This window comes from Mus musculus, chromosome X (genome assembly GCF_000001635.26).
Source record: "Mus musculus strain C57BL/6J chromosome X, GRCm38.p6 C57BL/6J".
Classification (NCBI taxonomy): domain Eukaryota; kingdom Metazoa; phylum Chordata; class Mammalia; order Rodentia; family Muridae; genus Mus; species Mus musculus.
Window position 1 is genome coordinate 76,348,645 of NC_000086.7, and position 72,089 is coordinate 76,420,733.

At 39.2% G+C, this 72,089-nt stretch overlaps 1 protein-coding gene across 3 annotated transcripts; it reads left to right on the forward strand.

The window, feature by feature from the left end:
* The first annotated feature begins 36,678 nt into the window (after window positions 1-36,678).
* Cldn34b4 (claudin 34B4) lies at window positions 36,679-49,335 on the forward strand. 3 transcript variants are annotated; one of them, XM_006528213.2, is made up of 3 exons: window positions 36,679-36,874; window positions 47,494-47,560; window positions 48,470-49,195. In XM_006528213.2, exon 3 carries the CDS (start codon window positions 48,495-48,497, stop codon window positions 49,128-49,130), a length of 636 nt encoding a protein of 211 aa, XP_006528276.1. In that variant the 5' UTR covers window positions 36,679-36,874; window positions 47,494-47,560; window positions 48,470-48,494; the 3' UTR covers window positions 49,131-49,195. The 3 variants fall into 3 exon arrangements, with proteins under 3 accessions (XP_006528276.1, NP_001028971.1, NP_001343325.1); NM_001033799.2 differs by lacking the exon at window positions 36,679-36,874 and adding an exon at window positions 44,706-44,875 and having other exon boundaries at window positions 48,470-49,335; NM_001356396.1 differs by lacking the exon at window positions 36,679-36,874 and adding an exon at window positions 44,706-44,847 and having other exon boundaries at window positions 48,470-49,335.
* Window positions 49,336-72,089: the final 22,754 nt, after the last annotated feature.

The following is a 72,089-nucleotide window of genomic DNA, read 5'->3' on the forward strand; positions in this document are numbered from 1 at the left end:
TGTAAAAACTTGGGAATAACTTTTAAAAAACAGAATAAAATAATTTTTTTATTATTTTCCACTGTTTAATCTCTTTTTGTGGTTAACAAAGTAAAAATAAAATTAAATATTGTATGGAATTTATAACAGCAAAGTCCTCTTTGATCACTCTTTCATTGTAAAGTTCTATGTTAGCAGTGAAACATTCAAGAAGCCACATCTTTCCTTACCTGTAGAAAAGTGGGATATAGCAGAAGCCAGAACTGTCATTTTGTGTAAAAATGGTGAGTGCAGGATCCAGATCCCTATCAGTACAGTTAGGAGTTCTATCAGATCTTATAATACTCTTGCAGAACATCTGAAGACAGGTCTGCTTGGTCAGGAGGCCAAAAGTCAATGTTGTAAACCAAGGCATTTTGGGAGTCATACTCACATTACTGGTAGAAAATGTGTAAGTGTTTTTCCAGTGGATCTGCTCTGAACTTCTTACCAGAGATTTCATTCACTAATGAAGTGTACACGTAAGAAAAGCATCCAATCACATATATGCAGGTATTAGCTGTTAAGTAGATGATAATCACCAAAATCCACAGGCACAGAGAGGTTAGGTAAAGAATAGGGCTGGAAGAGCAATGAATCAACTTCCATGGTAAGAAAAAAATAGAATGAAATTTGCAGGTATGTTGAGGTTTAATGAGAGCAGGAGTGGGTAGGATAGGGAAATAGAAGGAGATAGTATAGGGAGAGACAGCTGGAAATTTTGTGGGTGGTAGGGGAACGGAAGTCTAGTGCACTAGAAACTTCCTGGAATCTATTAAGGTTATTTTGGTGGTTTTAAAAAGCTTGGCTATTATGAAATGGCACTATTAGTAGTTTTGATCTTATTGGAAAAAGTTCAGCCTTATTATATTAAGGGTGTCAATGTAAGGGTTGGCTTTGCAACCTTCCTCCTTGCTGCTTGAGTATGTCTGTCTTCTCCTGGTTCCCTTAGGAGTAAGATGTAGCACTTTCCGCTCCATCTCAAGTGCTATGCCTCACTGGACATTACCATGTTTCTCACCCAGATTATAATGGATTGAACTTTTTAACATGTAAGCCAATCCCAATGAAATATTGTCCTTTATAAAAGTTTCTTGCTCATGGTGTATCTTCACACCAATGTACCCTTACTAATATAGTGACATAATTAGGATTCCTAGTAATGAAGAGTGTGGCATCTGAACTGGCCAACTTTGGAAGACAATGTTCCAGTGGTGGGAATTCATTGCATTTTGTTAATATGTTTTTGAAGGGGTTTCCATAGAGATTCCCACACAACCCATGTTGGTGCTAGAACAGAAATTGATTTCTGCAAACTGATTTTGTGGCCCCATTGTCAAGGGAAATATCACATATATCATTGAAATTACAGAGTACATACCAAATGACTTCACTCCAACATTCTAGTATCTTTGGTGTGGGAAGGTATTCCTCAGGCTACAGAAAGAGAAACATAGACACCAACTCAGCCACAAATACTTCAACCTACAATCTGTCATACCTGCATGAAGTACTGATATACTGCAAGGGGAATGGTGGTGGAACCATGTAGGGGAGGCCAACCAATGTTTGGTTTAATTGAGATCCATGCCATGAGAGGATGCCCTTTCCCTACATTGCCTGAACATAGAAACAGGTTAATCCAGAGACCTAGGGTTGAAACAAACATCAATGGTCTAAAAAAAAAAATCAATGGAATGATTTCTCATTATAGTTTGCTATACTCATAGATGAGTGATTTTTTTTCAGATCAGAGAGTCTTTCCCTAGCTGCAGATGTGAGCAGTTGCACAGATCTACAACCAGACTATTATGGAAATATAGAGTCTAAGTTGGGGTTTCCATCTGGTCCCTCTGCTTAGAGATCAGAAAGTCATGGTGAGAAACTCAAGAAGAATGAAGACTGAAGTGTGGACACTATGCCCCTCCTTAGATTTGGGAACAAAACACCCATGGAAGGAGTTACAGAGACAAAGTTTGGAGCTGAGATGAAAGGATGGACCATGTAGAGACTGCCATATCCAGGGATCCACCCCATAATCAGCATCCAAACGCTGACACCATTGCATACACTAGCAAGATTTTATCGAAAGGACCCAGATGTAGCTGTCTCTTGTGAGACTATGCCGGGGCCTAGCAAACACAGAAGTGGATGCTCACAGTCAGCTAATGGATGGATCATAGGGCTCCCAATGGAGGAGCTAGAGAAAGTAGCCAAGGAGCTAAAGGGATCTGCAACCCTATAGGTGGAACAACATTATGAACTAACCAGTACCCCGGAGCTCTTGACTCTAGCTGCATATATATCAAAAGATGGCCTAGTCGGCCATCACTGGAAAGAGAGGCCCATTGGACTTGCAAACTTTATATGCCCCAGTACAGGGGAACACCAGGGCCAAAAAGTGGGAGTGGGTGGGCAGGGGAGTGGGGGTGGGTGGATATGGGGGACTTTTGGTATAGCATTGGAAATGTAAATGAGCTAAATACCTAATAAAAAATGGAAAAAAAAAAGACTTCAAAAAAAAAAGAAAGTCATGGTGAAGCTGGAGATGGAGAAGTATAGGAGTCAGAAAGGATGTGGGACACCAGGAGAACAAGGTCCACAAAATCAATTAAACAGAGCTTATATGGGCTCATAGAGACTAAAGCAGCAAACACATTGCCTGCATGGATTTCCATCAGGTCCTTTGCCTGGATGTTAATTTAACACTTTCTTTTATTTGCCAGATGTACCTGCCATCTCCAAGAATTACTGCTGAATAAACTTTCTGTTTCCTGTTCTTTTTGAACTGTGGCTGTTTGGTGCAAATCAGCTGTTCTGACTTAAGTTCCTCTCCAATTCGAATGATTCAAATGGGCTTCCCTTGGAGTTTTGCTGATTTCCTCTGCTTGGCCTCAAACTCTGGCAATCTGCCCTAATCTTCTGGCTTCTTCTAACTCTCTGGACTGTTATCGCCCCACCTCTAACCTTTCTCTATGAATCTGCTTCCCCCAATTCTTCTCTCTTAAGTAACCCCTCTTGTTTTTTCTATTTTCCTGAGAGTTGGCCATATCTTATCTCTCACTCATTCTTTCAAATATGACTTTGTCTGCCCCTCAATTAGACTTCACTTTCAAACATTTCTACTTCCTTCTACAAAATAACTTTAACTTCATTGTTAGAGATTAAAACTGTGTGTTATTTTATGAGGTTCCGTTTGTTAATTCTTGATCTTACATTACAAGCCATTGGAGTTCTGTTCAAGAAATTTTTCCCCTTTGAGCCTCTTCCCCACTTTCTCCTCTATAAGTTTCAGTATCTCTGGTTTTAGGTGGAGATCCTTGATCCATGTATATTTGATCTTTGTACAATGAGATAAGAATGGATCAATTCACATTCTTCTAGATGCTAAATGCCAGTTGAGCCAGCACCATTTGTTGAAAATGCTGTCTATTTCTTGTCAAAGATCAAGTGACCATAGGTGTGTGGGTAAATTTGTGGTTCTTCAATTCTATTCCATTGATCTACCTGTCTGTTACTGTACCAGTACCATGCAGTTTTTATCAGTTTTCTGTAGTACAGCTTGAGGTCAGGGATGTTGATTCCGCCAGAGGTTCTTTTATTGTTGAGAATAATTTTTGCTATCCTAGGTTTTCTGTTATTCTAGATAAATTTGCAAATTGGCCTTTCTAACTCGGTGAAGAATTGAGTTGGAATTTTGATGCGGATTGCTTTGAATTTGTAGATTGCTTTCGGCAAGATAGCCATTTTTACTATATTAATTCTGCTAATTCATGAGCATGGGAGATCTTCTGTAAGGCAATGGACACTGTCAATAAACAAAATGGCAACAAACAGATTGGGAAAAGATCTTTACCAATCCTAATTACGATTGAGGGCTGATATCTGGTATATACAAAGAACTCAAGAAGTTATATTCCAAAGAAATAAATAACCCTATTTAAAAATGAGGTACAGAGCCAAACAAAGAAGTCTCAACTGAGGAATACCAAATGGCTGAGAAGCACCTAAAAAAAATGTTCAATGTCCTTAGTCATTAGAGAAATACAAATTAAAACAACACTGAGATTCCACCTCATACCAGTCAGAATGCCTAAGTTTAAAAATTCAGGTGATAGCAGATGCTGGCAGGGATGTGAAGGAAGAGAAACATTCCTCCATTGCTGGTGGGATTTCAGGCTGTTAGAACCACTCTGGAAATCAGCTTGGCAGCTCCTCAGAAATTTGGACATAGTACTATCAGAGGATCCAGCAATACCACTCCTGGGCATGTACCCAGAAGATGCTCCAACATGTAATAAGGACACATCCTCCACTATGTTCACTTTAGCCTTATTTATAATAGCCAGAAGCTGGAAAGAACTCAGATGTCCCTCAACAGAAGAATGGATACAGAAAATGTGGCACATTTACACAATGGAGTGCTATGCAGCTATTAAAAAGAATGAATTTGTGAAATTCTTAGATAAATTGATGGATCTGGAGGATATCATTCTGAGTGAGACAAACCCATCATAAAAGAAAACACATTATATGCACTCACTGATAAGTGAATATTGGCCCAGAAACTCAGAATACCCAAGATACAATTCTCAAAGCATATGAAACTCAACAAGAAGGAAGACCAAAGTGTGGTTACTTCGGTCCTTCTTAGAAGGGGGAACAAAATACCCATGGAAGGAGTTACAGAGACAAAGTGTGAAGCAAAGACTGAAGGAATGACCATCCAGAGATTGCCCCACCTGGGGATCCATCCCATAGACAACCACTAAAATCAGACACTATTGTGGATGTCAACAGGAGCTTGCTGACAAGAACCTGATATGGCTGTCTCCTGAGAGGCTCTGACAAATCCAGAAGTGGATGCTCATAGCCATCCATTGGACGGAGCACAGGGTCCCCAATGAAGGAGCTAGAGAAAATACCCAGGGAGCAAAAGGGTTTGCATCCCCATAGAAGGAACAACAATATGAACTAACCAGTATGTCCAGAGTTCTCTGGGAGTAAATCACCAACCAAAGAAAACACATGGTGCGACTCATGGCTCTAGCTGCATATGTAGCAGAGGATGGTCTAGTTGGTCATCAATAGGAGTAGTGCCCCTTGGTCCTGTGAAGGTTATATGACCCAGTATAGTGGACTGCCAGGGTCAGGAAGTAGGAATGTGTATGTCAGTGAGTAGGTTGAGAGGGAAGAGATAGGGGGATTTTAGAGGGGAAACTAGGAAAGGGGATAACATTTGAAATGTAAGTAAAGAAAATATTGTGTGAGTTCCTTTGTGATCGAGTTACCTCACTCAGGATGATGCCCTCCAGGTCCATCCATTTGCCTAGGAATTTCATAAATTCATTCTTTTTAATAGCTGAGTAGTACTCCATTGTGCAAATGTACCACATTTTCTGTATCCATTCCTCTGTTGAGGGGCATCTGGGTTCTTTCCAGCTTCTGGCTATTATAAATAAGGCTGCTATGAACATAGTGGAGCATGTGTCCATCTTACCGGTTGGAACATCTTGTGGATATATGCCCAGGAGAGGTATTGTGGGATCCTCCGGTAGTACTATGTCCAATTTTCTGAGGAACTGCCAGACTGACTTCCTGAGTGGTTGTATAAGCTTGCAATCCCACCAACAATGGAGGAGTGTTCCTCTTTCTCCACATCCTCGCCAGCATCTCCTGTCACCTGAATTTTTGATCTTAGCCATTCTGACTGGTGTGAGGTGGAATCTCAGGGTTGTTTTGATTTGCATTTCCCTGATGATTAAGGATGCTGAACATTTTTTCAGGTGTTTCTCTGCCATTCGTTATTCCTCAGGTGAGAATAAATAAATGTATGTATGTATGTATGTATGTATGTATGTATGTACTAAATATGTGTCTGCTTTACATCCAGAGGGAATAAATCTATGTAATTCTAACCAAACCACACCAAACTAGATGGTCTTTGGATGTGATCCCTTGGCAGAGCAGCCATGTTTCTAGATTAAAATTCCTCTACATGTTATTGCTGTTAGCTTGGTGGTTTTGTGGGACTTCTAACAGTGGGAGAGGATCTGTGTCTGATTCTATGTCTTGCACCTGTCAATCTTTTGTCCTATTGCATTGACTTGTCCAAGCTTTGTATGTAAGTTTTTGCCTTGTCTTATTTTCACCCTGCTTTGTAATGTTTGGTTGTAGTTGTCCCTTGGAGGCCTGCACTTTTCTAAAGAGGAAACAGTTAGAGAGTAGATCAGGAAGAGGAGAGGTTTGAGTGAAACTGGGAGTATTATAGGGAGTAAAAACTGGTCAGAATGTCCTACAAAATAATTTATTTTCAGTTAAATATAACAGTCTAGATGAATTGCAAATAAATTTTGAAGTAAGATTCAAATTTCGAAGTGCTTCTTCAAGCCTCCAGAACTTTACCAAGCTATGATTTACATACTAAGTAGTTGCACAGGAAGCAATGTTGAACTTATAAAAACTAGACTTATCATGTATTAAACATTCTTTTAAAATACACTATTTAAAATAAAAAATATTTTTAAAAAGTTTACTACATGAGTAAAATTTATTTTGGCTATTGTCTGTGGCTGTGATACAAGTAAGTATCCAGATGTCAACGTTTTTATCAAAGTCCCAGTAAGTACCATCATTATTTTCCCTCTTCCCAATCATGTCTTTTGTAACCCCTGATCCATGCCTGCTGCTTCCTCTTGTCTGACCTTACTTCTGCCTCTGGAAACTAGAAAGATCTCCTTGTCCTCTCTGCAACAGTGTTCATTGAAGAAGGTTCCTTCTCACACAACAGCTCATCCTTATCCCCCAAGGACAGTTCATCTTTGTCTGAGATGCTTGAATTGTGCTGAGATTTAGATACCTAGGAACCTATACATTTTACCTTGGTGGAGATCTAGGAATTCACTCTGACTTGGTGGAAAAGTTGTTGTGCTGAGTCTATTACCCTGATATTTGGAGACTGATTTTGTTGTCTTAAAAAGAAGTTTATTCCCATGGACACATTTATTACTTAGCAGAAGACTATGATAGAGAGACAAGAAGTGAGAAAATGGTGGTTTGATGGACCATACTGTCCTGCATAGTTTTATGTCAACTTGACACAATCTGAAGTCATTTGAGAGGAGGAAACCTCAAAGAAAATGCCTACATAAAATTGGACTGTAGTCAAGGTTTTGAGCATTTTCTTAATTAATGATTGATAGGGCCAGGGTAGCTCATTGTGGGTGGGACTACTCCGAGCTGGTCATCCTGGGTTCTTTAAGAAAGAAGGCTGAACAACAATGGTTAGCAAGCTAGCAATCTGTACCCCTCCACAGCCTCTGTATCATGTACTGCCTCCAGATTCTTGCCTGATTTGAGGTCCAAAGGCATGCAGTAATTTCTTCTAGCACCCTAACTTGTGCACTCCTGAGTGAAGATTCCTCCTTCATGTACTGGAACACTGCTTTAAATAAAATATACGCTAGTATACCTAGTAGAAAATTTCTGATATATATACACACATATATATCAGAAATATATATATCTATACATATTATATATGTATATATGTGTGTGTATGCATATATATACATATATATAATATGTATATTTTTCCTTTAACTCAAAATATTGCAATAAAATTTTAAACTAATAAACTAAAGCCTCAAGAAAATAATATCATATAAAGGAAAATAAGGAAGAAGAAACTTGAAATTCTGGCTTTAACAGGCATTTTAAAAACCTCGATGTTGAACCAGTGACATAAATTGTGTCACAAAACAAATTTATGGGTCACAAAATTTATTTAAAACTTTACTCCAGAAATGATCTCTACTGCTGCTTCCCCCTTCTGCCTTATGCTCCATACACTGGTCCTTTATTTTGTCTAATCTATGTGGTTATCAGGACTTTACTAGTCCCAAACCCTGCCCTGGTTCCATCTCCCTTGGTAGTGCTGGTAGGAGTGGAAACACTGTACTGCATGTGAAGACACTGTCACTATCAGCAGGAGGAGGGACCTCTAAGTCCAGTAGAGAGGGGTCCCTGTAGGAGAACAGGTAACCTAGGGTCCTATAAGCCCTCACTTACACTCTTCCAGTCCTGTCAGGAACCATACTGACCACAGGGTAATTGTACTGGCTAGGCTTGCAAACACCTGTTCACATGCTAACAATGATAGATTCCACAAGGGATGAGGGTCCCAACAGGATAGGGTATTATTGGCTATGGTCCATGTCCTTCTGATAGAGGAGTCCCACCCACACCCTGCCCCCAATCTTCACCACCTATATTGTATCCTTACTACTTGGGAGATTCTCTCCACAGGATTATTGTGCTCTACCATAGTTCAGTTTTGGCTATGGGCCTCAGCCCCCACTCTCTGATCAGTCTGCCCCTCTAGGCATTCCTCCTCCACCTGCCACCCCAGAGGCTGCCCAGATGACTTTCCAACCCCTTCCATGTTGGGCTACTTCAGACATGAACGAACCCACTGGACTTCATGTAATTCTGGCCAGATAATGCATTTGAGCTGATGAAATTTATTTTATCTGTTTAACCTCATGTTCCTCACCCTATATGTCAGAAAAAAATATTGCTAGCATCCTCCCTCTTTATGTATTTTTTTGATGCTGTACCACATATAAATAACAAGGATTCCTTCTTCATTTATAATTCTTATTGTAATTCTGCCTTGGTTAAGTTCAAACATAAGCAGATAGTTCAATGGTAATTGGATATCTTATAACCCTTAACAGAGGCCACACAATTATTACAATTACTAGGAGGCATGCTGTTCCATATGATAGAAGAGAGACTGCCCATGTCTTTAAGTCAACTTTTACTGACAGTCATTGATTGGTCCCTTGTGTCATATGGTTTTTCTCAAGAAAATGTCAAGAAAGGATTTCATCCCAGAAATAGAGAACACTTAGAGACCAAAGGACTGTCTACACCTGACAAACTCTTTTAAGCAATTTGTTTTTGAGGTCAACTTAGATGACTCAAAGTCAGATATACTCCTGGGAAATCACCTGACCTTTGGGAGAAGGCACAACTCTCAAGCATATCAATCACAGCCTGGATGAGCTACAGGAGCTAAATCAAAGACAAATGTCACTGAGGGCTTCAGACACAGCAAAAGCCACACTACTGAAGAGGTCTTATTGATGAACTACAAGTAGATACTCAACCAAAGAGTCCTTTTCTTGTCAATTAATTAAGTAGAGAATGAGACGAGCCTCTTAAGGATCCCTTGAGGCCTCCTAGCTTTTTGACTCATCTAATCAACAAATGCACACAAATGCCTGTCAGGTTTCAATACTTTCAGTCACATATTGCTAAACAAGTAGGAGCTTTGATTATAATACAGCCTTTGAAAAACCAGGCATCAAAAATGAACATGTCCTGGCCATGAAAAAGAACTCTGTTGGGAAGAAATAAAAACTACTGTCAATTCTTTTGATATCCCCCAAAATCTGACATTGAGAGGCAAGTAGAACTCCTCTACATATAAATTCAAAGCACAGCTGAAGAGATAGCCAATCATTCACATAACAGTGTTTGGAGGAAAATTACTACTGACGATCAAGTAGAGTCACTTATACATTAACATGCTTGTGACATCCATACTTTGGATACAACAATGTCCTTTATTTGGGTCCATCTAAACAGATCCAAGAAATGACAAGCAAGGGTTTGGCGATTTTATCTAAGCATAATCAGGGATTCCTTTGATTTTATGGTGACGGGGGCAGGGGACACTTAATTACCCTCCTTTCATGGCCAAAGTTTTTGTTCTTCCCAAGAACAGGCACCAGTTGCACTGGGAAGTGCTTAGCCATCTATCAGTGACACGGGATCTGAGGGAGGTTGCTGTCTGTCTATTCTCATGTTGGTGTCTGTTGCTCCTGGGGGGATGGTTTCATTAGGGAATGCCTTTATGAAAACATGGAAAGCAATATTCCAGCACCAGATAAAGGGTCCTTTTAAAAGGCCAGGGAGGTGAGGAGAGCCCTCTGCTAGCTTCAGGAAAGAACGGGGAGGGGGGGGGGAGTTCTGTGAGCAATGAGAAAGCACAGAGTCAGGTTGCCTGCATGTCTTCAGTGTGAGTGCTGAAATTTGAAATGTGTGGCACTTAATGTGCTAGAGATCATTGGTCAACTTTGTATGCATATCAAGCACATGTATTTATTTATTTATCTATTTATTTACATTCACAATGCTGCTTTTCTACCACCCCCTAGAGTCCCATTACTATCCTCCCACTTGTCCTTTGAGAGGATTGGTCCCACCCTGGCTATCTTCCCATCCTGGCACATTAAGATCCTCTCAGATCAGGCACAACCTCTCCTATAAAAGCCAAACAAGAAAGCCATGAAGACTGTGCTACATGTCTGCTATATATGTGCCTAGGGCATTATTCCAGCCTGTGTATATACTTAGGTTAGTGGTTTTGTCTCTGTGAGCCCCCAGGTGTCCATGTTAGTTTATCTTGTGTGGCTTCCTTTCCTTTCAAAACATTCAATCTGTCCCCAAAACTCCCATAAGTGCTCCAAATCTCTGTTGAAAGTTTGGCTGTTGGTATCTTCAACTCTTATTCTGCTTCTGGATAGAGACAAAAACACAAATAATTAATCATCTCATAACACAGCCAAAAGAAGAAAATCACACACGCACACACACATACACACACATACACACATACACACACACACACATACACACACACACACACACACACACACACAGAGAGAGAGAGAGAGAGAGAGAGAGAGAGAGAGAGAGAGAGAGAGAGAGAAAGAGAGAGAGAGAGTAATACCTCCAACAACAAAATAACAGTAATTAGAAATCATTGGTAATTAATTTCTCTCAGCATCAGTGGACTTAGTTCTCCAATAAAAAGCACAGGCTAACAGAATGAATATGTAAACAGAATTCATCATTCTGCTGCATTCAAGAAACACACCTCAACAACAAAGATAGACTCTACCTGTGATGGTTTGTATATCCTTGGACCAGGGAGTAGCACCATCTGGAGGTGTGGCCTTGTTGGAATAGGTGTGACCTGGTTGGAATGGGTGTGTCACTGTGGGTGTGGACATAAGATCCTCACCCTATTTGCCTGGAAGTCAGTCTTCGACTAGCCTTTGGATGAAGACGTAGAACTCTCAGCTCTGCCTGTGTCATGCCTCCCTGGATACTGCCATGCTCCCACCTTGATGATAATGGACTGAACCTCTGAACCTGTAAGCCAGCCCCAATTAAATGTTTTTATAAGACTTGTCTTGGTCATGGTGTCTGTTCACAGCAGTAAAACCCTAACTAATATACTACCTCAGAGAAATGGCCTAATTTTTTTTCCACGTAAAGGGATTCAAGAAACATGGTGGAGTAGCCATTGTAATATCTAATCAAATAAACTTTCAACCAAAATTCATCAAAAGAGATTGAGAAGAACACTTCATACTCATCAAGGAAAAAATCTACCATGATGACATCAAATTCTGAACATCTATGTACTAAATGAAAGGGTACACACATTCATAAAATAAACTTTACTAAAGCTCAAATAACACAGTGAACCCTACACAAAAATAGCAAGGGAATTCAACTTTCTACTCTCACCAATGGACAGGTCATTGAAACAGAAATTAAACAAAGAAACAATGAAATTAACAAATATTATGAACCAAATGGATTTAACAGATATCTACAGAACATTATACCCCGAAAACAAAAGAATAAACCTTTTCTATATATTTCATGAAACCTTTTCAGAAATTGGTCATATAATCAGGCACAAATCAATCCTCAACAGATACAATGAGATTGAAATGATCCCTTGCATTCATCAGGGATTAAGGCTGTACTTCAACAACAACAGAAACAGCAGAAAGCCCACACATACTTACAGAAACAAAACATCTCTTTACTCTCTGATGATTTGGTCAGGAAAGAATAAAGAACAAAAGTAAAGACTTTCTAACATTCAATGAAAATAAGTGTGTCCCAAAACTTATGGGACACAATGAAAGAAGTGTTAAGAGAAAATTTCATAGCACTAAGTGCCTTTAATAAGGAAATTGGAGAGATCTCCTAGTAGCAACTTAACATCCCACTGGAAAGTTCTACAACAAATAGAAGCAAAAGCATCAAAGAGGAGTAGATGGCAGGAAGTAGTCAAACTTGACCAGCCATCTCATTCAGTCAACAAGATCTTGAGGGAGGGAGTGGGGATTGAAAAAGAAAAGACAAATAGACAACATAACATGACTTCAGACAGTTCTAAAACTGAAGCTGTAGTACATTTATTTAGTTTTTCAGTCTGATTTTTCTATCATTCTAGGTACATACAAAGAATATGCTCAGTTATAAGGCAGAAACAGAATATTTAAGAAACAAACAAAGCATAAATAAGGTCCCATGATTACTGTATTCAGAATCTTTACACAACCCATTGTGTTACCAAGAACACATTCCTCATCTGTATTCATCTAGAGCCTACTTCCTTGTCCTGCCCCAATGTCAAATTCTGCCCAAAACACTAGAATGTGGCACCAAGAGCTCTCCACACAAACTCAAGGTTGAAATCACACAATTACAATCAAAGAGAACAATACAAAGCATCAACAAACCCTGGAGCTGATTCTTTGAGAAAATCAACAAACTAGACAAATCTTTATCCAAATTAACTAAAAGACACAGAGACAGTATCCAAATAAACAAAATTAGAAAAAAAAAAGGTTGAAATTGAGGAAATATTTATTTATTTATTTATTTATTTATTTTATTTTTTCTTTTCATTTCTTTCTTTCTTTCTTTCTATTAGATATTTTCTTTTTTAATTTTTTATTTTTTATTAGGTATTTTTTTATTTTGCATATAAAATGCTATTCCAAAAGTCCCCCATACCCTCCCCCCAACTCCCCTAATACCCACTCCTACTTCTGGCCCTGGTGTTCCCCTGTACTGAGGCATATAAAGTTTGCAAGACCAAGGGAGCTCTCTTCCCAATGGTGGCCGACTAGGCCATCTTCTGCTACATATGCAGCTAGAGACAGGAGTTCTTGGGGTACTGGTTAGTTCATATTGTTGTTTCACCTATAGGGTTGCAGACCCCTTTAGCTCTTTGGGTACTTTCTCTAGCTCCTCCACTGTGGGCCCTGTGTTCCAGCCAATAGCTGACTGTGAGAATCCACTTCTGTGTTTGCCAGGCACCAGCATCGCCTCACAAGAGACAGCTATATCAGGGTCCTTTCAGCAAAATCTTGCTGGTGTATGCCATGGTGTCTGCGTTTTGAAGCTGATTATGTGATGGATCCCCGGGTGCAGCAGTCTCTAGATGGTCCATCCTTTTGTCTCAGCTCCAAACTTTGCCTCTGTAACACCTTCCATGGGTGTTTTGTTCCCAATTCTAAGAAGGGGCAAAGCAGAGACCCGCCGAACTTAGGAAATTAGTCTGAACAGGTGAGAGGGTGCGCCAGAGAACCTGACAGCTTCTGGAACAGGCGGAAGCACAGAGGCACTGAGGCAGCACCCTTTGTGGGCCGGGGACAGCCGGCCACCTTCCGGACCGGAGGACAGGTGCCCGCCCGGCTGGGGAGGCGGCCTAAGCCACAGCAGCAGCGGTCGCCATCTTGGTCCGGGACCCGCCGAACTTAGGAAATTAGTCTGAACAGGTGAGAGGGTGCGCCAGAGAACCTGACAGCCTCTGGAACAGGCAGAAGCACAGAGGGGCTGAGGCAGCACCCTGTGTGGGCCGGGGACAGCCGGCCACCTTCCGGACCGGAGGACAGGTGCCCGCCCGGCTGGGGAGGCGACCTAAGCCACAGCAGCAGCGGTCGCCATCTTGGTCCGGGACCCGCCGAACTTAGGAAATTAGTCTGAACAGGTGAGAGGGTGCGCCAGAGAACCTGACAGCTTCTGGAACAGGCGGAAGCACAGAGGTGCTGAGGCAGCACCCTGCGTGGGCCGGGGACAGCCGGCCACCTTCCGGACCAGAGGACAGGTGCCCACCCGGCTGGGGAGGCGGCCTAAGCCACAGCAGCAGCGGTCGCCATCTTGGTCAGGGACCCGCTGAACTTAGGAAATTAGTCTGAACAGGTGAGAGGGTGCGCCAGAGAACCTGACAGCTTCTGGAACAGGCGGAAGCACAGAGGCGCTGAGGCAGCACCCTGTGTGGGCCGGGGACAGCCGGCCACCTTCCGGACCAGAGGACAGGTGCCCGCCTGGCTGGGGAGGCGACCTAAGCCACAGCAGCAGCGGTCGCCATCTTGGTCCGGGACCTGCCGAACTTAGGAAATTAGTCTGAACAGGTGAGAGGGTGCGCCAGAGAACCTGACAGCTTCTGGAACAGGCGGAAGCACAGAGGCGCTGAGGCAGCACCCTTTGTGGGCCGGGGACAGCCAGCCACCGTCCGGACCGGAGGACAGGTGCCCGCCCGGCAGGGGAGGCGGCCTAAGCCACAGCAGCAGCGGTCGCCATCTTGGTCCGAGACCCGCCGAACTTAGGAAATTAGTCTGAACAGGTGAGAGGGTGCGCCAGAGAACCTGACAGCTTCTGGAACAGGCAGAAGCACAGAGGCGCTGAGGCAGCACCCTGTGTGGGCCGGGGACAGCCGGCCACCTTCCGGACCAGAGGACAGGTGCCCGCCCGGCTGGGGAGGCGACCTAAGCCACAGCAGCAGCGGTCGCCATCTTGGTCCCGGGACTCCAAGGAACTTAGGAATTTAGTCTGCTTAGGTGAGAGTCTGTACCACCTGGGAACTGCCAAAGCAACACAGTGTCTGAGAAAGGTCCTGTTTTGGGCCTTCTTCTTCGGCCAGGAGGAGGTCCAAATACAAGATATCTGCGCACCTTCCCTGTAAGAGAGCTTGCCAGCAGAGAGTGCTCTGAGCACTGAAACTCAGAGGAGAGAATCTGTCTCCCAGGTCTGCTGATAGATGGTAACAGAATCACCAGAAGAACAATCTCTAAACAGAGTCAACTATAACTACTAACTCCAGAGATTACCAGATGGCGAAAGGTAAACGGAGGAATCTTACTAACAGGAACCAAGACCACTCACCATCACCAGAACCCAGCACACCCACTTCGCCCAGTCCAGGGAACCCCAACACACCTGAGAACCTAGACCTAGATTTAAAAGCATATCTCATGATGATGGTAGAGGACATCAAGAAGGACTTTAATAAATCACTTAAAGAAATACAGGAGAACACTGCTAAAGAGTTACAAGTCCTTAAAGAAAAACAGGAAAACACAATCAAACAGGTAGAAGTACTTACAGAAAAAGAGGAAAAAACATACAAACAGGTGATGGAAATGAACAAAACCATACTAGACCTCAAAAGGGAAGTAGACACAATAAAGAAAACTCAAAGCGAGGCAACACTAGAGATAGAAACCCTAGGAAAGAAATCTGGAACCATAGATTTGAGCATCAGCAACAGAATACAAGAGATGGAAGAGAGAATCTCAGGTGCAGAAGATTCCATAGAGAACATCGGCACAACAATCAAAGAAAATGGAAAATGCAAAAAGATCCTAACTCAAAATATCCAGGAAATCCAGGACACAATAAGAAGACCAAACGTACGGATAATAGGAGTGGATGAGAATGAAGATTTTCAACTCAAAGGTCCAGCAAACATCTTCAACAAAATTATTGAAGAAAACTTCCCAAATCTAAAGAATGAGATGCATATGAACATACAAGAAGCCTACAGAACTCCAAATAGACTGGACCAGAAAAGAAATTCCTCCCGACACATAATAATCAGAACATCAAATGCACTAAATAAAGATAGAATACTAAAAGCAGTAAGGGAAAAAGGTCAAGTAACATATAAAGGCAAGCCTATCAGAATTACACCAGATTTTTCACCAGAGACTATGAAAGCCAGAAGAGCCTGGACAGATGTTATACAGACACTAAGAGAACACAAACTGCAGCCCAGGCTACTATACCCAGCCAAACTCTCAATTATCATAGAGGGAGAAACCAAAGTATTCCACGACAAAACCAAATTCACGCATTATCTCTCCACGAATCCAGCCCTTCAAAGGATAATAACAGAAAAAAACCAATACAAGAACGGGAACAACGCCCTAGAAACAAGAAGGTAATCCCTCAACAAACCTAAAAGAAGACAGCCACAAGAACAGAATGCCACCTTTAACAACTAAACTAACAGGAAGCAACAATTACTTTTCCTTAATATCTCTTAACATCAATGGTCTCAACTCGCCAATAAAAAGACATAGACTAACAAACTGGCTAAACAAACAAGACCCAACATTTTGCTGCTTACAGGAAACTCATCTCAGAGAAAAAGATAGACACTACCTCAGAATGAAAGGCTGGAAAACAATTTTCCAAGCAAATGGTATGAAGAAACAAGCAGGAGTAGCCATCCTAATATCTGATAAGATTGACTTCCAACCCAAAGTCATCAAAAAAGACAAGGAGGGACACTTCATTCTCATCAAAGGTAAAATCCTCCAAGAGGAACTCTCAATTCTGAATATCTATGCTCCAAATACAAGAGCAGCCACATTCACTAAAGAAACTTTAGTAAAGCTCAAAGCACACATTGCGCCTCACACAATAATAGTGGGAGACTTCAACACACCACTTTCACCAATGGACAGATCATGGAAACAGAAACTAAACAGGGACACACTGAAACTAACAGAAGTGATGAAACAAATGGATCTGACAGATATCTACAGAACATTTTTCCCTAAAACAAAAGGATATACCTTCTTCTCCGCACCTCATGGTACCTTCTCCAAAATTGACCACATAATAGGTCACAAATCAGGCCTCAACAGATTCAAAAATATTGAAATTGTCCCATGTATCCTATCAGATCACCATGCACTAAGGCTGATCTTCAATAACAAAATAAATAACAGAAAGCCAACATTCACATGGAAACTGAACAACACTCTTCTCAATGATACCTTGGTCAAGGAAGGAATAAAGAAAGAAATTAAAGACTTTTTAGAGTTTAATGAAAATGAAGCCACAACGTACCCAAACCTTTGGGACACAATGAAAGCATTTCTAAGAGGGAAACTCATAGCTATGAGTGCCTTCAAGAAAAAACGGGAGAGAGCACATACTAGCAGCTTGACAACACATCTAAAAGCTCTAGAAAAAAAGGAAGCAAATTCACCCAAGAGGAGTAGACGGCAGGAAATAATCAAACTCAGGGGTGAAATCAACCAAGTGGAAACAAGAAGAACTATTCAAAGAATTAACCAAACGAGGAGTTGGTTCTTTGAGAAAATCAACAAGATAGATAAACCCTTAGCTAGACTCACTAAAGGGCACAGGGACAAAATCCTAATTAACAAAATCAGAAATGAAAAGGGAGACATAACAACAGATCCTGAAGAAATCCAAAACACCATCAGATCCTTCTACAAAAGGCTATACTCAACAAAACTGGAAAACCTGGACGAAATGGACAAATTTCTGGACAGATACCAGGTACCAAAGTTGAATCAGGATCAAGTTGACCTTCTAAACAGTCCCATATCCCCTAAAGAAATAGAAGCAGTTATTAATAGTCTCCCAGCCAAAAAAAGCCCAGGACCAGACGGGTTTAGTGCAGAGTTCTATCAGACCTTCAAAGAAGATCTAACTCCAGTTCTGCACAAACTTTTTCACAAGATAGAAGTAGAAGGTATTCTACCCAACTCATTTTATGAAGCCACTATTACTCTGATACCTAAACCACAGAAAGATCCAACAAAGATAGAGAACTTCAGACCAATTTCTCTTATGAACATCGATGCAAAAATCCTTAATAAAATTCTCGCTAACCGAATCCAAGAACACATTAAAGCAATCATCCATCCTGACCAAGTAGGTTTTATTCCAGGGATGCAGGGATGGTTTAATATACGAAAATCCATCAATGTAATCCATTATATAAACAAACTCAAAGACAAAAACCACATGATCATCTCGTTAGATGCAGAAAAAGCATTTGACAAGATCCAACACCCATTCATGATAAAAGTTCTGGAAAGATCAGGAATTCAAGGCCAATACCTAAACATGATAAAAGCAATCTACAGCAAACCAGTAGCCAACATCAAAGTAAATGGAGAGAAGCTGGAAGCAATCCCACTAAAATCAGGGACTAGACAAGGCTGCCCACTTTCTCCCTACCTTTTCAACATAGTACTTGAAGTATTAGCCAGAGCAATTCGACAACAAAAGGAGATCAAGGGGATACAAATTGGAAAAGAGGAAGTCAAAATATCACTTTTTGCAGATGATATGATAGTATATATAAGTGACCCTAAAAATTCCAACAGAGAACTCCTAAACCTGATAAACAGCTTCGGTGAAGTAGCTGGATATAAAATTAACTCAAACAAGTCAATGGCCTTTCTCTACACAAAGAATAAACAGGCTGAGAAAGAAATTAGGGAAACAACACCCTTCTCAATAGCCACAAATAATATAAAATATCTCGGCGTGACTCTAACGAAGGAAGTGAAAGATCTGTATGATAAAAACTTCAAGTCCCTGAAGAAAGAAATTAAAGAAGATCTCAGAAGATGGAAAGATCTCCCATGCTCATGGATTGGCAGGACCAACATTGTAAAAATGACTATCTTGCCAAAAGCAATCTACAGATTCAATGCAATCCCCATTAAAATTCCAACTCAATTCTTCAACGAATTAGAAGGAGCAATTTGCAAATTCATCTGGAATAACAAAAAACCGAGGATAGCAAAAACTCTTCTCAAGGATAAAAGAACCTCTGGTGGAATCACCATGCCTGACCTAAAGCTTTACTACAGAGCAATTGTGATAAAAACTGCATGGTACTGGTATAGAGACAGACAAGTGGACCAATGGAATAGAATTGAAGACCCAGAAATGAACCCACACACCTATGGTCACTTGATCTTCGACAAGGGAGCCAAAACCATCCAGTGGAAGAAAGACAGCATTTTCAACAATTGGTGCTGGCACAACTGGTTGTTATCATGTAGAAGAATGCGAATCGATCCATACTTATCTCCTTGTACTAAGGTCAAATCTAAGTGGATCAAGGAACTTCACATAAAACCAGAGACACTGAAACTTATAGAGGAGAAAGTGGGGAAAAGCCTTGAAGATATGGGCACAGGGGAAAAATTCCTGAACAGAACAGCAATGGCTTGTGCTGTAAGATCGAGAATTGACAAATGGGACCTAATGAAACTCCAAAGTTTCTGCAAGGCAAAAGACACTGTCTATAAGACAAAAAGACCACCAACAGACTGGGAAAGGATCTTTACCTATCCTAAATCAGATAGGGGACTAATATCCAACATATATAAAGAACTCAAGAAGGTGGACCTCAGAAAATCAAATAACCCCCTTAAAAAATGGGGCTCAGAACTGAACAAAGAATTCTCACCTGAGGAATACCGAATGGCAGAGAAGCACCTGAAAAAATGTTCAACATCCTTAATCATCAGGGAAATGCAAATCAAAACAACCCTGAGATTCCACCTCACACCAGTGAGAATGGCTAAGATCAAAAATTCAGGTGACAGCAGATGCTGGCGAGGATGTGGAGAAAGAGGAACACTCCTCCATTGTTGGTGGGATTGCAGGCTTGTACAACCACTCTGGAAATCAGTCTGGCGGTTCCTCAGAAAATTGGACATAGTACTACCGGAGGATCCCACAATACCTCTCCTGGGCATATATCCAGAAGAAGCCCCAACTGGTAAGAAGGACACATGCTCCACTATGTTCATAGCAGCCTTATTTATAATAGCCAGAAACTGGAAAGAACCCAGATGCCCCTCAACAGAGGAATGGATACAGAAAATGTGGTACATCTACACAATGGAGTACTACTCAGCTATTAAAAAGAATGAATTTATGAAATTCCTAGCCAAATGGATGGACCTGGAGAGCATCATCCTGAGTGAGGTAACACAATCACAAAGGAACTCACACAATATGTACTCACTGATAAGTGGATACTAGCCCAAAACCTAGGATACCCACGATATAAGATACAATTTCCTAAACACATGAAACTCAAGAAAAATGAAGACTGAAGTGTGGACACTATGCCCCTCCTTAGAAGTGGGAACAAAACACCCATGGAAGGAGTTACAGAAACAAAGTTTGGAGCTGAGATGAAAGGATGGACCATGTAGAGACTGCCATATCCAGGGATCCACCCCATAATCAGCATCCAAACGCTGACACCATTGCATATACTAGCAAGATTTTATCGAAAGGACCCAGATGTAGCTGTCTCTTGTGAGACTATGCCGGGGCCTAGCAAACACAGAAGTGGATGCTCACAGTCAGCTAATGGATGGATCACAGGGCTCCCAATGGAGGAGCTAGAGAAAGTACCCAAGGAGCTAAAGGGATCTTCAACCCTATAGGTGGAACAACATTATGAACTAACCAGTACCCCTGAGCTCTTGACTCTAGCTGCATATGTATCAAAAGATGGCCTAGTCGGCCATCACTGGAAAGAGAGGCCCATTGGACACGCAGACTTTGTGTGCCCCGGTACAGGGGAACGCCAGGGCCAAAGGGGGGGAGTGGGTGGGTAGGGGAGTGGGGGTGGGTGGGTAAGGGGGACTTTTGGTATAGCATTGGAAATGTAAATGAGCTAAATACCTAATTAAAAAAAAAAAAAAAAAAAAAAAAGAAGGGGCAAAGTGACCACACTTTGGTCTTTGTTTTTCTTGAGTTTCATGTGTTGTGCAACTTGTATCTTGGGTATTCTAAGTTTCTGAGCTAATCTCCACTTATCAGTGAGTATATATCATGTGAGTTCTCTTGTGATTGGGTTGCCTCACTCAGGATGATACCCTTCAGGTCCATCCATTTGCCTAGGAATTTCATAAATTCATTCTTTTTAATAGATGGATTAGTACTCCATTGTGTAAATGTACCACATTTTCTTCATCAAAATCTTGCTGGCATATGCAATAGTGTCTGCATTTGGTGGCGATTATGGGATGGATCTCCGGGTGGGTTAGTCTCTGGATGGTATATCCTTTCATCTTAGCTCCAAACCTTGTTTCTGTAACTCCTTTCAAGGGTATTTTGTTCTGTATTCTAAGGAGGAACAAAGTATCCACCCATTGGTCCTCCCTCTTCTTGATTTTCTTGTGTTTTGCAAATTGCATCTTGGGTGTTCTATGTTTTTGGGCTAATATCCACTTATCAGTGAGTACATGTCTCGTGAGTTCTTTTGTGATTGGGTTACCTCACTCAGGATAATACCCTCCAGGTCCATCCATTTACCTAGGAATATCATAAATTTATTCTTTTTAATAGCTGTGTAGTACTCCATTGTGTAAATATACCACAGTTTCTGTATCCATTCCTCTGTTGAGGGACATCTGGGTTCTATCCAGCTTCTGGCTATTACAAATAAGGCTGCTATGAACATAGTGGAACATTTGTTCCTATTACCACTTGGAACTTCTTCTGGGTATATATGCCCAGGAGAGTTATTGGATCTTTTGGTAGTATCATTAGCCTTTATTTAAAAAAAGTCTATACTCCACAAAAGTGGAAATCTAAATGAAATAGATGACTTTTGTGACACACTACACTCACTAAAGTTAAATCAAGATCAGGTAAATAATCTAAACAGTCTTATAACCCCTAAGGAAAAGAAATGCATTTTTCAAAGTCTCATTTACAAAACAAGCCCAGTGCTGGATGATTTTAGTGCAGAATTCAACCAAACTTTCAAAGCAGAGCTAATGCCAATACCCCCAAACTCTTCCACAAATATAAATAGAAGGAACAGTATCTAATTGCCAGGAACCATCAAGGAGATGCTGAAAGTGCCGGTGATCTTCATGAGATGGTTCCATCATGGACTGTAAAATTATTGATGGATTAAGGTCTTTAGGAAAGGCCAAGGTGATTACATCTGAGGAAAGATTCCTGCTATCAATATGTTTCTCCTAATATATATCAATGATTAGGCATTAGCCCAACTTTTTGAGCAGATTTCTGCAGAACAACAAAGATGTACTGTCTTGTAGTCATGCTATATACATAAATAGATGATTCTTTAATTGTCGATGATGATCCTATAAGAATTCCTAAAATTGTATTAGCAATGACTAAGCTCTTTTTTTTTTTTTTTTTTTTTTTTTACTGCCCACACACATGTTTATATACATTGTAAGCTCTCTATGGTACAATGGAATTCTTCATCAGGCTGATCATTTTTCAATAGAAAATATCACAAAAGAATGGAAGAACACTGACGGCCTTTCAGAAACCTGGCATTCAGAAATGCAAGTGCGATACTCGTAGCATCTTTAACAAAAATGCTTTGCCCACAGACTATAGGCAAGTTGAGCAACACAAGTTTAAAGAGCCCCATGGCTTCCAGGGCTTATGCCCTTGATGCTTGGATTTTGTACTGTTAAACATTAAAATGAGCCTTGATTTTGCAGGGCAGACCGGTAACTTATATATATATATATATATATATATATATATATATATATATATATATATATATATATATATACACACATTAGGTATTTTCCTCATTTACATTTCTAATACTATCTCAAAAGTCCCCCATACCCTCCCCCCCACTCTCCTACCCACCCACTCCCACTTTTTGGCCCTGGAGTTCCCCTGTACTGGGGCATATAAAGTTTGCATGTCCAATGGGCTTCTCTTTCCAGTGATGGCCGACTAGGCCATCTTTTGATACATATGCAGCTAGAGTCAAGAGCTCCAGGGTACTGGTTAGTTCATAATGTTGTTCCACTTATACGGTTGCAGTTCCCTTTAGCTCCTTGGGTACTTTCTCTAGCTCCTCCAATGGGGGCCCTGTGATCCATCCAATAGCTGACTGTGAGCATCCACTTCTGTGTTTGCTAGGCCCCGGCATTGTCTCACAAAAGACAGCTATATCTGGGTCCTTTCAGCAAAATCTTGCTACTTTATGCAATGGTGTCACTGTTTGGAGGCTGATTTTGGGATGGATCCCTGGATATGGCAGTCTCTAGATGGTCTATCCTTTGGCCTCAGCTCCAAAGTTTGTCTCTGTAACTCCATCCAAGGGTATTTTGTTCTCAATTCTAACAAGGGGTAAAGTGTCCACACTTTGGTCTTAGTTCTTCTTGAGTTTCATGTGTTTTGCAAATTGTAACTTATATCTTGGGTATTCTAAGTTTCTGGGCTAATATCCACTTATCAGTGAGTACATATCATTTGAGTTCTTTTGTGATTGGGTTATCTCACTCAGGATAATGCCCTCCAGGTCCAACCATTTGCCTAGGAATTTCAAAAATTCATTCTTTTTAATAGCTGAGTAGTACTCCATTGTTTAAAAGTACCACATTTTTTTTGTATCCATTCCTCTGTTGAGGGGCATCTGGGTTCTTTCCAGCTTCTGGCTATTATAAATATGGCTCTTATGAACATAGTGGAACATGTTTATTTCTTACTAGTTGGAATATATTCTGGATATATGCCCAGGAGAGGTATTGCGGGATCCTCCAGTAGTACCATGTCCAATTTTCTGAGGAACCAATAGACTGATTTCCAGAGCGGTTGTACAAGCTTGCAATCCCACCAGCAATGGAGGAGTGTTCCTCTTTCTCCACATCCTCGCCAGCATCTCCTGTCACCTGAATTTTTGATTTTAGCCATTCTGACTGGTGTGAGGTGGAATCTCAGGGTTGTTTTGATTTGCATTTCCCTGATGATTAAGGATGCTGAACATTTTTTCAGGTGTTTCTCAGGCATTCGGTATTCCTCAGGTGAGAATTCTTTGTTTAGCTCTGAGTCCCATTTTTAATTTGATTATTATTTATTATTTGATTTTCTGGAGTCCACCTTCTTGAATTCATTATATATATTGGATATTAGTCCCCTATCTGATTTAGGATATGTAAAGATCCTTTCCCAATCTGTTGGTGGACTTTTTGTCTTATTGACAGTGTATTTTGCCTTACAGAAGCTTTGCAGTTTCATGAGGTCCCATTTGTCAATTCTCGATCTTACAGCACAAGCCATTGCTGCTCTATTCAGGAATTTTTCCCCTGTGCCTATATCTTCGAGGATTTTCCCCACTTTCTCCCCTATAAGTTTCAGTGTTTCTGATTTTATGTGGAGCTCCTTGATCCACTTAGATTTTACTTTAGTACAAGGAGATAGGAATGGACCAATTCGAATTCTTCTACATGATAACCACCAGTTGTGCCAGCACCATTTGTTGAAAATGCTGTCTTTCTTCCACTGGATGGTTTTAGCTCCCTTGACGAAGATCAACTGACCATAGGTGTGTGGGTTCATTTCTGGGTCTTCAATTCTGTTCCATTGGTCTACTTGTCTATCACTATACCAGTACCATGTAGTTTTTATCACAATTGCTCTGTAGTAAAGCTTTAGGTCAGACATCGTGATTCCACCAGAGGTTTTTTTTTTTTATCCTTTAGAAGAGTTTTTACTATGCTTTGGTTTTTTGTTATTTCAGGTGAATTTTCAGAATGCTCTTTCTAATTCGTTGAAGAATTGAGATGGAATTTTGATGGGGATTGCATTAAATCCGGGTCTTGCTTTTCTGGTGTGTTGGGGTGCCCAGGACTAGGTGGGGTGGAGTGCTGTGTTCTGATGATGGTGTGTGGTCATGATTTCTGTTAGTAGGATTCTTACATTTGCCTTTCGCCATCTGGTAATCTCTGAAGCTAGTTGTTATAGTTGTCTCTGGTTAGAGCTTGTTCCTCAGGTGATTATGTTAGCCTCTATCAGCATACCTGGGAGACTAGATCTCTCCTTAGCTTCAGTGGTCAGAGTATTCTCTGCAGGCAAGCTCTCTTCTTGCATGGAAGGTGCCCAGATATCTGATGTTCAAACCTGCCTCTTGGCAGAGGTTGTGTTCAACTCACCAGAGGTCTTAACATCCCGTGGAGGGTCCTGTGAGGACATTGGCGGTGTCCGAGAACTCCGCGCACAAGGAATCCCAGTGCTGGAGTGTACCAGAAGGGACTTGTGCCCCTGATCAGGTCGGGTTATCTGTTTCCCTAGTTAATGGTCTCAGGTCCCGAGCGATTGGATTGGAACAGGCGCTGTGTTCCACTCACCAGACGTCTTAGGATCCCGTGGGTGATCCTGTGTGGGTCCTTGCGGGTGTCCGGAGACTCTGCGGGCAAGACAACCCTGTGCTGCAGTGGACTGCAAGGGACTTGTGCCCCTGTTCAGGCTGGGTTAACTGCTTCCCTAGTTAATGCAGTCTCAGGTCCCTCGCGATTGGATTGGAGCAGATGCTGTGTTCCACTCACCAGAGGTCTTAGAATCCTGTGGGGGACTGTGTGGGTCCTTGCGGGTGTCTGGAGACTCTGCAGGCAAGGCACCCCAGTGCTGGAGTGGACCAGAAGGCTATTCTTACTCTTTTTAAAATTGATATTAACATAGTTCCCACATTTTTCTGGATTTTTGAGTTAGAAACTTTTGAGATGTGGCAGTTTCTTTGATCAATGTATCAGTTTCTTCTATTGTAACTTCTAAACCTGAGATTCTGTCTTCCATCTCTTGTATTCTATTGGTAATACTAGTGTCAGTAGTTCCTGTTCTTTTTCCTGGGTTTTCATCTCCAGGATTGTCTCAGTTTGTATTTTTTTTTTATTGCTTCTATTTCCACTTTTAGGTCTACAACCTTTATTTTTCCCACATTTTTCAAATGTTTGATTGTTTCCCCCCTGTGTTTCTTTATATGTTTTCATTTCCTCCTTAAAGGCCCTTACATAATTGATTGTATTTTCCTTTGTTTCTCTCAGAGATTTATTTGTTTCTTCTTTAAAGACTTCTATCATCTTTCTACAAGTGAATTAAAAGTCATTTTCTTGTGTTTCAGGTGTGTTATAATATCCAGGGCTTGATGTAATTTTGTAGGTGGGTTCTGGTGTTGCCATATGTTCTGGCTTTTGTTGAGTGTGTTCTTAAGATTTCCTTTAGCCTTATGGTAGTCCCAGATGGCATCAGGCCTCTGGGATTTCAGATAGGACTGATTGTCCTGCATGGCCTTGGGCCTACAGGAATGCAGACAGACCTAGTGGACTTTATAGCTGCAGGCCTCTAAGATTGCAAGTAGAAGTTGGAGTGCAGAGGGGACATGGCAGAACTGGGTTTGCCAGAGGATGCAGAGGCAAGGTATCGATACCTAGAGATCTCATCTAGTTGTACTAGGTGGCAATAAGTCTTCAGGGATGCAGGCAGAGCAGTGATCAGGGGTATGGGGAAAAGATCTGGGATTGCAGCTAGAGGTGTGTACCAGAAGTTGGAGTGCAGAGGGCAAGGTGCCTATCTTTTACACTTAATGATTTCTATGATTGAGTTTGGCTGACTAATAAAAGAATTAACAAATTGCTACTTAAACTGCTTTTGTTTAATGACTGAGGTTTCTCAAATACCATGAACATGTCAATTAGCCATTGAGAAGTCAGGCACTATTCTTTTATTATTATTATTTTTTTTAATTAGGCATTTTCTTCATTAACATTTCTAATGCTACCGCAAACCTCCCCCAAATATCCCCCCTACTCCCCTCTGCCCACTCCCACTTCTTGGTCCTGGCATTCCCCTGTACTGAGGGATATAGAGTGTGCAAGACCAGTGTGCCTCTCTTTCCACTGATGGCAGACTAGGTCATCTTCTGATACATATGCAGCTAGAGACATGAGCTTTGGGTGGTACAGGTTAGTTCATATTGTTGTTCCACCTATAGGGTTGTAGAGCCCTTTAGCTCCTGGGTACTTTTTCTAGCTCCTCCATTGGCGGCCCTGTGATCCATCCAATAGCTGACTGTGAGCATCCACTTCTGTGTTTGCTAGGCCCTGGCATAGTCTCACAAGAGACAGCTATATCAGGGTCCTTTCAGCAAAATCTTGCTAGTGTGTGTAATAGTGTCAGCATTTGGAGGCTGATTATTGGATGGATGCCGAGGTATGGCAGTCTCTAGATGGTCCATCCTTTCGTCTCAGCTCCAAACTTTGTCTCTGTAACTCCTTCCATGGGGGTTTTGTTCCCAATTCTAAGAAGGAGCAAAGCGGCCACACTTTTGTCTTCATTCTTGGGTATTCTAAGTTTCTAGACTAATATCCACTTATCAGTGAGGACATATCATGTGAGTTCTTTTGTGATTGGGTTACTTCACTCAGGATGATGCCCTCCAGATCCATCCATTTGCCTAGGAATTTCATAAAATCATTCTTTTTAATAGCTGAGTAGTACCCCATTGTGTAAAGTTACCACATTTTCTGTATACATTCCTCTGTTGAGGGGCATGTGAGTTCTTTCCAGCTTCTGGCTATTACAAATAAGGCTGCTATGAACATAGTTGAGCATGTGTCCTTCTTACCGGTTGGAACATCTTCTGGATATATGCCCAGGAGAGGTATTGTGGGATCCTCTGGTAGTAATATGTCCAATTTTCTGAGGAACCGCCAGACTGATTTCCAGAGTGGTTGTACAAGCTTGCAATTCCACCAACAATGGAGGAGGGTTCCTCTTTCTCCACATCCTTGCCAGCATCTGTTGTTACCTGAATTTTTGATCTTAGCCATTCTGGCTGGTGTGAGGTGGAATCTCAGGGTTATTTTGATTTGTATTTCCCTGATGATTAAGGATGCTGAACATTTTTTCAGGTGCTTCTCAGCCATTTGGTATTCCTCAGGTGAGAATTCTGCTTAGCTCTGAGCCCCATTTTTAATGGGGTTATTTGATTTTCTGTACTCCAACTTCTTGAGTTCTTTATATATATTGGATATTAGTTCCCTATCTGATTTAGGATAGGTAAAGATCCTTTCCCAATCTGTTGGTGGCCTTTTTGTCTTATTGACAGTATCTTTTGCCTTACAGAAGCTTTGCAATTTTCTGAGGTCCCATTTGTTGATTCTTGATCTTACAGCACAAGCCATTGCTGTTCTATTCAGGAATCTTTCTCCTGTGCACATATCTTTGGGGTTTTTCCCCACTTTCTCCTCTATAAGTTTCAGTGTCTCTGGTTTTATGTGGAGTTCCTTGATCCACTTAGATTTGACATTAGTACAAGGAGATAGGAATGGATCAATTCGAATTCTTCTACATGATAACTGCCAGTTGTGCCAGCACCATTTGTTGAAAATGCTGTCTTTTCCACACTGGATGGTTTTAGCTCCCTTGTCAAAGATCAATTGACCATATGTGTGTGGGTTCATTTCTGGGTCTTCAATTCTATTCCATTGATCTACCTGTATGTTGATATATCAGTAGCATGCAGATTTTATCACAATTGCTCTGTAGTACAGCTTTAGGTCAGGCATTGTGATTCCACCAGATGTTCTTTTATCCTTGAGAAGAGTTTTTGCTATCCTAGGCTTTTTGTTATTCCAGATGAATTTGCAGATTGCCCTTTCTAATTCGTTGAAGAATTGAGCTGGAGTTTTGATGGGGATTACACTGAATCTATAGATTGCTTTTGTCATGATAGCCATTTTTACTATATTGTTCCTGCCCATCCATGAGCATGGGATATCTTTCCATCTTCTGAGATCTTCTTTAATTTTAGTGACTGTTACAATCTTGTAATAGGTAAAAGGTTTTTTAATGAAAACTTTTATTCTTTCAAAAGGCTTTCTAGAATTATCCTTTTTCTTTGGTTTCTTGTTGGGATTCTATAATTAAAATCTGTGCACAAGCTGTGTGTGGTGGTACATTCATTTAATCCCAGTACTGTGAAGGCAGAGGTAGAAGGATCTCTAAATTCATGGCCAGCCTTGTCTACAAAGAAAGTTCCAGGATAAATGGCTGTTACACAGAGAAACTCTGTTAAAAAAAAACCAAACCAAACCAAACTAAACCAAACCAAACAAAACAAAACAAAAAAACCACAGGAGTCCAAACAAATATGAAACAAATAAGCTAAACCACCAAAACGATGTACAATTGATTTGGTCGAACCTGAGCACTGGGATGATAGGATTGAAGGACTTAATATTTAATTTGTCTGAATATTTTCCACTTCCTATCAGACCCTTTATTTTTCTCCAGGAGTATGGCAAGTAGTTAAGGTTAAGTTTCTTCATGAATTTGTAAGTTATAGGTAGGGTCTCAAAATTATTGATAAATTAGGATATGGTTTCAGATACACTTCATAGCTTCTTCTTGTGCTGTTGGTAGTATGTAATTGAAAAATAAAATTGTTGCCTGTAAGTGTGTGCTGTAGCCGTGGGACATGATGAGTGTAAGCAGAACCCACTCCTAATTTGGACCATTGGGCTTTGTATTCTAAGGTCTGTTGACTTGGGGTACACTGGAGAATGTGGAATGCAGGTATAGATATATACAATAGGAAAAGATACTTAATCTCGACCCTGTTGCTTGCTGTTTCTGGTTTGAAAGGCCAGGTTTGTAGAGATAGGGGACATCAATATATAACATCAGTTTTTTTTTCCATACCTCTCACCCTTTGACAGTTGAGATCCATGAAGGCCTGGACATACAGCACTTTAGATCTCTTTCCTTGATTCCTACAAGGCAGATCTAATTATACAATGACATTATAATTTAAGCTTCCAGTCTCTGGCTGCACTTGCTATTAATCACACTGTATTGAGTCCAACATAACATTAGGCAGTGTTTCTTTAAGTTAGATGGATCAAGTTTATTCTGATTCTTGAGAATATATTACAGTAGGGTGTCTAAGAAAACTTACAGTATATTCCTCTGTTGGCCATTGGGCTATGAACAGATAGCATGGTTTCCAGTTGAGGCTAGATGTTGAACCCAGGGACATGGTGGTGATAATTCACCTACATGGCACCGTAGGCGTTCCCTCATGATCCTAGAACTCTGGCTCTTGTTGAATTTACAGTCCCCACAGCCCCCACAGGAGAAGCATGGCTAGTAGTCGTGTAGGCAATGTTCCAAGCTTCTGACCTTCAGGCTAAACTCCTCCCCAGTTACCTAGCAAGAGTAAAGATAACAGCATACCATAAGAGGAGCTGTTTGGCCCCTCCTTATTCTCTTGCTGCCTTGCTCTTACCCCCTTACTCTTTCCTCACTCCTCTCCTCTCCTCTCCTCTCCTCTCCTCTCCTCTCCTCTCCCTCTCTCCCTCCCTCTTACTCTCTCTTTCTTATTCTCTAGCTTTTCCTCTTTCTCTCTCTCTCCCCCTCCTTCCTCTTAGCTATGGCCATCTCTCTCTCTTTTCACCTTCTCTTCTTTCTCCCTGCCTTTCTACAATAAAGCTCTAAAACCATAGGCTGTCTCTGTTCATCAAGGCCCACTATGCTCATTCTTGCCTGCATGGGAACCTCTCTCCCCTCAACCCTCTATCCCATAACCCCAGGTCTACTGGGTGTTTTCCTGGGTCCCCTGGTCAGGGGCTACCCCCTTTCCTCCACCCCCCCCCCCATTGAGTGGGGTCAGCGGCTTAGATATCTACCCAGGGCCGAGTGGAAAGCTTCTAGCAGCCCTCCCACATCTGCCTGCCCAGAGCATAGGAGGAACTCTGGCTGGATGTGTGCTATGCTCCCTCCCCCTCTTTCCCCTTCCTCCTTTTAGTTCCCACATTCTGCAAATTGAGCCTGGGAAGAGTGAGAGAGTAGCATTAGAACCCCTTGAGTGAATAAGATCATAGCTTTTATTTTTCTTGAAGTCTTCAAAAAGATTACATTGTTAATAGTTTTCTTTTTCTTCTTCTCATCCTCCACAGTCAACTTGTGCATTTCAGAATGGAGGAACAAAGGAACACAAACACTGGTTTGTGTTTCAATTTCTTAGGAATAACTTTTTCCTCGCTAGGATTTGAAACAACCAAGTATAGGCACTTTTTCCACATCTCAGAATTAAATACTAAGATGTTGGAAGAAATTCCTGGCTCTGAGAAGAATACTTGAATCATTTTCTTCACCTCCATGGTTCAATAACAGAAGAAAATTGTACATGAGCTCCCTTCCCTAAGTAAGAACTTATTTAAAAATGAAAACCACTAGCAAAGAAAAGTTACTTTCTTCAATGGAATCTCTCTGTGCATACAGACTCCACAGATGGGTATATCACTTGCCTAGCAGTAGATGGCCAATAAAATAAAATTCACTAATATTTTGGAGATGTTTTTGTCTAAAATTTCCTTGTTTGGGTATTTTTTTTATTTGATTTGAGTTTTGTTTGTGTAGTGTGGATTTTATGGATTGTGTGTGTATTCCTGCTTACATATATTTTTCTCATTTTCTTTGATTTTTGTTTGTTTGCTCTGTTTCATTCTGGTTCTTTTGTTTTATTTACTGTTTGTTTTCTAAAGAGAAAAAGAAGGCCTGTAGTTGCATGAATGAAGGAGTGAGAAGGATCTTGATGGAGATGAATGAGGGGAATCAGTGATCAGAATATACATCATTAAACTTCTCTTAAAAATAAAGAAAGAAGATTTCTGGAAAAAAGGCATAAAAAAGTTCACTCTTAATAACTGGTAAAGTTAAACAAAAGTGAAGAAAAGGCAGTAAGGTAGGGAAAAGATGTGGTGGAAAAGATGAAGTAGGAGAAAAAGAATGTCAAGGAGAAATAGCAAAAGGATAATGAAGAGAATCAAGAGAAGAAGAAAGCAAAGGAGAAAAAGGTGGAAGAGGAGGAGCAGGAGAACAAAGTGTCAAAGGAGTAAAGAAGAAGACCAGTTTTTAAACCCTTTGTACCTAATCTCAAGTAAATATGTCGGAGATATTGACAGAAAAAAACAAAAACAAAAACAAATGGAGACAGCAATTGAAGCCTAATAAAGCAGTTACTAAAAGAATAAAGGATTAATTGGGAGTTCTTAGAAATGAAAAAGTAGCCTGACTAGTATTTCATGTGCCTACAAGGGACATATCATCTTCAGATGCAGAAACAAGGTAATATTCAGTGTATCTTCTTGTCCTTTCAGGCTGTACAATTGCTTGTGCCTCAATTTTTGAACTTTGAATATGTGGGAACCCTGATTTTAAAGCCATGTTCCCATCAGGAATTATTCCTGTAGAAGAAAATATATCAGCTTCTAGACACTGAAGGGCAGCATTCCAAGTGAGCAGGCATTTATGGAAGGGGCATTTGCCACATATTATCCCTTCCTTTTCAGCATTGAATCCTCAGGATAATACCACATGTCTGGAAAAATCATCTTTATTGTGAGAAGAGCATGAAAAGAATTGCCCTAGTGTCTGTGATGGATCCTTATATGGGTCCCTGAGTCTATGAACTCTAGGAGATTTCTAAGACAGAGGACAGGAGGAAAAAGGAAGGAGAGAGAGAGAGAGAGAGAGAGAGAGAGAGACAGAGACAGAGACAGAGACAGAGACAGAGACAGAGACAGAGACAGAAAATCAATGAATGAATCAGGAATAAACAACAAAGAGAGGAAAGGAAAAGGAAAGAAAAGAATTTTGAAAACTCCCCTGTACCAGAATAGAGAGGAAAACTGACTGGTAGATGAAGACTTAGAACTTGCAAAAAATCATTTCACAACATGTGCAGTCATGGTGATACAAATGCATTTTAAAGCTATGGTATTATGTAAGACTTTATTAGATAAAATGATTTACTCTCTTTTAGTTACAATTTTTATTTCAAATCCAGAAAAGGCCTCCAATATATGAAATGGCAGCTCGTTCCTTCAATGCTCACTGTAAAACAAAAGTTACAGAGTGTTTGGACTTAAGAAATAATTCTATTGACCAGGATCATAGGATCAAAGGTGAGGGGGACACAACATCTGCCACAACACTGGAAATAACTGGGACTAGTGGGATCCAGGCACCCAGGAAGTCCACCTGAACAGTGGTACCAGTTCCTTCCTATACCTGGGCTGGTGCCCTGAGCAGACATTGGTCGTTAACTCTGTAGCCAGTCTCACAACACCCAGAGGAATGATCCACTCCCAGATGCTCTAACATAACCAGGATCATAGGATCAGAGGTTCCCTGAGCAGAACTTGGACACTAACTCCTCAGCCAGTTGCACAACACACAGAAGAAGCTTTACTCCCAGATGATCAAACATGCCCAGGACCACAGGATCCCAGGAGCTTGGTCACACCAAGATATCAGGTCCTAGAGGCAACCTGAATCGAAGGAGCTCTGACACACCCAGAAACAGGATCACAGGATCACAGGACCACAGAGAGATCTGAACTCTGAGAAGTTCTGACATAACCAGGATCACAAGAAGGATAGGATCCAGTTAGATATAGCAAAGGCAGGTAGCACTAGAGATATCCAGATTGCAAGAGGCATAAGAAACAGAAACCAAGGTTAGTTGGCATCATCAGAACCCAATTCTCTCACCATAGCAAGGCCTGGATCCACCATCACACCAGAAAAGCAAGACTCAGATTTATAATCACTTCTCATGATGATGATAGAGAATATTCAGAAGGACAAAAATAACTCCCTTAAAGAAATATAGAACATAGGTAAACAGATAGAAGCCTTTAAAGAATAAACACAAAAATCCCTTAAAGAATTACAGGAAAACACAATCAAACAGGTGAAGGAAATGAACAAAGTCATCCAAGATCTAAAAATAGAAATAGAAACAGTAAAGAAGTCAAAAAGGGAGACAACCTTGGAATTAGAAAACCTAGGAAATAGATGAAGAGTCATAGATGCAAGCATCACAAATATAAAACAAGGTATAGAAGAGAGAATCTCAGGTGCAGAAGATACCATAGAAAACATTGACACAGTCAAAGAAAAATGCAAAACACAACAAGCTTCTAACCCAAAATATCCAGGAAATCCAGGAAAAAAATGAGAAGATGAAACCTAGGGATAATAGATATAGATGAGAGCAAAGATTCCCAACTCAATGGGCCAGCAAGCATCTTTGAGAAAATTACATAAAGCTTCCCTAACCTAAAGAAAGAAATGCCCATGAACATGCAAGATGCCTACTGAACTCCAAATAGACTGGACCAGAAAATAAATTCCTCCCATCACATAACAATCAAAACCAAATGCACAAAACAAAGAAAGAATAATAAAAGCAGTAAGGGGAAAAAGTCAAGTAACATATAATGGCATACCTATCAGAATTACACCAGACTTCTCACCAGAGAAAAATTAAAGCTAGAAGATCCTGGACAGATATCATACAGACCCTAAGAGAACACAAATGTATATAGCCCAAGCTACTATATCCCACAAAACTCTCAATTACCATGGATGGAAAAACCAAGATATTCCATGACAAAACCAAATTTACACAATGTCTTTCCACAAATCCAGCCCCTCAAAGGATATTAATTTGCAAACACCAGCACAAGGAGGGAAACTACACCCTAGAAAAGGCAAGAAAGTAATCTTTCAACAAATCCAAAAGAAGATAACATAATTCCACTTTTAATAACAAAAATAAGAGGAAGTAACAATCACTTTTTCTTAATATCTGTTTACATTAGTGGACTCAATTCCCCCCAAAAAGACATATACAGAGTGGATATATAAACAGGACCCAGCATTTTGCTGCATAGAGGAAACACACCTCAGTGACAAAGGCAGACATTACCTCAGAGTAAAAGGTTGTAAAACAATTTTCCAAGCAAATGGTCTCAAAAAACAAGCTGGAGTATCCATTCTAATATCGAATAAAAACAACTTTCAACCAAAAGTTATCAAAAAAGATAAGGAAGGACACGCCATACTGGTCAAAGGAAAAAAAAAAAAAAAACTACCAAGAAGACCATCTATGCTCCAAATGCAAGGGCATCCACAACGATAAAAGAAGCTTTAACTTCAAAGCACACATCACTCTGCACACAATAATAGTGGGAAACTTCAACACCCCACTCTCAGCAATGGATAGATCATGTAAACAGAAACTAAACAGAGACACAGTGAAAATAACAGAAGATAAGAGCCAAGTGGATCTAAGAGATATTTATAGAACATTTCATCCTAAAGCAAAAGAATATACTTCTCAATACCTCACAGTACCTTCCCTAAAATTGACCATATAGTTGGACACTGCCCTCAGCTGGTACATGAAGATTGAAATGATCCCATGTATCCTATCAGAACACCATGTACTAAGGCTGTTCTTAAATACCACCACCACCACCATCATCACAAAAAAAAAAGCACACATACCATAGAAGCTGAAAAATACTCTATTAAAATGATAACTTGGTCAAGGAAGAAATAAAGAAATTAAGGCTTTTTAGAATTTAATGAAAATGAAGATACATCATACCAAATCTTATGAGACACAAATGAAAGTAGTGCTAAGAGGAAAATTCCTAGGTCCAAGTGCCTCCAAAAAGAAACTGAAGGGAACTTACAATAACAGCTTGACAGCACACCTGAAAGCTCTAGAGAAAAACAAACCAAATACACCCAAGAGGAGTAGAAGTCAGAAATATTCAAACTCACGTCTGAAATGAGCCAAATAGAAACAAAAAGAAGTATACAAAGAATCAGCAAAACCAGCTGGAAAATCAACAAGATAGAAAAACCCTTATTCAGACTAACCAGAGGGCACAAAGACAGTATCCAAATTAATAAAATCAGAAATGAAAAGTGAGACATAACAATAAAATGTATCTTAAAATAATTATTCTGTTTGTTGAGTATTAACAGTTGATCATATTAAAATCATGTTCTACCAAAACAAAAACAAAAAAGAAACAATTCTATTAATTAATAATTTTCAAAATTCAATTATAAGAAATCAGTAACTCAGTATAATGAGAGAATAAATTCATAATAATATTAGCTCAAGAAACATCCAGTGTAATCATTTCATTACCATCAGATTTGACATTACTTATCAAGAGGGATCTTTTGTCCCTAATCTTGAAATTAAGGACACCAAGCATATTTCTAATTGTCCAAATGAAGTGCATATTCATAGAATAGACTTGACAGAAAATTACCCTTTTTAGCTCAACTTATTAGAAGAGAGGTTCATGACCACAAGCAAGTATAACCCAGCATTAAAGTAGGAGAATAATAGAAGAGATAGTACAATATTAAAGGCAGCATGATGGTATGTTTTCATGATATGTTATGGTAAGTTTTACATGTGATATGGACTTGTCTAGCCTCTGTCACAAGGCAGGAAAGACTCTGGGGCCATACTTCAAAGTTTCCCTGGTGTTGGGAATCACATTTTGGGAGACCTGTCCTGCTTTCAGGGCCTCAATGTTCTGCAAGTAATGTCCTTTGTCTCTAAATTCATTATACTAAAGGATAAAGTCCAGGGAACTGTGGCTACATCTCTGGGAGAAGGAATGTGTTATGTGGAAGGTCAGTGATTTAACTGCTCTGCTTATTTCTCTATAATTACTCTTTATATAAAGATTTTTTTTTCTGGTGGTGGTGTTAAATCAGGGGATATACAAGGAAACACTTCTAGCACTGAGCCTTTTACTTTGCTCCTTAAAATTTATATTAATTTTAAGTAATATATACATATATATATATATGTATATATATGTGTGTGTGTGTGTCTGTCTGTCTGTCTTTCTGCCTGTCTTTCTTTATCTCTCTCTCGGTGTACATACAGTAATGTGTGTGTATCCACATATAATGCTATGGTTAGCCCACAAAATTTCACTTCACTAAAATGGCTGAAACTTCAATTGTGAGGTCACAGCAGTTTGGAATATGGTGACAACACATAATTCTCAGAACTGTGGGTCAGGACTGTAGTCTGCCCAAGACTTTGGGACAAACTGGATCCATTCAGGAGTCCTAAAGAAACGTGAGAAGAGTGTGAGAGGAGTGGTGAGTGGTGTAAGAGAGGAACAGAGTGTCCTTGGTCCTGGTAGCCCAACTAACCACCTGTTCTGAACCACTGATAGTCACTAGTTCACTTGAGGACCCACTAAAGGTCAGTAGAGGCTCTTTCTATCTTCTATGCTCTATGGTATGGGTTTAAATCCACACTTAAAGTGTACAGCTTACTTTTTACATTTATACTTTCAAAGTATTGTATATATTCATAGTATTTTAGAATGATTATCAACTGTCTTCCACAATAGAATTGGTGCCCTCAGTGAATTTCAGGTTCTGTTTCTCCCTTCTTGGTCCCCTAGAAACTACAAGTGTGCTTTCTATCTCTGTCAATTTGCCTGTCATAAGGACATTGTATGGAATAACATGGTGTTTTATCTTTTGTGATTGGCAACGTTCATGTACTTAATGTCCTCTAAAGGTATACATAGGAACATCATTATATTATCTATTGAATTAGCCTCTAATTTACCATGGTGCTCTTATTTGGATGTACCCTATCTTTTTGTTCCATCCCTGTACCCTTATCTGGAGGTAATATTTTGGGAGCTTCCAAACAGTTAAAAAGGTTTTATATAGTTGGAGGAAATTGAAATTAATCTTTGTTGTTTTGAAGATTTTCTCTTGTCCCTTTTCTACTTCCAGTACACCAGGAAGTGAGTAGAATCTGACCCTTGAACTAGCCACAATAATAACCTGCACAATATATCTAAACCAATCGATCCAAAGGTATGGACTCAAGTATATGAAAATATGGGGATATTTATAACATTTGTTATAGTCCATGCCACTTTAAGTGGTTTAGTCTATTTTAACCGCAAATAAACAATACAAATCAACAGAGGTATGTGCATTTGCTATGGTTAATTTAATGCTTTTCCAATTATACTGAGATAGATGTAAAGATGGAACATGTACAACATTAAAAACAATAATTAGAATTTCAACCATTCTTAGGCTATAATGATAAAAGTGATCAATCAACTCTCATGATTCTGAAGAATGGCATAGTTCTGTCTTTGTGGATCTCTCTGGTTTACTGTACCATTATTCATCTCTATTATTATCTCATGTTCTCTATCTAAGCAGGGGAAATAATCCAGGTGACTATTAAGGAAACATTTCCCAAAGTCTAGCTATCTCATTCAGATACCTTTCCATACATTATCCCATAATGAATGGATCCAACATCTGGTCCTCTTGATTACCTGTGTATATTCAGAGATGTGGGAAACAAGGAAGATGAACATACAGCTTAGTAGTTCAGGCAGCATACTGTTCATGCAGAGGATTCAATTTTATTTCCCCAAAAATATGTAAGAAGGCTCATAAGAAGTATGATTTGAGTTCTAGAGCCTCTGATGCCTCTTCTATCAAACAGTACATGGATTCACAGACGGAATTCACACAATATACAATTAAAAATAAAAGTAAATAAACGACAATAAAAGAAAAGAGCATTTTTGTACTTTCATAATTTTATCATGAATGCCTGTGGTTGTTTGCATATGTTTGTTCCAGGGAGTAACACCATTTGCAAGTGTGGCCTTGCTGAAGTAGGTGTGACTTATTGGAGCAAGTGTGTCACTGTCTGGGTGGGCTTTAGGACTTTCATCCTAGATGCTTGGAAGCTAGTCTTCTCCTAGTGGCCTTCAGATGAAGAGGTGGTACTCTCAGCTCCTTCTGCACCATGCTGGCCTGGATGATGCTATGTTCCTCCCTTGAGGATAATGGACTGAAACTCTGAACCTGTAAGCCAGCTCCAATTAAATGTTATCCTTATAGGAGTTGCCTTGGTCAGGTTGCCTGTTCATAGCAATAAAACCCAAACTAAGACAATGCCATACAATACACTTTTGTAATATTTATAACTAATATTAGATCTTCCTTACTCATGGTAAATACATGTGCACATATATCTGCACTTATTCCTGAGTGATTTCCCTATGCCAGATCTCTGTCACAACCTAGAGATGCCCCAGTGTAGAGACTACATAGTGATTTCAAAGTAAGTCTTTCATATCTAGTAAGAACATTCTCTAACTTTACACAAATAAATTCATATCACAGTAAAAAACTTGCTTACTCTATACTGAGATGGCTTTTGGTTGTAACATTTTCAGATTCCTCAAAGAGTTTTTTTGACATATGAAAAGTATTACAGGTAAAGAGTCTTTTGCTGTATATTAATGTTTAGGGTATATGCATGTATTAGAATTAATCTTCTATTATTTGAAACTATGTTTATTTTATTGATATTAATGTACTTTTTTCTGAAATTTATATTAAATATCCATGTGTTGCCTGGAACTTACTACATAGACTATACTGCCTTTGACCATATCTATTTTATCTCTGTCTCCTGGCTATTGAGTTTATAGATAAGTCCTTTTTCTTTTTGTAAAAAGTCAAGCTTGTGGAAGAAATATCTAAAAATGTAAGCATCCAGGTACTATAAGAAAGACTAAATGCTGCTCAAGGTTTTAGTTCAATCCATATAACCACAAAAGTAAAAACAAACAAAGCAAAAAAAAATAAATACATATAATTCAAGTTTCCCACATACAAAGCAAATAGAAAAAAGCTATCCTCAGAGAACTACCTACTGCATGGTTATCATTTTACAGAGCAGCCAAAATTTTTATGTTATGATGTTTGTTAATGCTCAGCTGAATCAACTAAATAAAACATATCTCTCTATGTGTGTGCTCGTGTGTGGAGTTATGGGTATGTGCATATTTGTGCAGATACACATGGAAGCCAAAGTTGCTTGGGACTGGAGTTTCAGGCAGCTGTGAACTAATTAATGTGAATCTTAAGATCTGAACCAAAATTCTTTGAAACAACAGATATTCTCCAAAACACTAAGCCATCCCTCTAGCTACTAATATATGCATACTTTTAAGGATGGTAGCACTATAATTATTTGATCCATAATAGATTATTTTTAGCTTTATTTATAAAATAGTATGTTCTTCTGGTGTATGAGATGTTAGAAAAATATTAATTCAAAGGAAAAAATTCAAAATCTCTCTATTCCTGTTAAATTTTATCTTAATAACTTACTTAATGCATATTCTTGTGATTTAGTTTATATCCATAATTACAGTGTGCAAGCTGTTTGTTTTATTATGTGCTCATTATATCCAGTAACTTGTAAATGATTTACTTTGGGTTATCAAATTGACAATGGTTATAATTAGAAAGAGTAACAATTTGGCACAGCCTGTCATGCATAGAATGGCTTAGGATACTATGTCAGGAGAATTTTTTAATATCAGGTTGCACTGGGATGCATTAGGAAGACTAGACTCTGAGTGACTACTCAGGAATAATCTGCAATAAAAAAATAAATGGGCTGACACGGTAGAACTTGCTTATAATTCTTGCTACTCAAGAAGCCAAAGAAGAAGGGTTGCAAATATGAGGCCAACCAGAGTGCTATAGTGATTTCAAGGCCTTTCTGGACAAGTGAGACTCTGTCTCTGAAAATATTAAATAAAGCAATGTAAGAGAACTCATAAAGAAGGTCTCACTTTCATATCTTGTTGGCAAGAGTACAAAATTTTAAAAATATTAAGTACACAAATTCAACTAGCTCAGATGTACCCAAAAGAAATGTGACCATAAATCAACAACAAATTTAATGTATGTTTCTTCATGTATACAACCATGTTTGTGTTAGATAATTCTTAGAGATACTACAAATATCTAAACTTAATTAGTGAATAGGCAAACTACAATGGTTTAACCCCAATAATGCTAGTTAGCAGAAAAGCAGAAAAAAAATCTTACATGTGCTACAACATGGGTAGACCTTGAAAACAGTATCTTATTAATTAATAGGATATAATAGCTTATGACTCCAAACTAACATGTTTCACGGAGAGACAGCACAACTGTCAGAAGTTAAAGGCCAGTAATAAGAACTTAATTAAGACACAGTCATACCTTGTCTAAAACAAAACAAAACAAAAAACAAACAAAAAACCACCACCACTACCACCAACAAGAAAAGATCAAGTTAAGTATCAAGTGTTGAACTCAAAATATTACACATTGTATATATGACCCACTTGTATAATTAATGTTATACAATTTTCATTATTTACTTATCCAATTGTCCCAATGAAGTAGTTTAGGATTTACTACTATTACAAATGGTGCATTAACGACTATTTTTAAGGCTCAATATTATAGTCATAATGATTGTGCATCTGGAACAATAGTCAGAAGTGAAAGCAGTAGTAAGGTGTACAATTTTTCAGGATCTCAGTATAAATGTGACCTTACAGTCCTCATAGTTTGCTCAGACTCCTCTCCCAGCAGATGATCTTTGGGACAAAGCCCAACCTTCTGAAACATTCATCACTTCTAGAACTTTTTCTTCAAGGGACACTGTCACAGGCCCAAGGAACCCATATGGATGCATTTTTCAGTTGCCCAGTGTTTTCAGCCACTATGCTCTTCCTGTACTCAATTGTCAGTTGCCATATCACAGACTTCACTTTGTTTATAAGTAGCATGGATCATTTCTCCATCTCCATGAGCATCCTATCATAGTAACAGTAGTTTTTACATGAGCCCACCTTTCCCTATCTTAAGAAAATCTTTGTGTGAATGTGGAAAATCAGCACTTACCACTATGACAGAAAATCCAACAACAGTATAGTATGTCACTGGTACATCTAATATGGTACATTTATTCCTTTGTCCTACTGCTGTCTTCCAACATTCTTGGTCTGAATAAGGAAACTCTTATGCATTTTATCATTTAGGAACATGTATAAGGAGATACTAAACAGTATCATGTATAATGGATTAGTTCTTTCAGGGATTATGCACATGGTTGTCATTGAATTAGCCATACTGTACTGTGTGTGTACTACAATTCCAATACAATAACATATGAAAGTGCCTAACTTATCACCAGCTTTTAATATGTCTTCCTGCCAGATTCTCAGGAAACTGAAAATTACACAATAGTGCTAATTGTAGCTGGTGCTGTGGCTTGGTGAAGTTGCATAATTTTCATTTGTATAGTATTCCTTTGTATAGTCAAGTCATCTTGATATTTGGAATTTAACTAATGGTTAAATAGCTTAACAAATTAGTCATTCTCAGGGTCTGTTTACAGCATTACTGAGATATCTACAGGTGTTTTCCAAAGACCTACAACCTGCTAAGGTGGTCTGTGATCAAAAATGTCCAAATGCCTCCTTTGAGCAATCTTTGTTTTTTGTGGAACTTTAATTTATTGATCAAGGTATGGGTTTTCATTCAGAAATAGTCTTGACTACTTGCTAGTTGGTTTTATGAAATTAGTATGGATACTGTCACTGTTTCAAAGAATTTTCCAATCATGTGAATATATCATGAATTTAAATAGTAGTGTCCATAAAACAAGTTTTGAAGAAACAGAACTGTCCAACATTCACTCTTACTCTGGGACCCCTATATTTTGAGAGGATAGAGTAAAATGGTGGACAGGGCATTGTGGCTGCCAAAACAATACTAATTAACTACCTGGCTTATATTAGAATGAATTTGACAACTTTGTTTTACTACTAAGCCTTGAATACCTTTTATAAAGCTCTGACCTCAATTTTTCATTTCATCTGTGTGTTGTGGATATTGTTCAGTATACATGAAATTGGTATATGATTATAAAGTATTATCTGAAAACCCCTCCCTCAGTTCATTATCCCACCCTTTCTTTTCCCTCTTGCTTGGTTAATTGGAGCAAATTAGGGACCTAATGTTAGTTTTCAGTAGGAATTATTACAACATAATATTTATTTGGTTTACAAATCTCTATCACAGTCAACTGTGATGAAGAGTCAGAGCAGGAATTTAAGCAGGAACTTGCTGGATGGAACTGAAGCAGAGACTGTAATCTCCATGGTTTCCTCAATAGGTCTTCTCATCCTACTTTTTATAACTCCAGGATCATTTACCTAGACATGACACTACCCACAGTGGGCTGGGCCCTCCCACATAACTCACTAAAAGAAAATAATCTTACTGTCTTGCAAATAAGCAAATATAATGGTGATATTTTCTCAATTGAAGTTACCTCTTTTGGGGTGATTCTAGCTTGTGTAAAGTTCACACAAATTAGTCAGCAGAACACGTCACAGAGGATTTATTTTTAATTTTACTATTATTGTTAAGATGGGGTTTTCAGAAGCTCATGGAACTTATGAAGTATAAAAATTATTGATGATATATACACAATTAAAATTTTACTGTAATTAATAGTTTTCCTAGTAAGTGAATACAGTAGAGGTGCTTATTTTACCAGTTATTCTAATCTACTCACCAGGAGTAATCTTCAAAACAGGAGACAGTGGAATCTTAGACATTAAAACTTAACTTTTAAATTTGGATTTCACAGTTCTTACAAAAAAGTTAAAATAATAAATAGTATCCATATGGCCTAGAAGCATAATGACTACAGGAAACTAGACATAGTTTTCCAAATATAGGGAGAAATTTATATGTCATTATTATTTTTCTCAATTCTGACAGGTATCTAACATTCATGACTGAAATATAGGTCAATGTATTATATAATATTTAAAACAAATATAATGGTCATTTAACTTCAAAATAAAATATTAGATACTTATTCAGGTTTAAGAAGGGCAGAGTGGCACATGCTAAAATCAGTCTTCTGAAGTGGAGCTTAAAGAAATATAGTCTCAAAATGTCTGAGAGCTATATGATAAGCCTTTCAAAAATCATAAACAAGATAAGAAAATACTGTATTGCTACTTATCCCACACCATCAGCTATCACATTCCTTACAGCCTGCATCTTACCCTTTTCCTGAAAGTATAAATAGCATTGGATTAATGACATTTCAAAAGATTAATTTTTAAAAGCATACATACATACATACATACATACATACATATCTTTCATGTATGTCTATGCATCAATTGTTTTCTTGTATCCAGAAAGGCTAGAGGAGGGTACTGAATCCCCTGGAAATACAGATACAGATGGTTATGTGATGCTGTTTTTTTGTGTTAGAAATTGAACCTAAGTACTGTAAAAGAGCTATTAACCACTAAGATATCTCTCAAGCCCCAAGATAATTTTCGTTATGTGTATGTATATGAGTCAGTGTGAGTGTATGCCATGTATTTGCATATACCCACAGAGAGCAGAGGAGAGAATTGGGTATTCTAGAGCAGAATATACAGGTAGTTATGAACTATATGACAAGAGTGTCTGGAACCATAATTGCATCCTCTAGAAGAGAGGAAAGTACTCTTAAGCTAGCGCCATCTAACCATCCCCATCATGACACATTTATAGCATCTTCTTTTTGTTAAGCAATATGGGAAACTTTATTTTAGTCCATTTCCATGTAATACAGAGTTGCTTTAAAATAATCTGAACTATAATCAAAATGTTTTTGCATGTGTCTTAAGAAGTTTTGCCTTTCTTTGCAGCTATAATCTCATTGTCCATAACATATGCTTGGATCTCTCTCTCTCTCTCTCTCTCTCTCTCTCTCTCTATATATATATATATATATATATATATATATATATATGAGTAATTAGCCAGGCTCATACTTCAAGTGTTGAGGCCTCCTCTTTTAGCAACTGCATCTATACATGGCAAGGATTTTTCTAAGCTAACGCCACCTCCATTGACAGGATAAGAATTATTTCCCAAAGATAGAGAAAGAGAAAGTGATGGCATACAAGTCTGAATCAGTTAGTTTATGAACAGAGAGTCACACTAATAAATACACAGCATACTAAAAGCTCGGAAAAGGTTACACATGAGAAAAGACAGCAAAGAAAATGCCACAGTCTCCCCCACAGCATCAAGTGTCAAGATATTCAAACGCTGATGACAGAACACAGGACAGTGAAGTCATTGGAATTTGATGACACAATAGAATTCTCAGAATTAGAAGAAGTCCAGTATTAAGCCAGACTCAGAGCTGATGGTAAAGGAACCTCAAAGGACAAGTGAGAGGACCCCTTTCCTTGTCAGCTCCACTGGACTCCATACCTGACTGCCCTGCCACATAATCTACCACCATCAGTGAGTTCACTTGAAGACAGTATCTCTGGTTAGTAGAGCTGTAGGGAACTAAAAACGGGGCCCTAGGGAAGGGGGAAGACCCACACCCGCCAGAGTTTTACTTATTGTCTGGTTTGTCAGGCGTGGGAGAGCTGCCATATCCTTTCTTCTCAGTCCTAGGTGGGCATTCAAGCCTCTGACCCACTCTCTTCAGGGGGTGGACAAGGGGCAGCCCTATCTGGGAACCCTGGAGCTACTTTGCTAAAGCCACCAGCGTTATAGGAGAGAGGGATGAGAGAAGAAAGGTTCCCAACACCTGCGAGATTGAGGGCAGTGGATCTTGACAGGAGTACAGGAAGGCCTTCTAACGGGAGATTAGAAACAGCTCATTAGGAGAAAACCTGTCCCATCCTCCAAGCACAGTGGGCCTTGCTGAGCAGAGACATTCTATGGTTTTAGAGCTTTATTGTCGAAAGGCAGGGGGAAAGAGAGAAGGTAGAAGAGAAAGACAGAGACAGAGACAGAGACAGAGACAGAGAAAAAAGAAAGGCTAGAGAGAAAGAGAGTAAGAAGGAGAGAGGAGAGGAGAGAAGACAAAGAGAGAGGTGAGAGGGGGTGAGAGTGAAGGGTAAGCAGTAAGAGAGTGAGAAGTAAGAGAGCAAGCAGGGGCTGAACAGCCCATTTTATGGTCTTCACTGTTGCTAGGTAAATGGGGAGGAGTTTAGCCTGAAGGTCAGAAGTTTGGGCATTGCCTATGTGACTTCTATCCATGATTCTATTGCGGGGGCTGTGGGGGGTGGTAACTTAGGCGGGAGCCAGAGTTCCAGGAGCATGAGGAAACACCTACCATGTCATGTAGGTGAATTATCACCACCTGAGTTCAGACCTCAGCTCAACTGGAGACCAGCCTGTCTGTGCATAGTCCAAAGTCTCACATAGAGCTTCTATTCATTTTATTTTACTTTCTGAATGATGAGGTTAAAAATACATTCCTATCAAAATTAACCTCTGATCATTTAAATGTATAGTTTCATAGCATAAAGAGAATTCATTGATGGGTTGTGAGATTACCAGTACTGTTTACCATCTTCTCCAAATAAAATTCTGACCCATTGAATGCCTGACTTGCCCTGTAACAACCACAATTGTGTATTATGATTTGATGGCTTTGAGCCCCTAGGGACTATTTTAATAAGATTCAAAGGTTATTTGGGATAACTTGATTGACTTATTCCATGTAACATCATGGTGCATAGCCTCATCCGTGTTGCCACATGTGTTCTTCTATCTGGTTGTGCTTTTAAAAGAGCTTCTAGACACTTAAAGTGTTATGTAGCTGGAAGATTTAGTATAAGCTTTGCCTTTAAGGATTGCACCTCACCAGGCATGGTGGCGCACACCTTTAATCCCTTTTAAGCACTTGGGAGGCAGAGGCAGGCGAATTTCTGATTTTGAAGCCAACCTGTTCTACAAAGTGAGTTCTAGGACAGCCAGGGTTATAAAGAGAAACCCTGTCTCAAACAAACAAACAAACAAACAAAAACAAAAAAGATTGCACCTCTTCCCTGGTCATTTGTGTGTCTCTCTTTCCTATCCACTATGAGGTCAATTACTATTATGACCTGCCCTCACATTCTGCCTTTTCATACCCACATATTGAAGAATCTAAGTATATCAACTGAAGAATTTGAAACTATAACACACACACACACACACACACACACACACACACACACACACGCACACACATACGCACGCACACACACACACTATTTAGGCTCCTTTTGGTTCCTTGAATGATTTCCTGAGGTGTGTTGCTCATAACTGAAAGCTATCAAACAGAGGTATTTGCATTATGGTGGTTCAATTTCATCATGTTGTTAAAACTAAACATTGTGTGAAAGGGTTAATATGTTCAACAGAACCAATACTTGAATTTTTATTTTTGACATTTGTCTCCATATTGCTGATAGTCTGCCCTACGAGTATATTACCTGTGAAAGCCATTTTTGGGGGCTTCAAATCTCTTGGCTTAGTGGGTATTATCCTTCATGGGTACTTTTTGAAACACCTTGAAATACAACCTTAAAATTTCTTCTTCTGGGCATAAGAAAGGGTGCATATGAAGAGAATAATTTATAGTTAAGGTGGCAATAATCTGAAGCATCTAGGCACATGATATCCATAGTTGAGAAGAGGGGCAAAGGAATTCATCCATTCCTTCTAACACTCAAATGTCTTTCTACAAGCATGTACACCTCAGTATCCCCTTCCTAGGTAATGGTGGTACTCTTACTACGAAAGCCTTCCTAATTCAAATAACGTAACTGAGATAGTCCCTCACAGGCAGTCCCACAGTTCAACCAAATCTAGACAATTCCTCAATTAAGAGTCCTAACCCAGATAAGTCTTAAATTGTTTCAAGTAGACAATCAAAACTAACCATCAAACTATGAATGTCAAATTTACAGCATCTGGGTAGTTTATAATTGCCTTATTATGAACATTATCTATGTCTAAAATTTTTTCTTATGATTTGACATGTTTTAAATATTTCAGTGAAATGCATTGCTTTTTGATAATGTATAAAATGTATTATATGGCACATACCAGAATAAGTCAATTTTCAATCACTTTATGAATTTCCATTTGTTTACTATCTTTCAGTTGCTGTATTGCACATAGCCAATGTGAAGGAAATTATAAAGAAGGTGAAAACTAAGTTTGCTGCAGGGTATGTAAAAGGGTACAACTGTTTTGTAAAGAAAATTCTGTAAATTACAAAGTACATTCAATACGTATTTGACATTGTATAGCCCTGCATTTGAATGCTTTATTATGAAAAATAACTATACAATACATCAACACAAGTTTATATATGCATGTTTATTCATATGGTACTATTTTTAATAAGTTTGGAGTTAGTGCAAACACCCAAGATGAATGAATGAGTAAGCAAATTTTGATACTTCATTATCCTGAGAAAGTAGTCAATATGAAAAAGGGAGAGCAAGCTTCTCTCACATGTTAGATATTGTTTACCCTTGAAAACATTATGTGAGTGATTTGATGTCATGTCTCATGCCCCTAATACTAGCCCTTGGGTGCAAAATTCAGCAGAATTTCCAGAAGTTAAGGGACTGGATGAGGGAACAGTTCCAGACCAGCCAGAGATATAGAATATTATGTCTTGAAAAATATACTAAATGAAAATGATGAGTCCAAAACATCCCACATTGACTCTATTATGGTACCTGGACCTTTTATTGTTGGCATATTTTTTAAAGAGTGGATAGAGCATGAATCATTTACTCAATTGTTGAATTTCAGTATCTCTCATTTGTAGACATACATATACTGTGATAACCATTTTGATGGCTCAGTAATTGTGACCAAATTCCATTGTGACTAGTCTAAATATCAGATGTGCAAATGTTATAAGATTAGTGGATTATGAACCTGTTTGGACATAATTTCCACAGGGGACTTCTCTTAGATTTTTCAAACCACATCCCCAGTAGCAGATCTCCAAAGCCAAGGGCCACTTTATCAATCATAATTCTTTGTTCCTGGTATAATTCCCCTGAGTAAACTGTCTGAGGTCTGAGAACCCATCCTCATTCTTACCTGTATTTCTTTGCAGTTGCTGAATATTCACTGTGATCATCATGTTAATCAAAAACCGTTGCAATAGCCAAATGGGAGGCTTTGCTTTGACAACTGTGGCTTGGCTAATTTGCTGTATCTCCATAGGCTTACCTCAGTGGCGTGTGTGGCACTTCCAAGACCCTGTGGTCTTTAAGTCTACCACAGCATTTGTTGGCATGTGGAGAGTCTGTACTCTCCAGTATGATGAGGACTTTAGGAATATGAGAATATGTCACCAATACAACTACCATGATACCTTCCTTCCATTGAATATCAGAATGATCCAACAATTGCTACTGGTCTCTAGCTTTTTTGGACTGGTTGGAAAAGTCACCACCATTATTGCCCTTTGGAATGTGTGTCAGGGGAGAGTACATAGAAAGGCCACTTACAATCCATTTGGTCTATCTGGAATTCTGAACATCATTTCTAGCAGCTTTATTTGCCTTGCCATATTGATTAATTATGTATCTATCATATTCCAGGAGGGTATAATATTTCCACCATCTTTCAATATACCTTCCCAGCCAGACACTCAGGAAATTGGAAGTGCCATGGCCTTGGCATTTATAGCTGCAGTTTTATTTCTATTAAGTGGCACAATTTTGCTTACTTCAAATTTTCCTGTAGACAAGCCAGTATGTTCTAAATATTAAAAGTAAATTTCTACTTTACATAACATTCAAAATCCAAAGTTATCTGTAATGAAGGAATGTGTCTACATAAATTTTCAAAGAACTCAATTTAGCCTTTGAGGAAAAATGACCATGTTGGTCTCTTATATTTTCTGTATTCTTGTTTGTTTCATTACTTCATTGCTGGATTATGGACTTTCAAAAAATAAAATCTAATCCATAATCCATTTTGTCTTATCAAATTTGTGTTTTATTTACTGTGAACAAAAGTTAAAAAATAGCCCTTCCGCTCCACTCAAGCACCGGGATGCCTTGCCAGCGGAGTCTCCCGACACCCACAAGGGCCCACTCAGGATTCCCCACGGGATCCTAAGACCTCTGGTGAGTGGAACACAGCGTCTGCCCCAATCCAGTCGCACGGAACCTGAGACTGCGGTAACTAGGGAAGCAGACCACCCAGGCCTGACCTGGGGCACAAGTCCCTTCCACTCCACTCCAGCACCGGGGTGCCTTGCCAGCGGAGTCTCCCAACACCCGCAAGGGCCCGCACAGGATTCCCCACGGGATCCTAAGACCTCTGGTGAGTGGAACACAACTTCTGCCAGGAGGCAGGTTCGAACACCAGATATCTGGGTACCTTCCTTGCAAGAAGAGAGCTTGCCTGCAGAGAATACTCTGCCCACTGAAACTAAGGAGAGAGCTAGCCTCCCAGGTCTGCTTATAGAGGCTAACAGAGTCACCTGAGGAACAAGCTCTAACCAGAGACAACTATAACAGATAGCTTCAGAGATTACCAGATGGCGAAAGGCAAACGTAAGAATCCTACTAACAGAAATCAAGACCACTCACCATCATCAGAACACAGCACTCCCACCCAACCTAGTCCTGGGCACCCCAACACAATCGAAAATCTAGACCCAGATTTAAAAACATTTCTCAAGATGATGGTAGAGGACATAAAGAAGGACTTTCATAACTCACTTAAAGAAATACAGGAGAGCACTGCTAAAGAGTTACAGGTCCTTAAAGAAAAATAGAAAAACACAAACAAACAGGTAGAAGTCCTTAAAGAAAAACAGGAAAACACATCCAAACATGTGATGGAAATGAACAAAACCATACTAGAACTAAAAAGGGAAGTAGACACAATAAAGAAAACCCAAAGCGAGGCAACGCTGGAGATAGAAACCCTAGGAAAGAGATCTGGAACCATAGATGTGAGCATTAGCAACAGAATACAAGAAATGGAAGAGAGAATCTCAGGTGCAGAAGATTCCATAGAGAACATCAGCACAACAATCAAAGAAAATACAAAATGCAAAAGGATCCTAACTCAAAACATCCAGGAAATCCAGGACACAATGAGAAGACCAAACCTATGGATAATAGGAGTTGATGAGAATGAAGATTTTCAACTTAAAGGGCCAGCAAATATCTTCAACAAAATAATAGAAGAAAACTTCCCAAACCTAAAGAAAGAGATGCCCATGATCATACAAGAAGCCTACAGAACTCCAAATAGACTGGACCAGAAAAGAAATACCTCCAGACACATAATAATCAGAACAACAAATGCACTAAATAAAGATAGAATATTAAAAGCAGTAATGGAGAAAGGTCAAGTAACATATAAAGGCAGGCCTATCAGAATTACACCAGACTTTTCACCAGAGACTATGAAAGCCAGAAGAGCCAGGACAGATGTTATACAGACACTAAGAGAACACAAATGCCAGCCCAGGCTACTATACCCGGCCAAACTCTCAATTACCATAGATGGAGAAACCAAAATATTCCATGACAAAACCAAATTCACACATTATCTTTCCAAGAATCCAGCCCTTCAAAGGATAATAACAGAAAAAAAAAAAAACATTACAAGGACAGAAATCACGCCCTAGAAAAAGCAAGAAAGTAGTCCCCTAAGAACCAAAAAGAAGACTGCCACAAGAAAAGAATGCCAACTCTAACAACAAAAATAAAAGGAAGCAACAATTACTTTTCCTTAATATCTCTTAATATCAACGGACTCAATTCCCCAATAAAAAGACATAGACTAACAGAATGGCTACACAAACAGGACCCAATATTCTGCTGCTTACAGGAAACCCATCTCAGGGAAAAAGACAGACACTACCTCAGAGTGAAAGACTGGAAAACAATTTTCCAAGCAAATGATCTGAAGAAACAAGCTGGAGTAGCCATTTTGATATCAAATAAAATCGACTTCCAACCCAAAGTTATCAAAAAAGACAAGGAGGGACACTTCATACTCATCAAAGGTAACATCCTCCAAGAGGAACTCTCAATTCTGAATATCTATGCCCCAAATGCAAGGGCAGCCACATTCATTAAAGACACCTTAGTAAAGCTCAAAGCACACATTGTACCTCACACAATAATTGTGGGAGACTTCAACACACCACTTTCATCAATAGACAGATCGTGGAAACAGAAACTAAACAGGGACACAGTGAAACTAACAGAAGTTATGAAACAAATGGACTTAACAGATATCTACAGAACATTTTATCCTAAAACAAAAGGATATACCTTCTTCTCAGCACCTCACGGGACCTTTTCCAAAATTGACCATATAATTGGTCACAAAACAGGCCTCAACAGATACAAAAATATTGAAATTGTCCAATGCATCCTATCAGAACACCATGGACTAAGGCTGATCTTCAATAACATCATTAATAATGGAAAGCGAACTTTCACGTGGAAACTGAATAACACTCTTCTCAATGATACCTTGGTCAAGGATGGAATAAAGAAATAAATTAAAGACTTTTTAGAGTTTAATGAAAATGAAGCCACAACATACCCAAACCTATGGGACACAATGAAACCATTTCTAAGAGGGAAACTCATAGCTCTGAGTGCCTCCAAGAAGAAACTAGAAAGAACACACACTAGCAGCTTGACAACACATCTAAAAGCTCTAGAAAAAAAGGAAGAAAATTCACCCAAAGGAGTAGACAGCAGGAAATAATGAAACTCAGGGGTGAAATCAACCAAGTGGAAACAAGAAGAACTATTCAAAGAATTATCCAAACGAGGAGTGGGTTCTTTGAGAAAATCAACAAGATAGATAACCCTTAGCTAGACTCACAGAGGGCACAGGGAAAGCACCCTAATTAACAAAATCAAAACTGAAAAGGGAGACATAACAACAGATCCTGAAGAAATCCAAAACACCATCAGATCCTTCTACAAAAGGCTATACTCAACAAAACTGGAAAACCAGGACGAAATGGACAAATTTCTGGACAGATACCAGGTACCAAAGTTAAATCAGGATCAAGTTAAGCATCTAAACTGTCCCATATCCCCTAAAGAAATAGAACCAGTTATTAATAGTCTCCCAGTCAAAAAAAGCCCAGGACCAGACAGGTTTAGTGCAGAGTTCTATCAGACCTTCAAAGAAGATCTAATCCCAGTTCTTCACAAACTATTCCACAAAATAGAAACAGAAGGTACTCTACCCAACTCATTCTATGAAGCCGCAATTGCTCTGATACATAAACCACAAAAAGACCCCACAAAGATAGAGAACTTCAGACCAATATCCCTTATGAATGTCGATGAAAAAAATCCTCAATAAAATTCTTGCTAACCAAATCCAAGAACACATTAAAGCAATCATCCATCCTGAGCAAGTAGGTTTTATTCCAGGGATGCAGGGATGTTTTAATATACGAAAATCCATCAATGTAATCCATTATTTAAACTCAAAGACAATAACCACATGATCATCTTGTTTGATGCAGAAAAAGCATTTGACAAGATCCAACACCCATTCATGATAAAAGTCTTGGAAAGATCAGGAATTCAAGGTCCATACATAAACATGATAAAAGCAATCTACAGCAAACCAGTAGCCAACATCAAAGTAAATGGAGAGAAGCTGGAAGTAATCCCACTAAAATCAGGGACTAGATAAGGCTGCCCACTTTCTCCCTACCTATTCAACATAGTACTTGAAGTATTAGCCAGAGCAATTTGACAACAAAAGGAGATCAAGGGGATACAATTTGGAAAAGAGGAAGTCAAAATATCACTTTTTGCAGATGATATGATAGTATATATAAGTGACCCTAAAAATTCCACCAGAGAACTCCTTAGCCTGATAACAGCTTCAGTGAAGTAGCTGGATATAAAATTAACTCAAACAAGTCAATGGCCTTTCTCTACACAGGCTGAGGAAGAAATTAGGGAAACAACACCCTTCTCAATAGTCACAAATAATATAAAATATCTTGGCTTGCCTCTAACTAAGGAAGTGAAAGATCTGTATGATAAAAACTTCAAGTCTCTGAAGAAAGAAATTAAAGAAGATCTCAGAAGATGGAAAGATCTCCCATGCTCATGGATTGGCAGGATCAACATTGTAAAAATGGCTATCTTGCCAAAAGCAATTTACAGATTCAATGCAATCCCCATCAAAATTCCAACTCAATTCTTCAACAAATTAGAAAGAGCAATCGGCAAATTCATCTGGAATAATAAAAAACTTAGGATAGCAAAAACTCTTTTCAAGGATAAAAGAACCTCTGGTGGAATTACCATGCTTGACCTAAAGCTTTACTACAGAGCAATTGCGATAAAAACTGCATGGTACTGGTATACTGACAGACAAGTAGACCAATGGAATAGAATTGAAGACCCAGAAATGAACCCACACACCTATGGTCACTTGATCTTCGACAAGGGAGCTAAAACCATCCAGTGGAAGAAAGACAGCATTCTCAACAATTGGTGCTGGCACAACTGGTTGTTATCATGTAGAAGAATGCGAATCGATCAATACCTATCTCCTTGTATTAAGGTCAAATCTAAGTGGAACAAAGAATTTCACATAAAACCAGAGATACTGAAACTTATAGAGGAGAAAGTGGGGAAAAGCCTTGAAGATATGGGCACAGGGGAAAAATTCATGAACAGAACAGCAATGGCTTGTTCTGTAAGATCGAGAATTGACAAATGGGACTTAATGAAACTCCAAAGTTTCTGCAAGGCAAAAGACACTGTCAATAAGACAAAAAGACCACCAACAGATTGGGAAAGGATCTTTACCTATCCTAAATCAGAAAGGGGACTAATATCCAACATATATAAAGAACTAAAGAAGGTGGACTTCAGAAAATCAAATAACCCCATTAAAAAATGGGGTCAGAACTGAACAAAGAATTCTCACCTGAGGAATACCGAATGGCAGAGAAGCACCTGAAAAAATGTTCAACATCCTTAATTATCAGGGAAATGCAAATCAAAACAACCCTGAGATTCTTCCTCACACCAGTCAGAATGGCTAAGATCAAAAATTCAGGTGACAGCCGATGCTGGCGAGGATGTGGAGAAAGAGGAACACTCCTCTACTGTTGGTGGGATTGCAGGCTTGTACAACCACTCTGGAAATCAGTCTGGGGGTTCCTCAGAAAATTGGACATAGTACTACCGGAGGATCCAGCAATACCTCTCCTGGGCATATATCCAGAAGATGTCCCAACCGGTAAGTAGGACACATGCTCCACTATGTTCATAGCAGCCTTATTTATAATAGCCAGAAGCTGGAAAGAACCCAGATGCCCCTCAACAGAGGAATGGGTACAGAAAATGTGGTACATTTACACAATGGAGTATTAGTCACCTATTAAAAAGAATGAATTTATGAAATTCCTAGCCAAATGGATGGACCTGGAGGGCATCATCCTAAGTGAGGTAACACATTCACAAAGGAACTTGTACAATATTTACTCAATGATTAGTTGATATTAGCCCAAAACCTAGTATACCCAAGATATAAGATACAATTTGCTAAACACATGAAACTCAAGAAGAATGAAGACTGAAGTGTGGACAGTATGCCCCTCCTTAGAATTGGGTACAAAACACCCATGGAAGGAGTTACAGAGACAAAGTTTGGAGCTGAGACGAAAGGATGGACCATGTAGAGACTGCCATATCCAGGGATCCACCCGATAATCAGCTTCCAAATGCTGACACCATTGCATACACTAGCAAGATTTTGTTGAAAGGACCCAGATGTAGCTGTCTCTTGTGAGACTATGCCGGGGCCTAGCAAACACAGAAGTGGATGCTCACAGCCAGCTAATGGATGGATCACCGGGCTCCCAATGGAGGAGCTAGAGAAAGTACCCAAGCAGCTAAAGGGATCTGCAACCTTATAGGTGGAACAACATTTTGAACTAACCAGTACCCCGGAGCTCTTGACTCTAGCTGCATATGTATCAAAAGATGGCCTAGTCGGCAATCACTGGAAAGAGAGGCCCATTGGACAGGCAAACTGTATATGCCCCAGTACAGGGGAAATGCCAGGGCCAAAAAAAAATGGGAATGAGGGGATGAGTGGGTAAGGAAGTGGGGGGGAGGGTATGGGGGACTTTTGGAATAGCATTGGAAATGTATTGAGGAAAATATGTAATAAAAAAAAGTTAAAAAATAAACCTATTATGTAGTGAAATGAAAGTCAAAATACTGTAACCTCTCTCACTGTTCCGTGTATACAAATTTAAAAATATAACCTGAACTATTTACCATTCCATGATATTTTCTCTCTACTCTATGCCATTTCTCAAAATGTGTTACGATTGAGAAACTGCTTTAAGGAATCTCGCCAGTATGTGATGACACTTAGAAATTTTATAATATTTTATTTTATTTTATTGTATTGTATTTTATTTTATTTTATTTTTCATGGTCCCTTTGATTTCCTTTGTTTATTCATTTAAAGCCATATTTCTCTTGCTTAAATATTTAAAATCTTGACAACAGAGTACTTATTTTTATTCTTTAGGAAATATTAACTATTAGTCTTTTCTGTCCAACTCTGTTAAACATTTTTCTAAGACAAAGAATTCAAACTTTTCATCTCTTCCACCTTGGAAAACTTCATTCAAATGTTTTAATCCCCTACCTGTTAAACCCTTTGATTATACAAAGTCATTTTATTTTTGCCATTTCCCTACTCGTTTATCACTTGCCAGCCTCAAAATACTTTGATGTTAGTCACCAGACAATTAGGAAAAGACATACTCACCACCTTTACTAGAATAAATGCCAAGGGAACTCCTTGTGCTATTGTGTTGGCCAGCCAAGTTTGTGTTTCTACAAAAGAATTGTGGGTTCCTCTCTGTGACACCAAGCTTATTCTCTGTTTCTTACAATTCCTATATGCTCAAATGCTAAAAATGGACTGACTGTCCCTAAATAGTGTCATGTAGTTTGACCTAGTTTACCTGACTCTCTGAGTCCTGATTCAAAAGTGTGGAAGAATTCTTTATCTTCTATTCTGTCCTTTTAAAAAATGCTGACCAGTACTTCAACATGCATTTAAACTCCATAGTGATATGGGGTTCTCTTTGTCAAAAGCTCTCTTCATCATCATCATGTTACTGCCTACTACATTTGACTGATATAGTATTATCTCAAACAGTATTTTTTTTCCTTTGTGTTCTATGCTCCCCACATCTGAGAAGTTGCTAGTTTTATGCCTGTCCATTATGAAGATTGTTTTTCTTTTCATTAATTATTTTTATTTATTATTTATTCCCTTTATATCCAGGTCAATGCCACCACTCCCTTCTCTATATTAACTTGTCTTTGAGTTTCTATTTCAATGTGTCCATAAATCATTTTATTAATGAGACTAAGAACCACAATAGAGGATTTTCTTTGTATCAAATACTGGCTCCACTGGAATACTCCACTATTACCCATCTTGTCTGCTTTTCATTTATGTAATGAGAGGAGAAAACAATCTGAATTTGCAACTCTTGACTGCATTATTTTGAAGCCTACCCTAAAATGTATTGAAGAAACTATCCAGGAGGTGACTCACATTGTGATTTGAACTTTCACGAATCCAACATGATTGAAAGCATATCTGGAGTTTGTCAGACTGCATTCCATACTTAAACGTGTAAATGAATGAATGAATGAATAAATAAATAAATAAATAAGCAATCATCCATTAGGTGAATGCTCTTGTGAGCTCAAGGAGATTTTACTGGACATTGATTAGAACATTAGAAAGTATCCTCTTTTCTGGCTAATCCTGGTTCCATGAAAATGGCTTCAAATTCTAATAATTCTTACTTTGAATTCTATTTTACATTTCTATCTAGACAGATGTTAAATGTTTTTCTCTACTCTCCACACCTGAATGTTATACAAATAGAATAACTAATGTAATTTTAGGTCCTTTAATAAAGACCACTGGATGGGTAACCAGGTTTTGACATCAAAATATACCTTCTAGCAGTTAGATGTCACATTCAGTTATTGGCTCCAAACCCTAAATGGTAGTTGTGGTTACCTCTTCAGAAAGTGAGGATGATATAAACATGAGATAAAAATAAGACAGGCAGCCTACAGAAGGGACAATAAAAGCTTCAGCTCCAGAAATGTCCCTGGTTCTAGGCCCTGGGACTGCAAGAAGGGAAATATATACCTCATCTTCTATATGAGCACCCAAGTCTGAAGACTGTATGAGAGGATGGGATCTAGAAAATTAGTCCAGACACTGATCTTTTCTGATGAACAGCTTTGGAAGTGTGTTACTCAATTCAGGGTGTAAATGAGTTGTATTTATTCTCTATATTACTCCATATCAGAAAATTTTATGGTTACCTCTTCAAAGTGTGGAAGTTTAATAAAGAGTGGATTCCACTTCTAGGTGGCAGCAAGTTTTTTCTCTTCTCTGAACAGTTATTCTAGGTGGGCAGGTCAATAACATAGATTAAAAGACCATCCCTAGTGGGTTGGGCTCACCTGGAGATGAGGTATTTTTTCATTCCAAGAATACCTAGAACACAGTTCAGTCCTTTTGAGCCACCATGAGGTTGAGTGTCTACCAACTTTTCTGAATCCAAAGACATCAATACTTTTCTTCTTTTATGTCTTTTACTTTTGGATGTTTGCCAGAGCCTAAAGATGTTTTGAGCTCCCTGACACTTTATGGCCTCCTGATTCTAAAGCTCACCACCATAGCATGTGACTACTGGCATGGCTCACCTCAATGCAGGCTTATCTCAAAAGTCACTTTTTCCTTATTTTGCTATATTCAATCTGCTTAGTGTTTCTATTGCTGTGAAAAGACACTATGACCATGGCAACTCTTAATTAGGAAAATATTTAATAAGGATGGCTTACAGTCTCAGAGGTTTAGTCTATTGTCTTAAGGGCAAGAAGCATTGCAGCATGGGGTTTGAGAGGTGGTTGTTGGAGTTTGTCAAAAGACCCTCACTCACAAAGACCACAGAGACTGCCACCACTCAAAACCGCATGAAGATTTTTGTTATTCCAACATGTTGGGGACTCCACTCCTAACACGCAGGCCAGAGGAGAGACCCAGAACAAAGAAAGAACACACTCTTTATACCTTTGTAAGGGACAGATATGGACAACAGGCTAGCTGGCTTATTCTAATGGGTATAGCAAGTAACCTTTTCAGGCATTGGTTGGTTTGCATAGTGACTACCTCTGGCCTAGTGACTCAATTTGCTTGCCCCCATGGTGGGTTATTATGATTTGGTCAGCAAAGTAGTAGTACATTTTGAACTTATGGGTCAGCTATTAACGTTATTAACATCAGGGGAATCCTAGCAAGGTCAGGGTGGATTGTGGTCTTTCTCAGAATTCAGTGTGGGGCAGGGTAGGGGGAATTTCTCTGTGAGCTGCTATCTTGTTATGGTTATTTCTCTGAGAACAGCTAATTTTATTTTGGCAGCTGCAGGATTAATCATTTTGACCACTAAAACTATGTTTTTACATTTGTTTATTCAGCCAGCTTCCTTATGTGGCTCTGCACTTGGCCTTCTAGTACTGTTTGAAAAGTCCTTTTCGGAGGGGGAAGGTACTGGGTGGTTTTGAATTCATTTTGGATATTACAGTAGCCAGGAAGAGAGAATGACACTGGACTTCACTTATTTATCTGAAACTCTGAAGCCCACCCCCACAGACACAATTCCTGTAACTAGGTCACACCCACTCCAACAAGGCCATACCTCCTGAAAGAGCTGCTCTCCATGAGCCAATAAGGGGCATTTTCATATACCATTCCTGGGCCCCCATAGACAAGTAGCCATGTCACATTGAAAACTGCCTTTAGTCTATCTTTAAGACTCCCATAGTCTATCAGTCTCAACCCTGTTTAAAAGTCCTAAGTCTCTTTGGAAACTCTTAACTGTAATTTCTATAAAATTAAAATTAAAAAGCTTAGATCACATACTTCCATGGAGTATACATTAAGTGGGGGAAGGGGGAAAATGAGGAAAGGCAAATGTACCGAGGAAATACTGGACCAAATCAAGAACAAAAAACAGCCAGGCAAACTCCAAACTCTCCATCTCCATGTCTAATGTCAATGTGCTCTTCGGATCTCCAATTCCCTTTAACTTTGTTGATTGAAACACTCTTCTTTCTCGTGGGCTGGTTACAACTCTCTGTTAGCAGCTTTCCTCTGCAGGTACATTATAACTCTGATATTTCCAACATTTTGGAGTCTCCAAGTCAATCCATGGTTCACCTTTACAGCTTCATGCAATCACCTATCTAAGCTTCCATGTAGGGACACTCCTGACACATACTTGGTCTCAGTGACATTAATTAGTTATAGCAGGGATTCCATAACCCATTTTTGTAGCCTTGACTCTAAAGCAAGAAACATGAGCCCAAAGCTGCCAAGTTCTGCTGTTTTTGGTTTTTTTTTTGAAATGAAAAATAGAACTCTTCTTCAAATATATTTTTACCTGCATTTTATTTTTGATGGTGTTCTTCACTGCCTAAGATTGGCTGTACTTGAATTTACTTTAGAGACAAGGCTGCCTTGAATTCTAAAATTTGTCTGACTATGCCTCTCAAGAACTAGGATTAAAGGTGTGTACCACCACATCCAGCCTTAAGCTGTTCTTTAACTCCTTTTAACAAGTTAGAAGAATAGCTGGGGTCCCTTCCGGTCCACACCAGCAGAGGAATGGATACAAAAAATGTTGTACATTTACACAATGGAGTACTACTCAGCTATTAAAAGGAATGAATTTATGAAATTCCTAGGCAAATGGTAGGACCTGGAGGGCATCATCCTGAGTGAGGTAACACAATCACAAAAGAAATCAAATGATATGTACTCACTGATAATTGGATATTAGCCCAGAAACTTAGTATACCCGAGATATAAGATACAATTTGCAAAACACATGAAACTGAAGAAGAACGAAGACCAAACTGTGGACACTTTGCCCCTTCTTAGAATTGGAAACAATCACCCATGGAAGGAGTTACAGAGACAACGTTTGGAGCTGAGACAAAAGGATGGACCATCTAGAGACTGCCATATGCAGGGATCCATCCCATAATTAGCCTCCAACGATGACACCATTGCATACACTAGCAAGCATTTGCTGAAAGGACCCTGATATAGCTGTCTCTTGTGAGACTAGGCCGGGGCCTAGCAAACACATAAGTGGATGCTCACAGTCAGCTATTGGATGGATCACAGGGCCCCCAATGGAGGTGCTAGAGAAAGTATCCAAGGAGCTAAAGAGATCTGCAACCCTGCAGGTGCAACAGCATTATGAACTAACCAGTACCCCGGAGCTCTTGACTCTAGCTGCATATGTATCAAAAGATGGCCTAGTCGGCCGTCACTGGAAAGAGAGGCCCATTGGTCTTGCAAACTTTATATGCCCCAGTACAGGGGAATGCCAGGGCCAAAATGTGGGAATGGGTGGGTAGGGGAATGGGGAGGGGGGAGGGCATGGGGGACTTTTGGGCTAGCATTGGAAATGTAATTGAGGAAAATACGTAATAAAAAAAATAAAAAAGAATGCTTGTGGGTCTCCTGATTGTGAGAAGGAGTGGGCCTGAGTCTTGTGTCTGCTCTTGGGACTCTTTTCCTTCTGTTGGCTCGCTATGCCTAACTTCCATGTGAGGACTTTGTTCTGTCTGATTGTACTTTATGTTGCCATGTTTCGCTGCTGTTACTAGAAAACACTGTTATTTAAATGGTAGTTTAAAGTACTGTTTGATTTTGCCCTAATAAATAATGGCTGTTATCACTAGAAAAGCCCATTCTTTTCTAACAAAGGGAGGAGATCTGGAGGGGGAGGGAAGGTGGCTAAGAACGGGAAGGAGTAGAGGGAGGGGAAACTATAATTAGGATATATTGTATAAGAAAAGAATATTTTCAATAAAATGACTTCTATTTAAAAATAAAGTAAAAATAAAAATCTCTTTGAGCATAGGATTTAGCTTCTTTATATCCCCTGGTGCCACATTTCTCTTCAAAGTGTACATTTTGTATTTTTTCTTGCTCATCTTCCTTCTTTTCATTATTAATATGCATAAGTAGGGCCACTAATAACTAAGCAGCACAGTCACAGTCAGTACTAGGCTATCAGCATATCTTCTCTGCTAAAGCTACTAATTCATAATTCTTTAAGTTAGCCTTAGGCAGTGTGGTTTTTGTGTTTTGTTTTGTTTTTGTTTTTATTTTTTGACAAGGACTAAAAACAGCCACATTTTTGCAAAAATATCACAAGAATGATTTCTAGGTCACATACAAATATTATTCTTTTCTGGAACCTCTTAAACTGGGCCCCTACAGTTCAAATCACCTTCAGCACCCCTGTTTTCCATTGTCTTACTAATATGGCCCATTAAGCCCTGCCTGATTAAAGGATTCATCTGATTTCCTAACCTTAAATCCCAAAGTTTACACTTTGTCAAGAAGCACCATAGGCAGGCCTATCATAGCAATATTCCAATCCCTGACACCAACTTCCATCTTAGGGTTATAATTGGCCATGACAGCTGCTATATAGAAAAATATTTGATTGGGGATAGCTTATACTTCAGAAGTTTGGTCCATTATCAGAGAAGAAAGAATTAATGCATGCATGGTGCTCTAGAGGTGTAAGTGTCTGTGATTAGCCAAAGAATGAACCCCAGACTCAAATAATATGCAAATGTAAAGAGTATTTTATTCTGCACAAGTTCAGCATGCAGGGTTCTACCATTTATCAAGATAGACATACCCAGGTAACCTCTAAAGCCCAATTTAAGGTAGTTTAGGGTAATTCCAGGTGACTGTTTTCTTGATTGGTTTGCTAAACCTCTAGGGTTATTAGAGTCATTGTAATTTGCTAGGGCTCTAGGGACATTCCTGAACTCTTGTTGGAGTTGAGGGTTGGAAACTACTGCTGGCAAAGCCTGGAAACTGTTGCTGACACACTGTTCTTGCTTCAGGCCAGGGGGTGAGGCAGCTTCTGATTGGCTGACTGAGGTCTGTGGAGTTTTCAGTAACTGACTTACACATACTTGCCCAGTCCTGGGAAACAGAAACTTAGACCTAGTCTCCTAAACTGTCAGTCTGAAGTCTGTCATAGAGTCAGTCTGTCTCAGTACTCTCAGAAATGAGAATTCTACATCTGTATCTGTGTAGGTAAGAGGAAGAGAGATACACTTCCTCTCACAAGGCCACAGCCTGTCCAACAAGGTCATACATAAGAGTGCTAATCCCTATGAGCCTATGGGGGCCATTTTTATTCAAACCAGCACACTATCACCTACACAATTGTCATATTACAGTTTACTTTCAGTGTAGATTCTCTTTTAACCTCTAGTAATTGTTCTTCAGCTTATGAAAAGAGGGAGACATTCCTTGTGTATACTATACCTTTAAGAGTTTAAGAGTCATTCTTTTTAAATGTTTTTACATTTATTTTATAAGTATGGAAATATTGCCTAATATATACTTGCATTTATTACCTTCATAGGATAGAATAGGATGGCAGATCATCTGGGACTCAAGTTACATAGAGTTGTTAGCTAACACATGGGTAGAGGCAACAGAACTAGGAACTTCTGCAAGAGTAGCAAGTACTTTTAACCACTAAGCCATTTCTCCAGTCCCTTAACAATCTTTCTTTGTCATCAAATCCTCAGAATGTCTCAAGCCCCTTCATCAAGATTTTCAGTAAACTGTATTTTGTTTTTTAAATCCTTTTCAACCATTTCTGTTTGAATAGTGACTCATTTCCAGGTGTTACACTTGGGAAATTATTCTAAATTTTAGACTGTGGAAATCATCAGTGTGTGGGGCAGTATTTGCAGGCAAGGATGCTTGCTGAGCAAGTAAACAGTTCCTGCTCCATCCAATGAATAAAAACCAAATGATTGGATTACCTAGATACAAAAATAAATAAATAAATAATTGGATGCATGTCAAGTACAGATCATGGTTTTAGTATCAGTACTGATGGATATGTGACCAGTCACCTTCACCTTAATCTTTCCTCCTTGAATAATTTTTAAATCATGAATTGTTTGATAATACATTACTGACTACATATTTAATCCATGCATACTTCAATATATTTTGTTCAGTAATACTTTTAGTATACACAAAAGTTCAACCCTTGACAGCTTATTTTCTTCCTGGAAGCCACAATGTTATTTACCTCCTCTTGCTTTATCTTGCTGGGAATGTATATCACCAACATATTGATTTGAACTGGCACCCAACATATTGATTTGAACTCACCTAACCTGAGATAAAAATTTACTGCCCCCCAAATCCCTGAATGGGACTTGGGCGATGACCTAAGCTGTAGCAGTATGGATTTAAAGCTGACTGGGTTTGAGGGGCCTACAGAGAAAGGCAGAGAGGCATCTACATCTGAAAGAGCATTTCTGTGGTTGCTTCTACATATCCTTCACTCCCCACCCTGCCTCTCCAACCTCCAAACAGGGACACAGACAATGTGGGTCTTTTTACACTCATCTTCTCCCTGTGAATAAAGAATTGGGAGACAAAGGTATAAAGGGCTGCAGACCAGGTAATTCATTTATATAAAGGGAGAAATATAACCTTTTGATACTTAAAGATGGTATAAAGATATATTACTTTAATAAGTCTTACAAAATAATCATATTCTGTCTAATGTGGGCTCCACAGGAATTTTGGGTTTTAATCCTGGTTCAACAAGCTGCTTCTTATAAGCAGGTATAGAAAGAAAAGAAGAGGAAAGAAGAAGAGAGGAGAGGAGAGGAGAGGAGAGGGAGGGGAGGGGGAGGTGGAGGCTGAATGGGGTGAGGGGAGGCAGAATGGGGGAAGGGAGGTGGAAGGGGAGGAGGGAGGCAGAAGGGGGGAAGGGAGAGGGAAGGGAAGGGGAAGGGGGAAGGGGAAGGGAGGGGGAAGGAAAAGGAAAGGAAAATAAAAGTGTGAATGAATTGTTTTAAAGATGGTATAATAAAATCTGTAGGAGTCTCATATTCTGGCTAACGTGGGCTCCATGGGAATTTTGAGTTAATATCCTGACATGACAAATTAGAATGGCCTAAATAGGCTAAAATGTTTGTGATTTTGAGTATTTTGGTTGTTTTATTGTTCCCCTTGGACAGAGGCCAAGCTACAGGTTTTTCTGGTTACCAGCTGAAGGATATGCTGATTTGGGGAAAAGGTTTTGTCTTTGTGTTTTTTGAAAAGGTGATTAAGTTATTTACATCTTCCAGAATTAATAAGGATCAGATTTGATAGAGGGAGACCCCCTGAGAACTAGATTCCAGAGAATCAAACAAAAAGGTTATCTTGATGATACTAAAATTTCATTGTGAGGTTTATATATTACAGAATATAAAGCCTTGGTGAATTTCATCATCAGACATGCTAAACTGACCTGCCTGAACTCCTGATGTCTTAGTTTTTCATCTGGATCCAGTCAGGACACAGACATCATAGACTAATATAATCATTAGTGTGGCCATATTAAGGCCAATTAACTCACCCATTTCCCTACCCTTCCCCCTCCTTTAAAAAATATCTCAATACCCATAGCTTGAAGAAGTTATGAAGAGTAATCATCCCAGTTCCCTAAGAGTTAGGGCTGGGGGTGGTTATTATAGTTTGTCTTTGATACTAAAAATTTTGAAGTATGGGACTTAGACCAAGTCCTTCTATTGCTGTTATTATAGACAGGTCTGAGATGTTTAAGCCTGTGACTTAAGGGCCAAATAGGGAATTCATGGCTCTGAGTTGTTAGGGTGTTTTCAGTTATTTTAATTAGAAATGGCTGAGAGTATTTAACAGAGAACAGCCTAAATTACTTGACATAAATAGTTGGTTTTCAAAAACATCAGAAGTCCACAGATTGTGATGTTTAATGTTTATTTATTCACTTATTGTTGAGACTAGTCTGTTTCTGACAGCTTTCCCTGTCATGGATTCAAAGAAGAAACTGAGCATCTTTGAGCTACTCCAGTTGTGGCAAAATAGCCATTAGGTAAGAATTGCCTCTCTTTATCTACAAACATAATACTGTTCAAAGAATGGACACAATTACAGGTTAGGACAGCTTGATTCTGCTGGGACAGAGTAGGTTAGTCCTTAATATTCCTGTTTCTCTAAGTCTGTCAGATGACCCTGGCCAGGAGGCTGAAGACTGATGATCCAGCATGTTGGAGTAAGAGTCCTGTCCAAGTGATCAGAAGTCTCTATACATTGGCGAAGTTTTGGAAGCTGTGTTAGACTTCCTATATATTTTCAGTTATATATTTTCACACACACACACATATGTATCTGAGATAAAATAGTCTTTTAATTGGACAGAAAGGGGGAAATGTGGATAGCCCTAGAGCTAATTATGTTTGATGTTAATTCAGTTCTCCTTAGAGTGGTTGTGAACACAGAATGAGTCAGCACTCAAGTGACTTCCTGTAAATCAGCTTCCCACCTTAATTTGTAAAATAAAGGAGAGCTGATGATTGGGCAGATAAAAGGGAAGGTGGAGCAGAAGGTAAAGAGGGAGAAGAAGGAAAAATTGGAAGAAGGAGAGGATGCAGAGGAGGAGGAAAAAGGAGAAAAGTGGAGCAGAAGTGAAAGACCCACAACATGAAGACTCCCCCACTTTCTGACTCAGGAGAGGCAACACCCCAAATCACTCACAAGAAACGGTCTTGCTGAAAACTGCAAGAGGACCTTTAATTCAAGAGCATTCTCAGGCACATGGTCATACACGATGCAGTGGTAGAGGACCGTGGTGCCCCAAGTAGCTGTGTAAGAGGGTATTTAAAGGAAGAAACAAAGAAAGATGAAAATTCAAGACCTGTAAGTCATATAAAGCACTCAGAAATTGCTGGTTGTTTGTGAATTAGAGGCTGCCTGGGGCTGAGAACAAAGAAAAACAAACCCGGGCATGTCCCATCATTAAAGCATTCATGGGAACAGCTTGACCATAAAGATAAAGAGAAATGTGAGGACATAACAGGGCTATCTGAACTGAGTCAACAACTCACAGAACTCTGACACTCTGACCTGCACGTACTCTTTTGCTCATGTTTAAATAAGCCAATAGTGTGTCGCTATGCTGAATTCTCAACCCCTACACCCTGTACTCTATAAAAACTCCTAGCTTTTGAGCCTTGGGGTACAATCCGCTGTCTCCTGTGTGAGATATGTTTTGACCCGGAGCTCTGTCATTAAACTGCCTTGTGTGTTTGCAGCAGGAGGGATTCTTTTTTTTTTAATTTTTATTAGGTAATTTCCTCATTTACATTTCAAATGCTATCCCAAAAGTCCCCCATACCCACCCCCCACTCCACTACGCACCGACTCCCCCTTTTTGGCCCTGGCGTTCCCCTGTACTGGGGCATAAAAAGTATGCAAGACCAATGGGCCTCTCTTTTCAGTGACGGCCAACTAGGCCATCTTTTGATACATATGCAGCTAGAGACAAGAGCTCCGGAGTACTGGTTAGTTCATATTGTTGTTCCACCTATAGGGTTGCAGACCCCTTTAGCTCCTTGGGTACTTTCTCTAGCTCCTCCATTGGGAGCCCTGTGATCCATTCAATAGCTGACTGTGAGCATCCACTTCTGTGTTTGCTAGGCCCCGGCATAGTCTCACAAGAGACAGCTATATCTGGGTCCTTTAAGCAAAATCTTGCTAGTGTATGCAATGGTGTCAGCGTTTGGAAGATGATTATGGGATGGATCCCTGCATATGGCAATCACTAGATGGTCCATCCTTTCGTCACAGCTCCAAATTTTGTCTCTGTAACTCCATCCATGGGTGTTTTGTTCCCAATTCTAAGAAGGGGCAAAGTGTCCACACTTTGGTCTTCGTTCTTCTTGAGAATCATGTGTTTTGAAAATTTTATCTTATATCTTGGGTATCCTAAGTTTCTGGGCTAATATCCACTTATCAGTGAGTACATGTTGTATAAGTTCCTTTGTGATTGGGATACTTCACTCAGGATGATGTCCTCCAGATCCATCCATTTGCCTAGGAATTTCATAAATTCATTTTTTAATAGCTGAGTAGTACTCCATTGTGCAAATGTACCACATTTTCTGTATCCATTCCTCTGTTGAGGGGCATCTGGGTTCTTTCCAGCTTCTGGCTATTATAAATAAGGCTGCTATGAACATAGTGGAGCATCTATCCTTCTTACCGGTTGGGACATCTTCTGGATATATGCCCAGGAGAGGTATTGCGGGATCTTCCAGTAGTACTATGTCCATTTTTCTGAGGAACCGCCAGACTGATTTCCAGAGTAGTTGTACAAGCTTGCAATCCCACCAACAATGGAGGAGTGTTCATCTTTCTCCACATCTTTGCCAGCATCTCCTGTCACCTGAGTTTTTGATGTTAGCCATTCTGACTGGTGTGAGGTGGAATCTCAGGGTTATTTTGATTTGCATTTCCCTGATGATTAAGGATGTTGAACATTTTTTCAGGTGCTTCTCTGCCATAAGGTATTCCTTAGGTGAGAATTCTTTGTTCAGCAATGAGCTCCATTTTTTAATGGGGTTATTTGGTTTTCTGGAGTCCACCTTCTTGAGTTCTTTATATATATTGGATATTAGTCCCCTATCCGATTTGGGATAGGTAAAGATCCTTTCCCAACCTGTTGGTGGTCTTTTTGTCTTATTGACAGTGTCTTTTGCCTTGCAGAAGCTTTGCAATTTTATGAGGTCCCATTTGTCGATTCTCGATCTTACAGCACAAGCCATTGTTGTTCTATTCAGGAATTTTTCCCCTGTACCCATATCTTCGAGGCTTTTCCCTACTTTCTCCTCTATAAGTTTCAGTGTCTTTGGTTTTATGTGGAGTTTCTTAATCCACTTAGATTTGACCTTAGTACAAGGAGATAGAAATGGATCGATTCGCATTCTTCTACATGATAACCACCAGTTGTGCCAGCACCATTTGTTAAAAATGCTGTCTTTTTTCCACTGGATGGTTTTAGCTCCCTTGTCAAAATCAAGTGACCATACTTGAGTGGGTTCATCTCTGGGTCTTCAATTCTGTTCCACTGGTCTACTTGTCTGTCACTATACCATTACCATGCAGTTTTTATCACAATTGCTCTGTAGTACAGCTTTAGGTCAGGCATGGTGATTCCACCAGAGGTGCTTTTGTCCTTGAGAAGAGTTTTTGCTATCCTAGGTTTTTTGTTATTCCAGATGAATCTGCCGATTGCCCTTTCTAATTCATTGAAGAATTGAGTTGGAATTTTGATGGGGATTGCATTGAATCTTTAAATTGCTTTGAGAAAGATATCCATTTTTATTATATTGATCCTGCCAATCCATGAGCATGTGAGATCTTTCCATCTTCTGAGATCTTCTTTAATATCTTTCTTCAGAGACTTGAAGTTCTTATCATACATATCTTTGACTTTCTTAGTTAGAGTCACGCCAAGGTATTTTATATTATTTGTGACTATTGAGTAGGGTATTGTATCCCTAATTTCTTTCTCAGCCTGTTCATCCTTTGTGTACAGAAAGGTCATTGACTTGTTTGAGTCAATTTTATATCCAGTTATTTAATTGAAGGTGTTTATCAGACTTAGGAGTTGTCTTGTGGAATTTTTAGGGTCACTTATATATACTATCATATCATCTGCAAAAAGTGATATTTTGACTTCTTCATTTCCAATTTGTATCCCCTTGATTTCCTTTTGTTGTCTACTTGTTCTGACTAGGACTTCAAGTACAATGTTGAATAGGTAGGGAGAGAGTGGGCAGCCTTGTCTAGTCCCTGATTTTAGTGGGATTGCTTTCAGTTTCTCACCATTTACTTTGATGTTGCCTACTGGTTTGCTGTAGATTGCTTTTGTCATGTTTAGGTATGGGCCTTGAATTCCTGATCTTTCCAGGACTTTTATCATGAATGGGTGTTGGATCTTGTCAAATGCTTTCTCGGCATCTAACGAGATGATCATGTGGTTTTTGTCTTTGAGTTTGTTTATATACTGGATTACGTTGATGGATTTCCGTATATTGAACTAACCCTGCCTCCCTGGAATGAAACCTACTTGGTCGTGATGGATGTTTGTTTTGAGGTGTTCTTGGATTCGGTTAGCCAGAATTTCATTGAGGATTTTTTCATCGATATTCATAAGGGAAATTGGTCTGAAGTTCTCTATCTTTTTTGGATCTTTCTGTGGTTTAGGTATCAGAGTAATTGTGGCTTCATCGAATGAGTTGGGTAGAGTACCTTTGGTTTCTATTTTGTGGAATAGTTTGTGAAGAACTGGGATTAGATCTTCTTTGAAGGTCTGATAGAACTCTGCACTAAACCCATCTGGTCCTCAGCATTTTTTGGTTGGGAGACTATTAATGACTGCTTCTATTTTTTTAGGGAATATAAGACTGTTTAGATCATTAACCTGATCTTGATTTAATTTTGGTACCTGGTATCTGTCAAGAAACTTTTCCATTTCATCCATGTTCTCCAGGTTAATTTGAGTATAGCCTTTTGTAGAAGGATCTGATGGTGTTTTGGATTTCTTCAGCATCTGTTGTTATGTCTCCCTTTTCATTTCTGATTTTGTTAATTAGGATGCTGTCCCTGTGCCCTCTAGTGAGTCTGGCTAAGGGTTTATCTATCTTGTTGATTTTCTCAAAGAACCATCTCCTAGATTTGTTGATTCTTTGAAGAGTTCTTCTTGTTTCCACTTGGTTGATTTCACCCCTGAGTTTGATTATTTCCTGCCTTCTACTCCTCTTGGGTGAATTTTCTTCCTTTTGTTCTAGAGCTTTTAGGTGTGTTGTCAAGCTGCTAGTGTGTGCTCTCTCTAGTTTCTTTTTGCAGGCACTCAGAGCTATGAGTTTTCCTCTTAGGAATGCTTTCATTGTGTCCCATAAGTTTGGGTATGTTGTGGCTTCATTTTCATTAAACTCCAAAAATCCTTAATTTCTTTCTTTATTCCTTCCTTGACCAAGGTATCATTGAGAAGAATGTTGTTCAGTTTCCACGTGGATGTTGGCTTTCTATTATTTATTTTGTTATTGAAGATCAGCCTTAGTCCATGGTGATCTGATAGGATGCAATGGACAATTTCAATATTTTTGTATATGTTGAGGCTTGTTTTGTGACCAATTATGTGGTCAATTTTGGAGAAGGAACCATGAGGTTCTGAGAAGAAGGTATATCCTTTTGTTTTAGGATAAAATGTTTTGTTGATATCTGTCAGATCAATTTGTTTTATAACTTCTGTTAGTTTAACTGTGTCCCTGTTTATTTTCTGTTTCCATGATCTGTCCATTGGTGAAAGTGGTGTGTTGAAGTCTCCCACTATTATTGTGTGAGGTGCAATGTGTGCTTTGAGCTTTACTAAAGTTTCTTTAATGAATATGGCTGCCCTTGCACTTGGAGCATAGATATTCAGAATTGATAGTTCTTCTTGGGGGATTTTACCTTTGATGAGTATAAAGTGCCCCTCCTTGTCTTTTTTGATGACTTTGGGTTGGAAGTCGATTTTATTAGATATTAGAATGGCTACTCCAGCTTGTTTCTTCATACCATTCGCTTGGAAAATTGTTTTCCAGGCTATCATTCTTAGGTAGTGTCGATCTTTTCTTCTGAGATGTGTTTCCTGTAAGCAGTAAAATGTTGGGTTTTGTTTATGTAGCCAGTTTGTGAGTCTATGTCTTTTCATTGGGGAGTTGAGTCCATTGATATTAAGAGATATTACGGAAAAGTAATTGCTGCATCCTGTTTTTTATGTTGTTAAAGTTGGCATTCTGTTCTTGTGGCTGTCTTCTTTTAGGTTTGTTGAGAGATTATCTTCTTGCTTTTTCTAGGGTGTGATTTAAGTCTTTGTATTGGTTTTTTTTCTGTTATTATCCTTTGAAGGAGTGGATTCGTGGAAAGTTCATGTTTGAATTTGGTTTTGTAGTTGAATACTTTGGTTTCTCCATCTATTGTAATTGAGAGTTTGGCTGGGTATTGTAGTCTGAGCTGGCATTTGTCTTCTCGTAGTGTCTGTATAACATCCGTCCAGGATCTTCTGGCTTTCATAGTCTCTGGTGAAAAGTCAGGTGTAATTCTGATAGGACTGTCTTTATATATTACTGGAACCTTTTTCCCTTACTGCTTTTAATATTCTATCTTTAATTAGTGCATTTGTTGTTCTGATTATTATTTGTTGGGAGTAAATTCTTTTCTGGTCCAGTCTATTTGGAGTTCTGTAGCCTTCTTGTATGTTCATGGGCATCTTTTTCTTTAGGTTTGGGAAGTTTTCTTCTATAATTTTGTTGAAGATATTTGCCGGTCCTTTGAGTTGAAAATCTTTATTCTCATTCACTCCTATTGGAGTGGTATTCTCATTGTGTCCTGGATTTCCTGGATGTTTTGAGTTAGGATCTTTTTGCATTTTACATTTTCTTTGATTGTTGTGCCGATGTTCTCTATGGAATCTTCTGTACCTGAGATTCTCTCTTCCATCTCTTGTATTCTGTTGCTAATCCTCGCATCTATGGTTCCAGATTTCGTTCCTAGGGTTTCTATCTCCAGCGTTGCCTCACTTTGGTTTTCTTTATTGTGTCTACTTCCCTTTTTAGGTATTGGATGGTTTTATTCAATTCCATCACCTGTTTTGCTGTGTTTTCCTGTAATTCTTTAAGGGATTTTTGTGCTTCCTCTTTAAGATCTACCAGTTTAGC

Excerpts from the sequence above, each read along its gene's own strand:
- Cldn34b4 (XM_006528213.2), top strand. The coding sequence starts at position 48,495 with ATGTTAATCAAAAACCGTTGCAATAGCCAAATGGGAGGCTTTGCTTTG.